This window comes from Lathyrus oleraceus, chromosome 4, assembly GCF_024323335.1.
Source record: "Lathyrus oleraceus cultivar Zhongwan6 chromosome 4, CAAS_Psat_ZW6_1.0, whole genome shotgun sequence".
Classification (NCBI taxonomy): Eukaryota; Viridiplantae; Streptophyta; class Magnoliopsida; order Fabales; family Fabaceae; genus Lathyrus; species Lathyrus oleraceus.
Window position 1 is genome coordinate 182,368,497 of NC_066582.1, and position 72,089 is coordinate 182,440,585.

Below are 72,089 nucleotides of genomic sequence, written 5' to 3' on the forward strand. Positions count from 1 at the left end.
TACTAACGGAGAAATTGATCTACTGCTGACGTTCTTGCTGCTATCATACTGAATCACCAACCGCTCTGGTTGCTTGAAAACGGGCACTATGACATTAACATCGTCATCTACATGACGGGTTTGAACAATCTGGATCATGCCTTCATCCATCAGACGTTGGATGTCCCTTTTCACAATAGCACACCCTTTTGGGTTCACACTATAAATATCACAACCATTGTGATCATGTTCACAGTCACTCACCAAACAGACATCTTTATGCATTTGCACCAAAGATCTTCGGATAAATCGGACATCAAAACCCTTGAATTAACCTGGACAGCCGTCCACCATGTTCGCTGAGGTATTCCCATGAGCGGGCAAAGGATTAGCTTTCACATTAGGCGCGCGGTCTTCAAAAGACACCATTCCACTCTTCATAAGCTTTTGCACCTCATACTTCAGCGGATAACAATTCTCAATATCGTGCATGGGTGCACCCTGATGAAAAGCACAACGAAGCTCAGGTTTATACCACCAAGGAAGTGGTTCTATGATTTGTGGCGGGTTTCTGGGTTGAATCAAGTTTTTGAGGACGAGGGATGGATACAATTCTGCATATTACATAGGAATTGGGTCAAAAGAGACCTTCTTCCTCTCGAAGTTCTGTTGCTGGTGATGATTGTTGTTGGAATTGTTGTTGTAGGTGTTTGTTCTTTGTTGTAGTTGTTGTTATTGACGTTGATTCTGATACTGATGTTGTTGTTGTTGTTGACTTGGTATTGTTTGCTGGTTAGAGAATACTGGAATGACAGAAGATACTTGATGATGGTGATGTTGACGGGGTGGTGGATTTCTTCTTGCTTGAGACCTCCTCTGCCTCCCACTAGAAATTGTATTGGTCTCTGTCGCATTACGCGAAAAACCGGCGGGAAACAAGAACAACAGAGCCGCCACCGTGCGTTATTTATCCCAAAAGAGGGAAAGGAAACGCTCAGAGTAAACCTGGGAAAAGACATGGTCTCGCGACCAAAGAGAATGGGATCGGGAGTCGGTTATGCGAAGGGAAGGTATTAGCACCCCTACGCATCCGTCGTACTCGACGGGATCCACGCACAATAGGAAGGGAAAATGGTTTCTAAAACACTGCTCACACACACACACACACTGGCTGAAAGAGACACAAGAAAATAGACAAGACTGACTCGGCAGGATACCGCATCCTGGACCTACTTAGTCTATCAGGCATAGACATCAGAGTCGAAGTAGTTCGGACTGGGGAAACGACCCATGCTCGCTAGGATATCGCATCCTATGCATACGTATCTTCTCGGACGAAGAAGAATCAGAGCATTCGTAGCTCGGCTAACACGCACACAAACAAACACAGGCAAAGGCAAACGTGGAGCCCTAATGCCAATCACTGGGCTTACATCAGCATCCGAACCAAAACACACACAGGAAACCAACTGCCAATCGCTGGACTTACGTTGGACTCCAACCAGAAAAGGAGAAAAAACTCACACAAACAAAACAAAAGGGCGAACGTGGAGCCCGAATGCCAATCACTGGACTTACATCAGCATCCGAACCAAAACACACGCAAGGGGTGGTTAAGACACAAAGGGTTGAAAAAGAAAAAAGGGCGCCTGGAGAGATCAGCTCATCTACTGCCTACGTACCTCATCTGGTATGAGGATCAGGGCGACGTAGTTCCCCTACGGAGGGAAAAAGGACTAGCCTAACCAGATAACAGAGGGAGACACAACACTAGGGAGACTACGACTCGAGCCTAGATGTTGTCATGCAAAATCATCCCTAAGTTAAGGTTTCTAGCTAACTTGCACAGGAAGCAAGCCTATCCTAATCATGACTTGCACAGGAAGCAAGCCACACCTGACTTGCACAGGAAGCAAGTCTAACTAAACCTAACTTGCACAGGAAGCAAGTCAAACAAACACACAAGCACAAGTAACACACACTATATGCAAGCAATGGGCTCAAACAAGGTTAGGTTTTAGTCGAGGGGTCATATCAACCTCAACAAACAAACCACTGGAACTGGGTAGTGTTAGCTCTTAACCTTGCCATTGAGGGGCTAAGGTGAAGCAGATGAAGGGTGAGTGAAGATAAGACTTCACAGCTCTTATCCCTGGCCTGGGAGAGCTTAAGACAAGAATGTGTGGGTTCAGAAAGGGGAAACCCTTCTACACATTTGAAACTGACTCAACTGTACAATTGTACAAGATCTTGGGTTTGTATCTGCAATGCATCAACACAGTGGTGTGAGCAAAGCAGATGACACACAGAATAGCAGGGGATAGATTGCATATCCCTTGGGTTCTGCCAATTGCCTCTTCACTTAGGAGGTCTTTGACTCTATACAAGGACAAATGTAAACAGTCACAAACATTGCCTCTTAAGGAGGACTTCAGACAGGTGCCTGGCCAAGTAACAGGCCAGGTCTTCCAGACTACATGAAGATAAGAAATATACCTCAATGCAAATTGCTCTTAAGCAAAGCAAAGCAAAGTTCACAAGGAACTAAAAGCAACTAAAGGTACCTGAAACCAGTCAGACAACATCAGTATACAAGTCAAGGTTAAAACAGAAAGAGATAGAGAGCAACAGTCTACACAATCAATTTAACTGTGCAATGCACAAGGCTCAAGCATGTGAGCCAAGAAACCTACAAAACAAACAAGTTAGTCATGATAAACAAACAAGCATCAATCAATTTGTATTGATCTCCCTAAGGCAATTGCATCTTAACCTGAAAAAATGAACTCAAACGTGAGCAACAGGACCACTAGGACAAGCCTAGGGTCAAAAGGGGATGAGAAAGTCAAAACAGCAAGTGGCAAGTATCCAAAATCAATTTCAAACAATCAAGAAACAAACTCAATTGGTTCCACAATCATATCATTCATCATCATCATTTTATAAGCAAAAGAAGTCAAAACATGGCATATGGAAGCTCATAGAAGTCAACAGCAAGACTCAACTCAAAACCAATCATAAACAATTCCAAAAATCATCAAATAAATCATGATCAACCATAATCCATAACATGATATGCATATCAAATTTCAACTCAATTGGATCATGGGAAGTAGGGAAATGAAAATCAGAAAGGCAAGGCAAGTTTAAACATGCTCAAAGAAGTCAACCAAACATGTATCAACTTCAAAAAATCATAAACCAGTGATAACATATGAGAAATTAATGGGATTAACACCATGATAAACCTTAAGATGTCTACTAATCACATATCAAATTTCATGTCCATCCAATAAAGTATGAGAATTTCACAAATGATATGAGAACATGTGTCACAAAAAAGTCAACATATGACCAAACAGGGGAGAAAAATCTCAAACAATTAGGAAATGCCACAAACAATTCCCAAAAAAATCACATGTAAACTAGACATACATAAGTGCATTCATGCAAAAATTCAAAGCAATTTGAGGTCAAGAGGCATGGTATTGAAAATCATCAAGTTGCACATCAATGGTGTGACACAAATTGTCACACCCTACTTCAGAAAATCATAACTCACAAACCATACATGATAAATTCACAAACTCTAAACCAAAATCACCATGAATGTGTCTAGTTTAATCACAAAAAATTTCAAAGCCAATGGACAAAGCATCATCATTTCACAAATGTTTTGGCAAAGTGTACAAAATATGGTCACATGAACAAAACCCTAGCACCAATAAAAATCCACTCATCCGAAAATTCTGGAAAAATATGATAATTAACTAGAGATCATGATGAACAATTAGTAAAAAATCTCATTAAATTTGGATCAAAGATGAAGATGCTATGATTTTTGGAAGATGAGCATCAAAGTGAAATAATTATTGAAGAAAAAATGAAATAAATATGATTTAATTAAATAATTGGACACAGAGTGGCAGTTTAGTAAATATAGTGAAAACTTAATGAAACGGTGCGTGTTGAACATAAACGTGGCAAATGGCTATTGGCTTCATGGTGATGTAACAGTGGCAACATGCACACGCGGGTTAAAACAGAATTCTGGGCAAACATGAGGAACTAAGGTTTCTACAGTAAACCTTCATCATCTTCAACAATCGAAAAATAATTTTGTGCCCAGAAATTGGAATTGAGTATACCATTGTGACCAGCAAACAACACACATTCATAATCCAAACTCCATTTTCATTAACTCAACTTATCATGGAAGAAACAAGTGAAAACATAAATGAGCACCAAGTTTCAAATCAACATATCTTCCAAAATACACAACCATTTTCAAAACCATGACCACCATTGAACTCAGCATACAAAGACCTTTCTAAAACATGTCAAGATTTAGCAAATGGTGATACTCGAAAACTTACCAAATCTGCAAGGCAATGGTGATTCAGTGATGATTTGGCCGTGTAAGCTCAAAACAGCTGCTCCTAGTTGCTTGAAATGATGAATGGTTGAGGATTTTGAGCTCAGGAATGCTTGGTTTTGCTCAAATCAAGATCTGCCATTAATGTGTTCTTGGAGAAACAGTCGTGCAAATGGCATTACAGCTGAAGAATGTCACTGGCAATGATCTCAAGATGGTGATGAGTGATGAAGGCACTAAGCCCTAGCTCGAATCCTTGAAGATTTTTTACAGCAAGTTCAAAATGAAGAAAAATGAATTTTGAGAGAAAGAGGTTTTTCTGTTTGTTTAGAGTGGCTGCTAGGGCTTCTTTTAGAAAGAATATGCAAAATATATATGCTGTTTATGATTGGTAAGCAAGGTTAATGGAAAATGAAAACAGAATTTTGCTAATGACCTCTTTTTGCTAAATGACCAATTTCACTTAAGTGGTGAGGTGCATGAGTGGTAGCTGCGAATTTGGGCTTTGGACATGACCAAAATATCATTTCAGACCCTTTTTAATTGGTAGGATTGGTTGGAAGTGTTTAATTCAAAAGTTCATTTTTGTACCACACTTGAAATAATTCATGCCATTCCAAAAATGCCATTTTGATTGGTGATGTTTTGGTGAATGATGATGACATATTTGGAAAGAGGGGATCAAATGTGACTTGTTGCAAAAAACCCCACCCAATTTGGCCAAATGGTTTGAGAGATATGGCCTTTTGAAGTTCAAAAATTTTTGAGAATGATTTGATCATAATTTGCCAACCATACATGGGAATTGAGTGTTCTTGGACTTTTTGGAAATGGGAGAACAAGATCTTCAACTTTCATGTTGGGAAAAAATTCATTTGAAGCTTGTATCATGATGTAAGTTTAGGATCAAGAAGTTTCCATTTTTGGCAAATTCCAATTACAGGTCAAGTTTCTATTTTTGGAAATTTCTTGTCTGGCTTCAAATTCTTCCATGATGGTGTTTGACATGTTATATGAGGCCTATATGGACATGAATGAGCCCTCTCAAACCAAATCCCATCATCAAAACCATAAAATCAGGCACAGTTGACCATGGTTGACTTTTTAGGGTTTCTGGTGGACTGTGCATTGACTGATGACTTCTGAGCATCCAATCCTTGACCAAAACACTTCCAAGGGACCCCTAGGTCATGTGAACATGTTGGACCAACCCTAGGGCCTTGGCTCAATGAAAATTGTACTTGCTTGCTTGACTGACTGATCTCCTGACCAGTTTGACCTAATTCTTCTGAATGGCTTACACTTGAGGCAAAGGGACAATGCAATGCTATGCAGTGGACCATGTTGATGTTAATGACCTAATATGAGAATGTATGTACAATGATGGGTGCAAATTTGAGGTGCTACAGTCTCATTATCCTACCTCTTACTGAAACTACTCCCATACTTCTTGTTGGTTGACGCCTCCTCTTTCGACAATCGTCCTTCACGGACCCCTTCTTCAAGTCTCATCCCCATGTTTACCATTTCGGTAAAATCACTGGGGGGATTGGCAATCATGCGTTCATAATAAAATGAACTCCGCGTTTTCAGAAAGATTTTCGTCATCTCCTTCTCCTCCAAAGGAGGAGTGATTTGGGCAGCCAACTCCCTCCAACGCTGGGCATACTCCTTGAATGTCTCCTTATCTTTCTGAGACATGGACCTCAGTTGGTCCCTATCTGGTGCCATGTCCATGTTGTATTTATACTGTTTCACGAAAGCCTCTCCTAGATCATTGAAAGTGCGGATGCTTACACTATCTAGCCCCATATACCAACGGAGTGCAGCACCTGTCAGACTATCCTGGAAGTAGTGAGTCAGCAATTGGTCATTATCTGTTTGGGTTGACATCTTGCGGGCATACATCACAAGATGACTGAGTGGACACCAGTTTCCCTTATACTTCTCAAAGTCAGGCACTTTAAATTTCATTGGGATTGTCACATTGGGCACTAAGCACAGTTCAGCAGCACTCTTCCCAAACAGATCTTTGCCTCTCAGCGTTTTCAGTTCCTTGCGCAGCTCAAGGAATTGGTCTTTCATTTCATCCATCTTCTCATAGACGTTCGGGCCCTCAGATGGCTCGGAATGATAGATGGTGTCTTCTACACGCGGCAAAGTGTGCATAATGGGAGGTGGCACAGACATGACCGGGTTAGATGCTGGCATGGAAGCAAAAGTGGGAGCGAAACCCTCTGGCACAAAATTAGGTGGCATTTCCCAAGGGAATCCAACAGGAATATTGGCAGCGAAGTGGGCAGTGGCAACAGGCACAGTAGAGGTAACCACTTCAGAGATGACAGTCCTCGCGGGAGGAGTTGCAACTGTAACACCCCAAAATTTGCCCTCCTCATTCATACATTCATTTAGCATTTCATATTGCATTTCATCATGTCAATCAGAATTAGATCCAAGAAACTTTTTTTTTTTTAAAAACGAAGAAAAAAAAAACGAAAAAAATTTTTTTTTACAAAAATAAATAAATAAATAAAAATAATAATAAAAAAATAATAAATAAAATATAATAAAAAACTTGGACTTGGACCTCTCTCATTTGAGCCCACAAAGCCATGAAAATCAGGTTATAAAAGAGGGAGATCAAACAGAAAAAGGAAGAGAAGCAAAATACTATGAGATTTCCTTGAAACAAAACCCTTGACAAAACCTGGAGAGAAACCTGACAGAGAACTCAGAGCAACCCCCAGGCAGCTCTGAAAAATTCAATCTGACTCACACACTTTCATCTCACGCAAACCCTAACATTGCCTTGCAAACCCAGCCGTGCCATTTGATTTCAACCGGTCTCTCCCATCAGGTTTGCCTCATTCCCATGATTTTATGCTCTCAATTTGGATCATCTGAATGTATGAGGTATGATGGATGAATTTCATTATGTTTTTGCCCACGGGTTTAATTATGCATGAATGGGTGAAACCTATGCCTTGAATGTTTAATCACATGATTTCTGAAATGTATGCCACAGGGTTTGAGGTTTCTGAAACCATACTGTTATCCATGAAAAAAATGCTTATCGTGTTTCACTAACCCTTTTGTTGAGTTTTTGTGAGGGCTCACAGACTCTTGCAGAGATAGTTTGCGTGGTTTTCCCACTTTATTTATGGGATACCCCCTGGAGGTTCATTCCGATTACCTGTACTGACTCACCTTTCTTTGATGGCATCAGCTTGGGAGATCCCTGGGTTTCTTACTCCTTTAATTGTTGTTACTTCGGATCTTTATCCGTGTGGTACTTTTACCTCTTTTCCGCATTTTATCGTTTTCTTAGCTGGAAGACCTCGATAGGAGGCATTTGTTTTCTTTTGTTTATTTACTTCTGAGCCCCTTGTTGGCTCATTTACTTTATACATGTTTGTTTTGTATGTGTTCGTATCCCTGCAGGTAGCGTGGTTCCTTCGTCAAGGACTGCCCTTTTGCCCTTGAGCATCCCAAACCCTAAAACCCAAAGCAACACGTTAACTCCTTCTACTACAGGCGAGTAAGTCTCCAAAGGTCGAGCATCCGGTAGATTGCGTAGTGACGTCGTTCGTCCAAAACCCAATCCATAACCCCATAGTTAGCCGAACTACGGCTTGCTCTGATTCTCATTCCAGATGAGATACGTAGGCATAAGACGCGATGTCTTAGCGAGCACACATCACCCCAACCCATAGGTCAGCCGAGCTACGAAGACTCTGATTCTCATATTCATATGAGATACGTATGCAGTGGATGCGACATCCGCGTGAGTCATTTTCATTTAACCCTTTTTTTGGTAAACAGCACAAGATAAACTCACACCCTTTAGACAAGAACTACAAAAGTGGATCCCGTAGAGTACTACGGATGCGTAGGGGTGCTAATACCTTCCCTTCGCATAACGGACTCCCGAACCCAAGATTTGGTTGCAAGACCCCGTCTTGTCCTTTCCTTTTTCAGGTTTACTTTGAGCGTTTCCTTTCCCTCCTTTAGGATGAATAACGCACGGTGGCGACTCTTCTGTCATTTTCTTTCGCCGGTTGTTTTTTCGCGCACTGTATTTTTCAGGTTGCGACAGCTGGCGACTCTGCTGGGGACACTAAGAAGTTGACCTCTTGCTGGTCCATCTTCCCTAAGCGGGTCCCTCCTAGCTTGTGGGATTTCTTGTTTATTGGGTGTTCATGCTTTTGTACATTTTTTTGCTTACCTGTTTACATGCATTTGTTGTATCTGTTGGATCTGTTTGTTTGTTTGTTGGGATGGGGTGTTCTATGAGAGATAAGCCCATTACCCAGGCTTGAGTGTACACACAGGTTTTAGAGTGGATAATCATGAGGCTTGCGTGGCGTGTTGCTACGTTAAGTCGTTCGTGAAGAACCACACCCAGACGAGGTTTCTTCTGGATATATTATGTCTTACGGGTGTTCCGTAACGGCAGGATGTTCCTCTAGAAATCGTCGACTCTGGTGACCATTTCCCGAGAACTCAGTCGAGGCCTCTCCTCCGAGACGTGATTATGTTAGCTCTGGTGGGCGCATTCTCGCTGCTCAATCCGAGGATCCCGAGACTGGGAACTTGCTATTATGATGTCCTGTTGAGGGGAGTCAATGGAGGTCTTTTGTCCCGTAATAATACCAAACCTTCAGTGGTAAACGTATTATTCGCGACTGAAGGGCTGAAGCTGACGAACTTCTGTTCTTAGAACCTACCAGTGAGGGGCGGGCTAAATTCAGGAAACCTTAACCTCCAACCAACCCGGTTTTCTGGAGCAGAGTTTTGGCCTTGTATTATATTCCTCAGTGAATTTCTCTCCAGGCAGTGCAACCTGACAAATGTTCAAGCGGATCCATCAATTCTGATTGACATGCCTTTGCATTGCATAACATCATTTGCATATTTACATCCAACATCTCATGCTTATTCATTTGCAGGGTATTCCCTTTCAAAACGGGGGTGCCTTAAAACTGAACAAGCAGTGCATCGCATACCATGCATATTAACCCTTGTCTGTTTTGCAGGTGTCACCGCAGTGTCTAATGTTTGTTCCCTGTATCAGGCAGTTATTGGTCCCAAGCGAGTCCACAGGTACCCGACAAAGGAAAATCGTCCACAGCTAGCGATGGACCAAGTACAGAAAGAGCTGGCTGATATGCGTGAAAGGATGGATCAGTTCATGACATTGATGACTGGTATGGTAGAAGGCCAGGAAAAGCTGAGGGAATTGGTTGAGCAACCGAGACCCGATCCGGAGGTGGAGATACCAAATGCTGAGGGAAACCCTGGTAACCCTGGGAACGCTGATAACCCTGTGAACACTAGTAACGCGGGTAACGCAAATGCTGATGGAAACTCGGGTAATGTTGGCAACACAGGGAATGTTGGAAATGGTATTGGCGGAAGGTACAATGTGAATCAAGGAATTCGGATTAACGGGCGCCCCGTTACTGAAGATTATCAGTATGATCAATTTTCTTTGCACGACGGGGCCCTCGAGACCACTCGCCGTATGGATGAGCTTGCTGAGAAGCTCAAATCTTTGGAGTCTCAAAATTCCTTAGGCTTTGATGTCACAAATCTTGGTCTGGTTCAGGGAGTAAGGATTCCTCACAAGTTCAAACCCCCTACTTTTGAGAACTACAACGGGGCTTCTTGCCCACGCACTTATCTCCAATCTTATCTGGGAAGGTTGGGAGCTCACACGGAAGATGAAAAGCTGTGGATGTACTATTTTGAAGACAGTCTAACTGGAGCTTCTCGTGAATGGTATTCTCATTTGTCTCGTACTACCATCAAGAGCTGGAAAGACTTGGCAGAGGCTTTTGTCAAGCAATATCAATACAACTTGGACATGGCTCCAAATCGGACCTTGTTGCAAGGTATGTCTCAGACTGCCAAGGAAACCTTTAGAGAGTATGCTCAGCGTTGGAGACAGATCGTTGCGTCCGTCCAACCCCCTATGTCTGAAAGGGAGATAGCGGACATGTGTCGCATTACGCGAAAAACCGGCGGGAAAACAAGAACAACAGAGCCGCCACCGTGCGTTATTTATCCCAAAAGAGGGAAAGGAAACGCTCAGAGTAAACCTGGAAAAAGCATGGTCTCGCGACCAAAGATAATGGGATCGGGAGTCGGTTATGCGAAGGGAAGGTATTAGCACCCCTACGCATCCGTCGTACTCGACGGGATCCACGCACAAAAGGAAGGAAAATGGTTGCTAAAACACTGCTCATAAACAAACAAACACTGGCTGAAAGAGATACAAGAAAACAAACAAGACTGACTCGGCAGGATGTCGCATCCTGGTCCTACTTAGTCTATCAAGCATAGACATCAGAGTCTAAGTAGTTCGGACTGGGGAAACAACACATGCTCGCTAGGATATCGCATCCTATGCATACGTATCTTCTTGGACGAAGAAGAATCAGAGCATTCGTAGCTCGGCTCACGCACACAGACAAAGCAACACAGGAAATCGACTGCCAATCGCTGGGCTTACGTCAAACTCCACACAAAAAGGCAAACCTGGAACCCGAATGCCAATCGCTGGACTTATATCAGCTTCCGAACCAAACACACGCACACTGGAAACCAGATGCCACTTGATGGACTTATACCGGACTCCAAACACACAACAAGAGGATACGGAATGCCAATCGCTGGTCTTACATCCATCTCCTGACACACACAGAGACAAAACAAAAAGGGCGCCCGGAGAGATCAGCTCATCTCCTGCCTACGTACCTCATCTGGTATGAGGATCAGGGCGACGTAGTTCCCCTACGAAGGGACACAGGACTAGCCTAACCAGATAACAGAGGGAGACACAACTAGGGAGACTACGACTCGAGCCTAGATGTTATCATGCAAAATCATCCCTAAGTTAAGGTTTCTAGCTAACTTGCACAGGAAGCAAGTTATCCTAAACATGACTTGCACAGGAAGCAAGCCAAACTAAACCTATCTTGCACAGGAAGCAAGCTAAAACAAACACACAAGCACAAATAGCACACACTATATGCAATCAGTTGGCTCAATCAAGGTTAGGTTTTAGTCGAGGGGTCATGTCAACCTCGACAAACAAACCACTGTATCAGGGTGAGGTTAGCTCTTAACCTTGACATTGAGAGTCAAGGTGAAGCAGATGAAAGGTGAGTGAAGATGAGACTTCACAGCTCTTATCCCTAGCCTGGGAGAGCTTAAGACATGAATGTGTGGGTTCAGAAGGTGGGAACCCTTCTACACATATGACTGACACAATGTACAATGATCTTGGGCTAGTATCTGCAATGCATCAACACAGTAGTGTGAGCAAAATAGATGACACACAGAATAGCAGGGGATGGATTGCACATCCCTGGTATCTGCCAATGCCTCTTCACTTAGGAGGTCTTTGGATATGTACAAGGACAAATGTAAACAAACACAAACATTGCCTCTTAAGGAGGACTTCAGACAGGTGCCTGGCCAAGTAACAGGCCAGGTCTTCCAGACTACATGGAGTTAGGATATTATACCTCAATGCAAATGCTCTTAAGCAAAGCAAAGCAAGTTCTCAATGGAACTAAAGCAACTAATGTACCTGAAATCAATCAAATACAATCAGTACTCAGACAAACCAAAACCAAACAGCAAAGATCAACAGTTAATTTGTACAGGCAAACAATAATCACAATGCATAAAGGGTGCAAGCCATATGGCACAAACTCAAGTTTTAAAACCTATAAAAAAAGTCAGAGTTAGTCATGAACAAGCAACAAGTCAACTCCAATTGAGTAAGCATCATCAAGCATAGGCCATTGTGCTATTAACCTGAAACACAACTCAAATGTCAGAGCACAAACCACTAGTACAAGACTAGGGTCAAAGTGATATCAAAAGGTCAAAACAGAACATGAAACTTATCCAAAATCAAGATCAAACAATTAGGAAACAAATCCAAGTGGTTTTACATTCATATCATTCATCATTATCATTTCATGAAGGAAAAGGCACAACACATGCAATTTGCAACCTCAAAGGACCAAACAGAATGATCACAATCAAATCAATACCAAAGCAATTCAATAAATCTTCAAACAATTCATGATCAAACAGCATCCATAACATGTCAATCATACCAAATTTCAGCGCATTTGGGTTAAGGGAAGCAAGTCAATGAAATTCATAAAGTCAACACAAGTTCAAGCAAGCTCATTCATGGCATCAAAACAAGCATCAACTTCAATTAATCACAAAACAGAAACAATACATGATAAATGAATGGGACTAAAACCATGATGCACTTCAAGATGTCTACAACACTCATGCCAAATTTCACATCCATCCAATTAATAACCAGAATGTCACAAATCAAATGGAAACATGTCTCACAAGAAGTCAACCAATGACCAAACAGGGGAGAAATTATCAAACAAATAGGAAATGCACTCAAAAATTCCAGAAAAATTCACAAGCATTCTCAACATTCATAAGTATCAACATGCAAAAATTCAAGTCATTTGGAGTTCAATAGGCATGGAAACAAAAATCATTAAATTGGACAAGAATGGTGTGACACAAATTGTCACACCTCTATTCAAAAAATCATATCTCATCAACCAGCAATTATAAAATCACAATCTCTATACCAAAATGACCATGAACATGTCTAGTTTAAGCATAAAAAATTTCATGAATTTCTAATGAAGCATCATCATTTTATGAGTAAAAGAGTGAGCATGGTGCACAAGATGACATGTCAAAGCAAACCCTAGGCATTTATTTTTTCCAGCCGCGCACAATATTATTAAAAATCACCAAAAAATCAAGGACATCACAAGGATCATGGTGGAAAAAACCTCATATTATTTGGACTATTTTTGAGTGAGTTATGAATTTTCTAAATCAGCATGGCAAAGTGAAATAAAAATTGAAAAACCAAATGAAATAAATGATTTAATATGTGACGCAGTGGCAGTTTTGTAATTATGAGGCTCACTAAGTGAAACGCCGCGTTTCACTTAGTGAGGTGGCGCGCTGTAATTCGCTTCATGAAGCAAAAACGCGAAACGCATGCAAGGCCACGAGATTGCAGATCAAACATGGTTCTGGGTTGAAAATATTAGGGTTTATGCAACATTCAAAGTGTTCTTCGTCCAGATTTCCAGCAAGAACAAAGTTTCACAAAAATGGACAAATGATATATCATTGTGTTCGTCTCCTCAAGCACATCAACAATCCAACAATGATTTTCCCTAATTCGAGCTATCATGAAAGAAACGAACAGAATAACATCCAACCATCAAACTTCATTTCAACAAATCTCTCTTAATACTCAACGATATTTCACGATTTAAAGTTCATTGCAACCAGCATGGCAAGATCTATCCAAAGCATATCATGATTTCAACATTATCAAGGTTCAAAAATTTACCTCCAAGTGATGACAATGTTGATTTCGTGGTTATTTGGCCTTGGAAGGTAGAAACAACAGCTCAATGATGTTCCAGATGATGAATGGAGGAGTGTTGAAGATTCAATTGCTTCGATTCCAGCTCAAAAGTTCAACTGCCATGCGAGGAGCTTGATGTAGCAGTGCTGGTTTTTGCTCGAAAGTTGTGAAATTATGCTTGCAGAGGTCTCAACAATGATGGTAGATGGTGAACCAATGAACAATGGCACGAGCTCTTTGGAAATTTTTCAGAAAAAATCAAGATGAAGAATTGAGAGAGTTTTTTTTCTTTTCTAGATCTAGATCTGAGTAAGAGTGAATGTTAATGCCTTTTTCTGTTAGCATTAGCCATATATACCAATTGTTAATCAATTTCACTAATCAAACTTAAGCCAAACCACAAGGATTAATCAAAATGAGTGTTATGTGCAAAATGCTAAATCACCCCCATGCATGGAGTGCATGCTACAGTGCACAAAAATGGGCCTAAGCAAACTCCAAATATGGTTTTCAGTCAAATGCAATTGGTAGAATGTGTAGAAAATGCTTAAAATGAAAAGTCACTTTTTTACCCCTCCCTTTTTTAATTCAAGTCACTTAAAAAATGCCATTTTGATTGGATGATTTTTGATGGAATGTGATGAAGGATTTGGATAGAGCATGTCAAATGTGACTTGTAGCAAGAAACCTCACTCAATTTGGCCAAATGGTTTGAAAGTTATGCCACTTTGAAGTTCAAAAATTCTTGACAATGATTTGATCATAACTTGCCAACCACAAATGAGAAATGAGTGTTCTTGGACTTTTTAGAAATGGGAGAACAAGATCTTCAACTTTCATGTTAGACAAAATTTCATTTGAAGCTTGTATGATGATGTAAATTTGAGGAGAAGAACTTTCCATTTTTTGTAGTTTCCAATTACAGGTCACCTGCTATTTTTGGAAACTTTTGATCTGACTTTATTTTCTCCAATATTGATCTTTGAAATGTCAAATGAGACTTGTATGGACATGAATGAAGCCTTTCAAACCATCTCCCACCTTCAAATCCTTGATTTCAGGCACAGTTGACCACAGTTGAATTTCTAGGGTTTTTGGTGGATTGAACAATGACTGATGACTTCTGAGCACCCAATCTTTGACCAAACCACTTCAAAAGGACTCCTAGGTCATGTGAACATGTTGGACCGCCTTGCTTCCTTGAGAAATGCACCTGTTTGCTTTGCTTGACTGATCCTCCACACCAGTTGACCTAATTTGTCTGATGGCTTGCACTTGGGCAAAGGACAAGGTAATGCTATGCAGTGGACTATATTATGTTAATGACCTAATATGAAAATGTATGTACAAAATGGGAGGTGCAAATTTGAGGTGCTACAGCTGCCCCTATTCAATCAACTGGGAACCCGAATGGATGGGAGCAACGGCTGTCAGACTTTCAGGGTAAACAGGGATTGAATATCGAAGAACCGTAGAAATTTGCACTCTGCGAAATCTGATATAAGAAAAACCAAGCCATTTACCGATGACGGCTGCACAACAACTTCAGGAAAGCGAAACCATTTACCGATGGCTAAATACTGGAAACTTGATATTTACTGATATCAACTTCAGCGAAACCATTTACCGATGGCTGCTGGGAAACAACTTGATATTAAAAGGAAGCAAGACCATTTACCGATGGTGGCTTCAAAGCAACTTGATATTTACCGATATCAATCTTGAGAATTCGATATTTACCGATATCGAAGAAAACAAGGCCACTTACCGATGGCGTCTAAACTGGGCATTCGATATTTACCGATATCGAAGCAAACAGGGCCATTTACCGATGGCGTCTCCACCCGGGGAGGAAAAAGATATTTGCAAATGGAATTAGACAAGACGTTTACCGACGACTCCTGGGGATTTGATTTTATCAACAGGGAAATACACACGATCAGACATTACCGATGACTGGGATGAGACTCGATGTTTACCGACATCGAACGATGATGTTTACCGACATCCAAAAACGACCAGACATTTACTGATGACTGGGGGGAACACTCGACCAGACGTCAACGGACGACAGGGAGAGGCTTGACGTTTATCAACACCAACGGAGAGGTGAACACTTCACTGGGGAAGGAAAAACAAATACTTGCAACTTGAAACCAGACAGGACGTTTACTGACGACTCTACTGGGGATCTCTAGCTGGGGAACTGTCAGACATTTACCGATGACTGGAAAAAACTCGACGTTTAACGACATCGAAAGATGATGTTTACTGACATCAAACAAAGGCGACCAGACATTTATCGATGACTGGGATGAGACCTGATGTTTACCGACACCGACAGGATGGTATTTACCGACACCAAAGAAAGAACACACGTGGGTGCCGACATGACACTTACCGATATCACAAGAATGACATCTTAAATACGTCAAGGCAAGGCTGACCACTTGCTGGGGATCTCACTGGGGAGAAACAAGCTTTCCGCTCTCGGACGGGTGAGGAAATAAACCTCTCTGGGGAATATCAATCCTGAATGCTGTCAGGAACAACCATAGCAGACGTGCTGTACAGATGTTGAACAATGATCCGCCTCTGCCGGGGATACGGTCTGGTTGGGTTAACACATGGATGCATATGTTTGAATTTTTCTATGGCGTAATGCTCCATATGGAATGGGAATGCTACGCAGTTTGAGGATACAATGTTCACTACATGCAAAATGCAAAGGATGAACAGCTCCGACTTGGGAGCCAAAACTGATCAGATACTCCAACTCTGCGGGGAGACTCTGCTGAGGAGTACTCTGCGGGGAGAGCACCGACTTCTCACTCATGCTGGAGAAAGATACTGTTGCTGGGGAAAGGATAGGCTCCACTAGGGACATCCTTCAAAGGACCTAATCCACTCGGGGACTCAACTTGGGGGAACAACCAAAACAACTCGCTGGGGACGGACCAAGGCGACTGCGCTGAGGAGTAAACAAAGCAACTCGCTGGGGAGTAATAAGGCGACTTACTAGGGACAACCTGGTGACTTCACTGGGGAGAGCCAACCAATCCACAAGTAGGAAAAACTCTGCTTTGAGAAATAAATGCTACTCCGCTGGGGATGACCCATCAAATCCACAGATAGGATAACTGCTGGGAATAAATTTCATTGAACCCGCTCCACTCGGGGACTCGCTGAGGAAAATCATCAATACCAATCTCTGCTCAAGTGCTAGGGAAAGCAACCCTGTTGGGGATAACACACCACTTTGCTGAGGAAGAGCACAACTCTGATGGGGAATAAACTACCGACACCTCCGCTGGGTATAGGCAATCCTTAGACCTGCTGGGGAATAGAATAGCCTATCCACAGACATCTCTGTAGGGGAACATAGCTCTGATAGCTTCCATACTTGCTTAGGAAAATATCTGCTGGGGAACCGTCCTCACAGATGCCAATCTGCAAAACAGCACAACAAAATGCCCCCAGGGGATACATGGACAAGATACGCTCAAGTGTCCTCAACATTCAAAATGATTTTCAAATGTTTCATCTTTTTGCACGTTATTGTTTAGCCTTCATGTTCTTATATGCAATGCTTATCAAATATTCGGACGTTTTTGCAAACAAAACAGTAAAAATAAAAACAAGAGAGCTATTTATCTGAATAACGACTTTTATTGATTGAAAATGTGCCTGAAAAGGCAAATACATTGGGAAGCAATTCCTAGAAAGAGGCAATTGCGCACAAAAGGAGAATAAACTATCCTAATGGCAATGTGAACACGGCATCCACTATTTTCCAACTCTGTTATAACTCACAGATCATCAGTTTTTTCTCCCCACTCCTTGCTTTCTGAGAAGAATGACTGGACCGATCACATCTTTCGAGATGGCAGACGACGAAGCACGATGAAGTACAGATAACCCAGACTGTAGTCTTCGCTCCAATCCCTCTTTTGCCTGGATCGCCCTTTCGGGTTTTCAATCCACCGGGATACCCATTTTTGCTTAAGCCGCCCTTGCGGGTTTTCGACTTACCGGGTGTACAAGTTCTTTTCATTTTTATCCCTAATTTTTGCCCGAACCTTTTCTTTCTATTTTTTGGTTCGCCGGGATGCCCTTTTTTGCCTGGACTCTTTTGTTCTTTTTGTCCAGCGGGTCAATTTATGCGAAGTATTTTTTGACTACATCTGAGTTAACAGGGGATGGAAAATCTTCACCATCCATAGTTGTAAGCATCAAGGCTCCACCGGAGAAGACCTTCTTCACAACATATGGACCTTCGTAATTAGGAGTCCACTTTCCCCTGTTATCTATACCGGGAGGAAGGATCCTCTTCAAAACTAGATCACCAGTTTGATAGCTCTGAGGACGCACTTTCTGATCAAAGGCTCTCTTCATCCTTCTCTGATACAACTGCCCATGGCACACAGCTGCTAACCGTCTCTCTTCGATAAGGCTCAACTCATTAAACCTTGTTCAAATCCACTCGGCTTCGTCCAGCTTGACATCCAACAAAACTCTCAGAGAAGGGATCTCCACTTCAACAGGTAGGACTGCCTCCATACCATACACAAGGGAGTACGGGGTTGCCCCGATCGACGTACGTACTGAGGTACGGTACCCATGCAAAGCGAAAGGCAGCATTTCATGCCAATCCTTGTACGTAACGACCATCTTCTGCACAATCTTCTTGATATTCTTGTTTGCCGCCTCTACAGCACCATTCATCTTCGGTCTGTAAGGAGAAGAATTGTGATGTTCAATCTTGAAATCTTTACAAAGCTCTTTCATCATCTTGTTATTGAGATTCGAACCATTGTCAGTGATGATTCTCTCAGGAACTCCATAACGACAGATGATTTCTTTCTTGATGAACCGGGCAACCACTTGTTTGGTAACATTAGCATAGGAAGCTGCTTCCACCCATTTGGTGAAGTAATCAATCGCAACCAAGATGAAGCGATGTCCATTCGAAGCAGTAGGCTCAATCTTCCCAATCATATCAATGCCCCACATGGCAAACGGCCAAGGCGAGTTCATGACATTCAACGGGCTTGGTGGTACATGCACCTTGTTAGCATAAATTTGACACTTATGGCACTTCCGAGCGTATTTGAAACAATCGGATTCCATAGTCATCCAGTAATAACCGGCTCTCAACAATTTCTTGGACATTGCATGACCACCAGCATGGGTACCAAACGAACCTTCATGCACTTCTTGCATTAACATGTCTGCTTCGTGTCTATCCACGCATCTGAGCAAGACCATGTCAAAGTTCCTCTTGTACAACACATCATCCTGATTCAAATAAAAGCTTCCAGCTAGCCTTCTCATGGTTTTCTTATCATTCTTTGACGCACCTTCAGGATACTCCTGAGTCTTGAGGAAGTTCTTGATGTCATAATACCACGGCTTCTCATCAATCACAACAGACTCGGCTGCAAACACATACGCAGGCCTCTCGAGTCGATTCACCGCAACATGTGGCACATGATTCCACCAATGAACTTTGATCATAGAGGACAACGTAGCCAAGGCATCAGCCATTTGATTCTCATCCCGGGGGACATGGTACAACTTCACCTTCTTGAAGAACGTCAGTATTCTTCTGGTGTAATCTCTATACGGAATCAAATGCGGCTGGTTCGTATTCCAATCTCCATTGACCTGATTGATCACTAGAGCGGAATCTCCAAATATGTCAAGAGTTTTGATCCTCAGATCAATGGCTTCTTCTATCCCCATGATACAAGCCTCGTACTCAGCTTCATTGTTGGTGACGTCAAAAGTCAATCTGGCAGAGAAAGGTATATGTGCACCTTTGGGATTAATCAATACTGCCCCAACACCGTTGCCGTTCATATTCACAGCCCCATCAAACATCAGTGTCCACTTGTCATCAGGATCCGGTCCTTCCTCGACAAGAGGCTCTTCGCAATCTTTCATCTTCAAATACATGATGTCTTCATCAGGGAATTCAAACATCATCGGCTGATAATCGTCGATCGGTTGCTCGGCGAGATAGTCTGACAAAACACTGCCTTTGATAGCCTTCTGAGATGTGTACTGGATATCATATTCTGTTAAGATCATCTGCCAACAGGCCACGCGCCCGGTGAGAGTCGGCTTCTCAAAGATGTACTTTACTGGATCCATCTTAGAAATCAATAAGGTAGTATGGTTCAACATATACTGCCTCAGTCGGCGAGCAGCCCAGGCCAAAGCACAGCAAGTTTTCTCGAGCAGTGAATATCTTGTTTCACAGTCGGTAAACTTTTTGCTAAGGTAGTATATGGCATGCTCTTTTCGACCAGACTCGTCATGCTGTCCCAATACACACCCCATCGAATTCTCAGTTACTGAAAGGTACATTATCAGCGGTCTCCCTGGAACTGGAGGAATCAGGATTGGAGGTTTCTGTAAATACTCTTTTATCTTGTCAAAAGCTTTCTGACAGTCATCATTCCACCTGATTGCTTGATTCTTTCTGAGCAATTTGAAAATTGGTTCACACGTGGCAGTTAGGTGAGATATGAACCTTGCAATGTAGTTCAACCTCCCTAAAAACCCGCGGACTTGCTTTTCCGTTTTCAGTTCAGGCATCTCTTGAATAGCTTTGACTTTCGCTGGATCAACCTCAATCCCTTTCTCACTGACAATAAAGCCTAATAGCTTACCGGATCTCACCCCAAACGTACACTTGTTCGGATTCAGCCTCAGTTTGAACTTTACCAGTCTGTCAAACAACTTCTGCAAATTAACCAGGTGCTCCTCTTCTGTCTGCGACTTCGCAATCATATCATCCACGTACACTTCAATTTCTTTGTGCATCATGTCATGAAAGAGAGTCGTCATTGCCCTCTGTTAGGTAGCACCGGCATTCTTCAGCCCAAATGGCATCACCTTATAGCAGAAAGTGCCCCAAGGTGTAATGAACGTCGTCTTTTCCATGTCCTCTGGCGCCATCTTTATCTGATTATAGCCTGAGAAACCGTCCATGAAAGAGAATACCGAGGATTGAGCCGTATTATCAATCAATACATCGATGTGAGGTAATGGGAAATCATCTTTCGGACTCGCCCTGTTCAAATCCCGGTAATCGACACACATTCTGACTTTGCCATCCTTCTTCGGCACAGGAACAATGTTGGCCATCCACGGGGGATAACTGGTAACAGCCAGAAAACCCGCATCCCACTGCTTCTGAACCTCTTCTTTGATCTTGACAGCCATATCAGGACTCGTTCTACGAAGCTTCTGCTTGACTGACGGACACTCTTCTCTGAGGGGTAGTCGATGCACCACAATGTCTGTATCCAACCCAGGCATATCTTGATATGACCAAGCGAATATCTCCACATATTCTCTCAGCATCTCAATCAGCCTCCTCTTGACAGAGTCCTCTAAAGCAGCCCCAATCTTGATCTCTCTTCTGGCGTCCTCAGTACCCAGATTAACAATCTCCAACTCCTCCTGATGAGGTTGGATGACCCTTTCCTCCTGCTTCAGCAGTCTGACCAATTCTGCAGGGAGTTCACAGTCTTCCTCACTCTCCTCTTCAGCTTGGTAGATGGGAATATCAAAATCATACTGAGCCATACCAGAATTGTTCGTAGTGGATTCCGTGATATCATTTCTGCATGTTTAATGCTTTATTTTAGAAAAAGAGTTCAAGAAAGCCACAAAAAACAAAAAACATTGCCATTTTATTGTTTTGAAAAAACGAAAATAAAAATAGAAAGACAGGGATCACAAAATTTGATTGCAAAACGTCCGTTATTAATGATAATCATTAAAACATGATGAGGCCCTACAATGAACCACTACGCCTTGGGCATGACGTAGGGTTTTCATGCAAAATGAAAAAACAAAAGAAAATTACTCTGTCTGAAGAGTAACTTGGACCACTTCTTCAGCCGTCCAGTTGTTGATAGACTCCCCTGGTGCACACGGGCGAACCCAGTTGTCTAAATCACAGTCGCTGTCACAGTCTTCACTACCAGTTGCAAAGACGTCGCCATGATTCATTAGCCCAGCGTTGGTAAAGGTACTTGGACCCGCTTGACCAATCTGCTCTGCTTGGAGAGGCTCATAACCAATGCCGAATTTGTCTTCTTTGATAGGCAAGTCCACCATCTTGCCCCAACCATCAGCTTTTCCGGAATCAACCACCTCCTTGGCTTGCTTGTACGAAGCAATCGAAGCACCCGGCTTCCTCTGATCAGCATACGCCACCTTTTCAAGAGCCACAGTCTCAAATGCCTGGCACAAGGTTTCGTGGATCTCGCCATCCACCTCGACATACTTGAACGAGGATAGGTGACTCACCAGAATCTCTTCTTCGCCACACACGGTCACAATCTGACCGTTCCAGACATACTTGAGCTTTTGGTGGAGAGTCGACGAGACTGCCCCTGCTGCGTGAATCCACGGACGCCCCAACAAACAACTATAGGCGGGCTGAATGTCCATAACATAGAAGATTATATCAAAAACCTCCGGACCTATCTTCACTGGCAAGGTAACTTCACCAAACACAGAACGTTTGGATCCGTCAAATGCGCGCACAATAAGGTCACTAGGAGTGAGCACAACCCCTTCAACATCAATCTTCTTCAGAATCTGCTTAGGCAGCACATTCAGCGACGACCCGATGTCTACCAATACGTGAGACAAAATTGCCCCCTTGCACTCCATGGTGATGTGCAAGGCCTTGTTATGATTACGTCCTTCAGGCGTTAAGTCTAGGTCAGTGAATCCTACACCGTGCCTGGTGCTCACATTGGCCATTACACCTTCCAGTTGATTGACAGAAATCTCTTGAGGTACATACGCCATGTTCACCATCTTCAACAAGGCGTTGTGATGTGCCTTAGAGCACAACAACAAAGAGAGAAAAGAGATTTTGGATGGAGTCTGGTTGAGCTGATCTACGATCTTGTAGTCACTCTTCTTTATGATCTTCATAAACTCCTCTACGTCCTTTTCAAATGAACCCTCAACCTCCTTCTGAGCCGGTTCCTCTTCAACCACGGCCTATTTTCCCTTTGATCTAGCAGATGCCTCAGCATTGGCATCCCTCAACGATTGAGGCGCAAACAGCCGGCCACTACGGGTAAAACCTCCTGGTCCACCAACGTTGTCCACAACGGGACTCACAACCACAGGAGTTTTAACCGGTACACTGATCGTCACAGGCGCTTGATTTGCTGGCCTTGTCTGATTATCAGCCCTTTTGTTGCTGCGGTAGGCATTATTATAACTCCAAGGAACAGCCCGACTATCAACCCTTCTGACTGGGGCAACGATTGTAGTAGGAGAACTGGCGGAAACGGGTGCAGAGATGGTAACCGGAGTACCACTCGTTGCAGGTGCACTAACAACTCTCTGGCCTCGTCCTTCAGACGGTTTAAAGTAGATGGTGACAGTTGACACTGTCCCACGATCTTTTACAACCCTGGTGAATTGCAGACAACCCTCATCCATCATACCCTGGATACTGGCCCTTAACTGGTCACAACCATTATCAGCTTCAGCACAACCAATACAGCCCTCGTCACAGCCCGGGTCTACACCCCCTTTCAGCAAACGTCCCTTCACAACCAACAGAGAAGTCTGAACATCGTCAACACTAGCAACCAGATCTTCAGCTTCTTCCCCTTCAATATTGTTCACCCTATGCCCACCATGCTGAGGCATAGGATTATTCATGACGTTAGGTACCGGAGAGAAGTTGATCGCCTTGGCATCGATCAAATCTTGGACTTTGTGCTGGAAAGCCCGACATTTCTCAGTATGGTGCCCTGGTGCCCCGGAGTGAAAGTCACAACGGACGTTGGCGTCGTACCCCAGAGGCAATACTATAGGAGGAACCATTGTACGCAACTCAACAAACCCCAACCTGAGTAGTTCGGGCAGCAGTTCGGCGTATGACATGGGAAGCGGATCAAAACGTCGATCAGGCATCCTTTGTCTGGGCTGATACTGACGTTGCTGTTGTTGTTGTTGTTGCGGTTGTTGAACTCTTTGTTGTTGTTGCGGAGCTTGACGTTGTTGAGGTGCAGGAATGGTCACTGCAGCAACCTGACGGTATTGATTTCTGTTCTGATTTCATCTATACACATTCCCTCGGTGTTGTACAGCACTAGCCTCACCTTCTCTACGGCGAGGTGCCCCAGAGAAAGGTTTCTTGGAAGACGAGGAAGAACCCACATCTTGAATTTTGCTGGCCTTGATCAAACTTTCGGTTCTCTCACCACAGATGACCACGTCTGAGAAACTACCGAATGGGCAACTCCCCATCCGGTCCATAAATACACCTTGAAGAGTACCAATGAACATGTCGGTTAACTCCCTCTCCAGCATAGGGGGTTGTACTCTTGCAGCCAGTTCACGCCACCTCTGGGCGTACTCCTTGAAGCTTTCGTTGGATTTCTGGCATAGACTCTGCAGCTGAGTCCGGCTCGGTGCCATATCCATGTTATGCTTGTATTGCCTCAAGAAGGCCTCACCCAGATCCCTCCAACAGCGGATAAAATCTCTCTTCAACTCCATGTACCAGTCCAAGGAAGCCCCAGATAGACTGTCCTGGAAAAAGTACATCCACATCTTCTCATCATCCGTGTAAGCAGAGATCTTCCTGTAGTACGCCTGCACGTGGGTGCGAGGGCAAGAATTACTGTTGTATTTATCAAAAGATGGTGCCTTGAATTTATACGGGATTCTCAAGCCTTCCACTAATCCCATATTAGTAACATCAAAACCGAGAGAGTTCTGACATTCCATAGCCCGGATCTTCTCAGCGAGGGCATCCACTTTACGATCCCTCTCATCAACCCTTCCCAGGACGTCTTCGTCTTCACTGAGCATAGTGAAGATATCCTCTTGTCTGTCCACCATCGGAGCCTGATTACGGGCCGGAGCACGGACTACTCTGGCATTGGCGGTCTCTGGAGCAATCGGTTGACCGTTGACTCTAATACCTCTCAATTCGTCCCCTACAACATAGTTGTTGATGGGCACAGCCGCAGTAGGGTTGTCATTGATCGGGCCTCCCTCTGGCAAAGCTTGGTTAGTCGGTGGAATTACAGCTTCTTGCCTCTGAACTAGAGCTCGGAGTTCTTCTTGACCTTGTGCGACCCCTTGCATCATGTGCATGAACTGGGCCATGTTAGCCCTCATCTCTGCTAACTCAGCTTGCACTTGATCCATGTTCCTTTGATGATTCAGTCTCGTTGAGTAGCGATGCGGTCTTTGATCAGCTATCCTGCCTGAACACAGGAATCAAAGTGAGAAGTCACGAACAAGAACACCTGCTATGCAAAATGATATGAGTATGATGTTAATGATGCGTATGATGCACATGATATGTTCATCTCTCAGGCATTCAAAGAGCCTGACTCATCCTCAAAATATGGCAACCTGCAGCAACAAGAGAACAACATACAAGATAACTGAGAACAAAATGAAACACCAACAACCTTATCTATAGATAAGAGTAACAGACTCATACAACAGAGTCAACAAAGATCCATACAATTGGAATACAATAATGAATCCCATCCAACAAGCCTGGAGGTGATTCTCAACATACACATCAAAGATATAATCTAAGACAAACGGTCTTCCGGAATGAGAGTCTTTAGGTACTGGCACTGGTCTATCAACAGGGTGCATTCTGAACATTCTGGTAGAGGGGTGATCTTCTCCTTCAGTTGTCGTCTAAGCTCTACAACTTCTCCTCCAAGATGGGTCTCTAATGCCTGCCTCGAGTCAACCTCCTCCTTCAACTGGATTTCTTTGTCTCTGAGTTGCTTCTCCAGGTCTCTGATCTTCTTTTGGTAACTGGCTTCAGCTCTCTGCAGCTTCAAACACTCCCGGTGTTCTGCATCTAACATAGATTCCATCTCCTCGTAGGATCTCTTCTTGCTTCTCAGTCTATTAGCATCTTCTCCCTGCACTCCTCTAAGTTGATGAGCCAAGTTCAACCTATCAGCTTTGGCTTTGTACAGCTCCATCTGAGTATCTTGCTCCTTCTCTCTCAACCGGCGATTCTCCATCAGGGCTTGCTTGTAGTGCTCAACAGGCACACTCTCAGCAAGGATCAAAGGTGGTTGCTCCTGCAACGGTTCCATCCTATCATAGGGTAGCGACAAAGTTTCCACTCTCTTCTTGACCCAATCAATGTAATCAGGCATAGCAATGGCAAACTTCTTCCCTAAGACGGATCCATCTTTAACACCAATAGTCTTCCAAGCTCTTCCTATCTGCTCCAATCTAGCCGGGTCACTCTGCTTCTCAAAATACACACTTTCAGCTACCTCAGCCTCAAGTGGTTCTCCCTTCAACACGAACCCCAACTGGCGAAGAGAAAGAACCGGATTGTAATTGATGCAACCCTTAGTCCCTATCAGTGGCACGTTCTGGAACTCTCCACAGCTCATAATAACATTCCGCACATCCATCCGGTATGACTGCCATCTGATATCATAGGAGGTAAGAGACATAACCCTCTGAGTCTACTTGTGAGTGCTCAGAGCATCCACAAAAGGTCCACTGACTGGCAGGAGAGACATGAACCATCTGAGCAAAAGTGGGAGACAGCATCTGATAGCTCCACCCTTACCATGCCTACTGTGAATAGCATAGTAAGTGTCATCTAACAGAGTAGGAACAGGGTTTCCTCCAATGAAGATGATGACTGCAGCATAGTCAACGAAGTTGGGCATACTCGAGAACAAGACGATCCCATAGATCATAACAGCTAACTGAGCATGAAAAGCTTCCCAATTCCCCTTCTCTGCTTCTTCTCTAGCAACCCTCAACAGAAACTTCAAAGGCAAACCCTTAACACCACCACTGGTCTTCCAACTACCACTGATCTCCTTGACATTCAAATGAAGAGCTCTTGCAATAACCCTGAAATCGACCTCCTTGGGCACGTCCAAGAAAGGAACCTGATGCTGAATCGGGACACTCAGCAGAATAGAATACTCCTCGAGAGTAGGCGCCAACTGATAATCTTGAAAGGTGAAACAATGAAGCTCTGGGTCGTAGAACTGAAGAAGAGTCTGCAACGGCACTGGGTCGACCACCATCTTCAACAGCGTCAGAATATCTCCATACTGGTCACCAAACCCCTTCTGGTTACCGCTGGTCATAAGGCTACTCAACTCAATCAGAGGCGTCAAAGGCTCACGGTGAAAGCTGTAGGAACAAGTCTTTCGCTTCAACTCTGGGACTGTTGCCATCTCTATCAGTGAACAGACTCTGGAATGTACCTGAGAAATGATATGCATGCAGAGATTAGTTTTTTTTTTCTTTTTTCCTTTTTTTTCCAATTTTTTTTTCAATTCTTTTTTTTTATTGCGTATTTTTTTTGAAAATAAACATGCTATGATGCAAATGATGCAGACACGACTGGCTGGCGGTGCATCTCAGAACGCAGGATCGAAGCTTCGATTTAAACTCAGAACCCCAAATCCATCTGAAACCCAAAGTCAACTAAGAAACTGTCATCTGAACTCAAAGTCACCAACAGGACCACAAGTCACCAACGGTGCCTGTAATAATGATCAATCCCTCCCCACTCACGGGTGTCGTCTAGGCCAGGGTGAGGTCGAGAGAAACGCAGCATAAATAACCTTTCGCAGAATATCATCATATACGCACCCGAAGTATGCAACGATAATATCCCACCAGGGTCTGAACTGCTCGTGATATCAATGTTCCGCTAAGTGGCGCAATACCACCCGCTTCCCATGAATCAATCTATTCCTACGTATCCTAAATTTCACTCATGGCCTGGGTATTAGGCCTTTTACCTCAAGTAACTCCCACCCCAACAGAGAGAAACAGACAACCAGCCAGCCAGATGAACAATGAATATGAATGAATGCAAACATAAATGCAACCATAAATGCCAACAATAAATGCAAGCAATAAATAATGAATGCAATAAATAACAACAAACAGCAACCAAACCCTAACCTAGAGAGCGCTAGGAGAGACTCGCTTAGGGAAGATGGACCAGCAGAAGGTCAACTTCTCTATTGTCCCCAGCAGAGTCGCCAGCTGTCGCATTACGCGAAAAACCGGCGGGAAAACAAGAACAACAGAGCCGCCACCGTGCGTTATTTATCCCCAAAGAGGGAAAGGAAACGCTCAGAGTAAACCTGGAAAAAGCATGGTCTCGTGACCAAAGAGAATGGGATCGGGAGTCGGTTATGCGAAGGGAAGGTATTAGCACCCCTACGTATCCGTCGTACTCGACGGGATCCACGCACAAAAGGAAGGAAAATGGTTGCTAAAACACTGCTCATAAACAAACAAACACTGGCTGAAAGAGATACAAGAAAACAAACAAGACTGACTCGGCAGGATGTCGCATCCTGGTCCTACTTAGTCTATCAAGCATAGACATCAGAGTCTAAGTAGTTCGGACTGGGGAAACAACACATGCTCGCTAGGATATCGCATCCTATGCATACGTATCTTCTTGGACGAAGAAGAATCAGAGCATTCGTAGCTCGGCTCACGCACACAGACAAAGCAACACAGGAAATCGACTGCCAATCGCTGGGCTTACGTCAAACTCCACACAAAAAGGCAAACCTGGAACCCGAATGCCAATCGCTGGACTTATATCAGCTTCTGAACCAAACACACGCACACTGGAAACCAGATGTCACTTGATGGACTTATACCGGACTCCAAACACACAACAAGAGGATACGAAATGCCAATCGTTGGTCTTACATCCATCTCCTGACACACACAGAGACAAAACAAAAAGGGCGCCCGGAGAGATCAGCTCATCTCCTGCCTACGTACCTCATCTGGTATGAGGATCAGGGCGACGTAGTTCCCCTACGAAGGGACACAGGACTAGCCTAACCAGATAACAGAGGGAGACACAACTAGGGAGACTACGACTCGAGCCTAGATGTTATCATGCAAAATCATCCCTAAGTTAAGGTTTCTAGCTAACTTGCACAGGAAGCAAGCTATCCTAAACATGACTTGCACAGGAAGCAAGCCAAACTAAACCTATCTTGCACAGGAAGCAAGCTAAAACAAACACACAAGCACAAATAGCACACACTATATGCAATCAGTTGGCTCAATCAAGGTTAGGTTTTAGTCGAGGGGTCATGTCAACCTCGACAAACAAACCACTGTATCAGGGTGAGGTTAGCTCTTAACCTTGACATTGAGAGTCAAGGTGAAGCAGATGAAAGGTGAGTGAAGATGAGACTTCACAGCTCTTATCCCTGGCCTGGGAGAGCTTAAGACATGAATGTGTGGGTTCAGAAGGTGGGAACCCTTCTACACATATGACTGACACAATGTACAATGATCTTGGGCTAGTATCTGCAATGCATCAACACAGTAGTGTGAGCAAAATAGATGACACACAGAATAGCAGGGGATGGATTGCACATCCCTGGTATCTGCCAATGCCTCTTCACTTAGGAGGTCTTTGGATATGTACAAGGACAAATGTAAACAAACACAAACATTGCCTCTTAAGGAGGACTTCAGACAGGTGCCTGGCCAAGTAACAGGCCAGGTCTTCCAGACTACATGGAGTTAGGATATTATACCTCAATGCAAATGCTCTTAAGCAAAGCAAAGCAAGTTCTCAATGGAACTAAAGCAACTAATGTACCTGAAATCAATCAAATACAATCAGTACTCAGACAAACCAAAACCAAACAGCAAAGATCAACAGTTAATCTGTACAGGCAAACAATAATCACAATGCACAAAGGGTGCAAGCCATATGGCACAAACTCAAGTTTTAAAACCTACAAAACAAAGTCAAAGTTAGTCATGAACAAGCAACAAGTCAACTCCAATTGAGTAAGCATCATCAAGCATAGGCCATTGTGCTATTAACCTGAAACACAACTCAAATGTCAGAGCACAAACCACTAGTACAAGACTAGGGTCAAAATGATATCAAAAGGTCAAAACAGAACATGAAACTTATCCAAAATCAAGATCAAACAATTAGGAAACAAATCCAAGTGGTTTTACATTCATATCATTCATCATTATCATTTCATGAAGGAAAAGGCACAACACATGCAATTTGCAACCTCAAAGGACCAAACAGAATGATCACAATCAAATTAATACCAAAGCATTTCAATAAATCTTCAAACAATTCATGATCAAACAGCATCCATAACATGTCAATCATACCAAATTTCAGCACATTTGGGTTAAGGGAAGCAAGTCAATGAAATTCATAAAGTCAACACAAGTTCAAGCAAGCTCATTCATGGCATCAAAACAAGCATCAACTTCAATTAATCACAAAACAGAAACAATACATGATAAATGAATGGGACTAAAACCATGATGCACTTCAAGATGTCTACAACACTCATGCCAAATTTCACATCCATCCAATTAATAACCAGAATGTCACAAATCAAATGGAAACATGTCTCACAAGAAGTCAACCAATGACCAAACAGGGGAGAAATTATCAAACAAATAGGAAATGCACTCAAAAATTCCAGAAAAATTCACAAGCATTCTCAACATCCATAAGTATCAACATGCAAAAATTCAAGTCATTTGGAGTTCAATAGGCATGGCAAAAAAAATCATTAAATTGGACAAGAATGGTGTGACACAAATTGTCACACCTCTATTCAAAAAATCATATCTCATCAACCAGAAATTATAAAATCACAATCTCTATACCAAAATGACCATGAACATGTCTAGTTTAGGCATAAAAAATTTCATGAATTTCTAATGAAGCATCATCATTTTATGAGCAAAAGAGTGAGCATGGTGCACAAGATGACATGTCAAAGCAAACCCTAGGCATTTATTTTTTCCAGCCGTGCACAATATTATTAAAAATCACCAAAAAATCAAGGACATCACAAGGATCATGGTGGAAAAAACCTCATATTATTTGGACTATTTTTGAGTGAGTTATGAATTTTCTAAATCAGCATGGCAAAGTGAAATAAAAATTGAAAAACCAAATGAAATAAATGATTTAATATGTGACGCAGTGGCAGTTTTGTAATTATGAGGCTCACTAAGTGAAACGCCGCGTTTCACTTAGTGAGGTGGCGCGCTGTAATTCGCTTCATGAAGCAAAAACGCGAAACGCATGCAAGGCCACGAGATTGCAGATCAAACACGGTTCTGGGTTGAAAATATTAGGGTTTATGCAACATTCAAAGTGTTCTTCGTCCAGATTTCCAGCAAGAACAAAGTTTCACAAAAATGGACAAATGATATATCATTGTGTTCGTCTCCTCAAGCACATCAACAATCCAACAATGATTTTCCCTAATTCGAGCTATCATGAAAGAAACGAACAGAATAACATCCAACCATCAAACTTCATTTCAACATATCTCTCTTAATACTCAACGATATTTCACGATTTAAAGTTCATTGCAACCAGCATGGCAAGATCTATCCAAAGCATATCATGATTTCAACATTAGCAAGGTTCGAAAATTTACCTCCAAGTGATGACAGTGTTGATTTCGTGGTTATTTGGCCTTGGAAGGTAGAAACAGCAGCTCAATGATGTTCCAGATGATGAATGGAGGAGTGTTGAAGATTCAATTGCTTCGATTCCAGCTCAAAAGTTCAACTGCCATGCGAGGAGCTTGATGTAGCAGTGCTGGTTTTTGCTCGAAAGTTGTGAAATTATGCTTGCAGAGGTCTCAACAATGATGGTAGATGGTGAACCAATGAACAATGGCACGAGCTCTTTGGAAATTTTTCAGAAAAAATCAAGATGAAGAATTGAGAGAATTTTTTTTCTTTTCTAGATCTAGATCTGAGTAAGAGTGAATGTTAATGCCTTTTTCTGTTAGGATTAGCCATATATACCAATTGTTAATCAATTTCACTAATCAAACTTAAGCCAAACCACAAGGATTAATCAAAATGAGTGTTATGTGCAAAATGCTAAATCACCCCCATGCATGGAGTGCATGCTACAGTGCACGAAAATGGGCCTAGGCAAACTCCAAATATGGTTTTCAGTCAAATGCAATTGGTAGAATGTATAGAAAATGCTTAAAATGAAAAGTCACTTTTTTACCCCTCCCTTTTTTAATTCAAGTCACTTAAAAAATGCCATTTTGATTGGATGATTTTTGATGGAATGTGATGAAGGATTTGGATAGAGCATGTCAAATGTGACTTGTAGCAAGAAACCTCACTCAATTTGGCCAAATGGTTTGAAAGTTATGCCACTTTGAAGTTCAAAAATTCTTGACAATGATTTGATCATAACTTGCCAACCACAAATGAGAAATGAGTGTTCTTGGACTTTTTGGAAATGGGAAAACAAGATCTTCAACTTTCATGTTGGACAAAATTTCATTTGAAGCTTGTATGATGATGTAAATTTGAGGAGAAGAACTTTCCATTTTTGGCAATTTCCAATTACAGGTCACCTGCTATTTTTGGAAACTTTTGATCTGACTTTATTTTCTCCAATCTTGATCTTTGAAATGTCAAATGAGACTTGTATGGACATGAATGAAGCCTTTCAAACCATCTCCCACCTTCAAATCCTTGATTTCAGGCACAGTTGACCACAGTTGAATTTCTAGGGTTTTTGGTGGATTGAACAATGACTGATGACTTCTGAGCACCCAATCTTTGACCAAACCACTTCAAAAGGACTCCTAGGTCATGTGAACATGTTGGACCAACCCTAGGGACTTTCTTCCTTGAGAAATGCACCTGCTTGCTTTGCTTGACTGATCCTCCTAACTAGTTGACCTAATTTGTCTGATGGCTTGCACTTGGGCAAAGGACAAGGTAATGCTATGCAGTGGACTATATTATGTTAATGAACTAATATGAAAATGTATGTACAAAATGGGAGGTGCAAATTTGAGGTGCTACAACATGTTCATGAACACTCTTCAAGGCAGTTATATTGAGAGATTGGCTGCTTGCCCGTCAATCAGCTTTGCAGAGATAGTAATTGCTGGAGAAAGAATCGAGAGTCTGTTGAAGATGGGCCGAATTCAAGACAATAGTGCTTCCAACTCATCAGGTCCCAAGAGAGCGTTTGCTGGTAACGGTCAGTGAAGAAAAGAAGGCGAGGCAAGTGTTGTGTATGCCGGCAGAGGCAGGGGTAGAGGACGCCCTAATTATTATCAAGATCAAGTGGCCGCAGTCACTATTCCAACACCTGTTCCTCAACCGCAATATCATCCGCAACAACAACCCAGGTACAACAATCAACAACAAGGAGGTAATCCGGGTCAGCAGAGACACTATCAACAACGTCCAAAGCAGACGGACCGGGTCATCGAGCCAATCCCAATGCCTTATTCAGTATTACTTCCCAACTTGATTGACATGAATCTGGTTACGTTGAGAACTCTGGCCCCACCAATCGATCCCAATAATTTGCCTAGAGGTTATGATGTCAACGCCAGATGTGCTTTTCATTCCAACGCACCTGGCCATACTACAGATAATTGCAAGGCTCTCCAGTTAAAGGTACAAGATTTGAGAGATGCCCAGGCTATCAATTTTGCTCTGGTGCCTAATGGTATTCAGAACCCGATGCCGGCTCACGGCGGGCAGAGGATTAATGTTGTTGATAGTGGGGAAACTTTGAATTTGGTTTCTGATGTGACTAAAGTGAAGACTTTGCTATCGGTAGTTAAAGACCGACTTCTGAAAGGACAGATTTTCCCGGGCTGTGGGGAAGAGTGCAGAAATTGTCAAGCTGCCGAGAACGGATGTGACAGTTTGAGAAGGGGTATTCAGCAACTGATAGATGAAGGTTGTCTTCAGTTCGATCAGGCCCGTCCAGTGAAGAATGATGTATCGACGGTGACATTTTATTTCACTCCTGAAGAAATATATGTTCCCGAGAGACTCGCTCCGACAACAATATATTTCCCAGAAAGTACAGAACCAGCAGCGGTGAACATCGAAAGTTCAGCACCAGTTGCAATTTACTCTAACAGCCCTCAACCGACTTTGGTTGGTCCGATCACCATCACAATACCAGGACCCGTTCCATATGAGAAAGACAGTGCTATCCCGTGGCACTATGGGGCTGATATCTACTGCCAGGGGCAGAAAGTTAACGAAGAAGACATTGACATTGGTAGCTCCGCTGTAGACAATGTTGGAGGGGTTGGTGGCTTCACTCGCAGTGGACACCTATTTGCACCATCAACATTACGCGCGAATACTGAAGCCGAGGCAGCTGTCAAGGCTAAAGGGTAACAGATGGCCGTCGAAGAGGTTACTACTGAGGAAGATCCTCCTAAGACCGCATTCGAGAAGGAACTGGATGAGTTTATGAGGATTATCAAGAAAAGTGAGTACAAGGTAGTCGACCAGCTAAATCAGACACCCTCAAAGATCTCCATTCTCTCACTATTGATGTGCTCTGAGGTGCACAGAGCATCCTTGTTGAAAGTACTGAATATGGCCTATGTTCCACCGGAGATAACTGTTAACCAGCTGGAGTCGGTAGTTTCCAATGTAAACGCTAGTCAGGGGCTAGGTTTCACCGATAATGACCTGAAATCTGAGGGCAAGAATCACAACAAAGCCTTGCATATCACAATGGAGTGCAAAGGGGTGATGCTTTCTCATGTTTTGGTTGATACAGGCTCTTCTCTGAATGTTCTTCCAAAGAAAGCCTTAACGAAGTTGGATTGCGATGACACCATCCTGAGGCCAAGTAACTTAGTTGTGAGGGCTTTTGATGGCTCTAAGAGAGCTGTCTTTGGCGAAGTTGAGTTGCCAATTAAGATTGGACCGCAGGTGTTCAAGAGCACCTTTATGTGATGGATATCCAGCCTGCCTACAGCTGTCTGCTAGGTCGGCCTTGGATTCATGTTGCCGGTGTTGTTACTTCTACCCTCCACCAGAAGCTCAAATATGAACTAGAAGGTCAGGTCGTCACTGTCTGTGGTGAAGAGGATATTTTTGTTAGCCACCTGTCTACATTTAAGTATGTAGAGATGGACGGCGAGATGCACGAGATGCTGTGTCAGGGCTTCGAAGCCATAAACATCAATGAGGTTGCGCCCGAAGCTGTCTTTTCACCTGAGTTTGAGAAGGTCGGGACTTCTATCTCTTCATACAAGCAAGTTGTCGAAGTGGTTAAAGCTGGTAATGCCCAAGGCTGGGGCAAATTTGTGGAGCCAGTCATCAAAGAAGACAAGTTTGGATTGGGGTATGCTCTGGGATCTCAGAAGAATGAAACCGGTACTCTCTCCAGCGGGGGTTTGGTTTCTCCCCACATCGTCAATGCTGCAGATGAAGACAAGGCTGACAGCGACTGTGACTTAGATAGCTGGATTCTCCCGTGTGTCCCGGGAGAAAAGCTCGACAATTGGTCGTCTGAAAAAACCGTCCGGGTTACTCTACTGAAAGAGTGATTTTTATTGTTTTCCTTTATTACATGCATAATAAAGTCTTACACTTTGCCCAAGGTGTAACGACTCATTTGTAGGGCCATCCATTTAGTTACATTTCGCAATTATTTTTATCATCAATAAAGGACGGCTTTTGCAAACAATTTTGTGTTCTCTTTCTTTCAGTTTTTTCTACTTTTACAAAAAAAATGGCAATGTTTCTTTTTTCGTTTTTTCTTTCTTTCCAAAAAAAAAATCTCTCATTCTAAGGTAAAGCATGATCCTCCATCATGCAGAGCGGACCACCCGGATCTCACTACTAACGACACTGCTATGGCCAAGTATGACTTCGACAATCCTATCTATTAAGCCAAAGAATGGGTTGAGGAAGATTGTAAATTGCCTGAAGGGTTAGCCAGATTGTTGAAACAGGAGGACCGAGCTATTACACCTTATCAGGAGGTGATTGAGACCGTCAACATCGGTACCGCAGACGACAAGAAAGAGATCAAGATCGGGGCAAGTCTACAGACCGAGAGGAAAAACCGTTGATCATGTACTTGACTGTGTTAGAAAGGTCAATGGGTTGTGTGTTCGGTCAGCATGACGAGTCAGGTCGAAAAGAGCACGCAATATACTACCTTAGCAAAAGTTTACCGACTGTGAACAAAGATACTCATTGCTCGAGAAAACTTGCCGCGCTTTGGCATGGGCTGCTCGCCGACTAAGACAGTATATGTTGACTCACACGACTCTATTGATATCAAAAATGGATCCAGTCAAGTATATTTTTGAAAAGCCAGCACTTACCGGAAAGGTTACTAGGTGACAAATGATACTGACAGAGTATGACATCCAATACACTTCACAAAAAGCCATCAAGAGTGTCTTGTCAGACTATCTTGCAGAGCAACCGATTGATGATTACCAACCTATGAGGTTTGACTTTCCTGATGAGGACATCATGTTTCTCAAATCGAAAGATTGAGAGGAACCACTCCCGGAGGAGGGGCCTGACCCTGAATCCAAATGGGTTATGATGTTTGATGGGGCGGTCCACGTCAATGGTCGCGGAGTTGGTGTAGTGTTGATCACACCGGAAGGGGGTTCATATGCTATTTGGTGCCAGAATAACTTTTCCCTGCACCAACAATGAAGCCGAATACGAAGCTTGTATCCTAAGACTTGAGGAAGCCGTCAATATACAGATTAAAACCCTGGATGTATACGGGGATTCAGCTTTGGTCATCAATCAAACCAACGGGAAATGGCATACACCTCAGCCTCATCTGGCTCCGTACAGAAACTACACGAGAAGATTGTTGACTTTCTTTTGAAGAAAACCAATTTGCTGATGCTTTGTTTACCTTCTCTTCGATGATTAAGGTGCTATGCTGGAACTACGTATCTCGGTCAGAGACGAATGAAGAAAGCATTTGGTCAGAAAGTGCGCCCTCGGGGGTATCAAGTCGGTGAATTGGTACTCAAAAGATTTCTTCCTCCCAACACAGATCACAGGGGCAAATGGACACCGAACTATGAGGGTCCGTACGTGGTTAAAAGGATTTTCTATGGAGGAGCTTTGATGCTAACAACCATGGATGGCGAAGGATTCCCGTCCCCTATTAACTCAGACGCAGTTAAAAAAAATACTTCGCATAAAATAGACCCGCTGGACGATAAAAAGAATAGTCCAGGCAAAAAAAAGGGCATCCCGACGAACAAAAAAAAAGAATAAAGAGGTTCGGGCAAAAATTAGGGATATAAAAAAAGAGTACACCCGGTGAGTCGAAAACCCAAAAGGGCGGCTCAGGCAAAAATGGGTATCCCGGTGGATTGAAAACCCGAAAAGGGGGCGATCCAGGCAAAATTTAGGGAATAAGCGAATGACTGTGATCTGAATTCATCAGTGTTATACCACCGTTTCATTCAATCCGGCAATCTTCGAAGGTTAAAGATCGACTAATCATCCACTTCAGAAAGCAAGATGAGCAGAGCGTCTTGAGGACATACGAGCCATAGCAGAGTCGAAACTCGGTGGGACCCCGTATCCCCATTGCCATTAGGATAGTTCTCTTTTTATAGCGATCACCTCTTTTCAGGGATCAGCTTCCTAATACCCTCGCCTATTCCTGGCACAAATTTTCTCCCCAGTAAGAGTCGAATAATTCAGTTAAAGAGCCTCTTTATTTTTCATTTATCAGTTTGTTTGCAAAAATGTCCGAATTTTTGATAAAACATATTGCATATGAACATAATGGTGGCTTTTGTAGATGATTTGCACAGGAAAACATTTAAAATTGCTTTGAATGTGCTTAATCCCGGACGGTGAATTCAAACCGAGTAATTCCCCCGAGGCATACGTGTATTTTTGGTTGCAGGTCACAGGAACCGGATGCCAAGTCATGAACCCTCATCCCCAAGCGGTTGACAAAGTCTCTCCTTATGAGAGCATGTTCCCCAACAGAGTTGACAGTATCCAGACTATATATCCCCAGCGGAGTTGACAGTGTCAGACTGTATCTTCCTAGCAACAGCGGAGTGGTTGCATAACCAACAGATGAGAGGGTGGTGTTCCCAGTGTTCATCTCATTCCCCAGCAGATTATTTTTAACAGATTTGTTAATCCCCAGCTTGAGGGCGATTAGCAAGTTCATATCCCCAGCAAAGGTTGTTTCCTACGACATTTCCCCAGGAAGTGTTTTCCCCACAGACTCTCCTCACAGAGCCTCGCCGAACAAAGTTTCCATAGTTGATACTCCCCCCGCAAGGTCAACTTTTCAAGCAGCCAATTTATTTTTGGTGGCTCATTGGTCCCGGCAGACGGATCATTCCCCACAGAGCATTCAAGGATTGATACAGCGATCTGTTCCCTACCGGAGTTTGCTTCCCCAAGCAGATTTCTTTTTACACCATGCATAACATGTGCTTTTGCATGCATATCATATCAAGCATACACATAAGCTGATAAACAGGTTCTTCCAAGCAGACTGAAGAATTACTTTACAACAGAGGTCATGAGATCCAGCCAGAGGATCAAGCGTGAGTGATCCAGCCTGAGGGTCGTTTTGAAGATTCAGCCTGAGAATCGTTTTCCAGTGATCCAGCCTGAGGGTCATTTCGAAGATTCAGCCTGAGAATCGTTTTCCAGTGATCCGGCCTGAGGTTCATTTTGAAGATTCAGCCTGAGAATCGTGTTCCAATGATCCAGCCTGAGGGTCATTTCGAAGATTCAGCCTGAGAATCGTGTTCTAGTGATCCAGCCTGAGGGTCATTTCGAAGATTCAGCCTGAGAATCGTGTTCCAGTAAGCCAGCCTAAGGCTCAATTTGAAGATTCCCCAGTGAAGTCGCCTACAAGCTTTATTTCCCCAGCAAGCCCAAGTCTAATTGAGGAGTCGTTACAACATGTTCTAGCCCGAAGAATATGTACGAAGCCCAAAAGTGGAATATTCTCGAAGCTGCATATCTAATATGAAGGTTGGGTGTAGATTTCAAAAGAGGGTCAACCAGCGCATGCCTCAGATGCGGGATCCTAATGATGGGAATTTATCATCAAAACAATCCAGATCTAGCCAGAAGATCGAAGTAGATTCAGCCAGAGAATCGAAACAAAGAAGATCTAGCCAGAAGATCGAAAATCGCAACAATTCAGATCTAGCCAGAAGATCGAAGTAGATTCAGCCAGAGAATCAAAGGAAATAGATTCAGCCAGAGAATCGAAACGAAAGAGATCTAGCCAGAAGATCGAAGAAGATCTAGCCAGAAGATCAAAATCGTATCGAGGATCAAAATTAATATCCAACAAGAGGACTAAATTGAGTATAGGTTCAGCCAGAGGATCGAAACTCCAGATTAAGCCAGAAGACTGATTCAGATCCAGCCAGAGGATCGGAAGAAAAATAAACAGCGCGGTGTATTTCCGCGTTTTTGTGGTGTTCTCGGAGCGCAAATTTTCGGTCAGTCTTTGGTATTCAATCACAGCTCACCCCGTTTGTCTGATAAGTTGTTCGCTTTCATCCTACTCGGGTTAGTTGATGATTGAATAAGGGCAGTTGTAACACCCCAAAATTTGCCCTCCTCATTCATGCATTCATTTAGTATTTCATATTGCATTTCATCATGTCAATCAGAATTAGATCCAAGAAACTTTTTAAAAAAAAAAAACGAAAAAAAAAAACGAAAAAAAAATTACAAAAATAAATAAATAAATAAAAATAATAATAAAAAAATAATAAATAAAATATAATAAAAAACTTGGACTTGGACCTCTCTCATTTGAACCCACAAAGCCATGAAAATCAGGTTATAAAAGAGGGAGATCAGACAGAAAAAGGAAGAGAAGCAAAATACTCTGAGATTTCCTTGAAACAAAACCCTTGACAAAACCTGGAGAGAAACCTGACAGAGAACTCAGAGCAACCCCCAGGCAGCTCTGAAAAATTCAATCTGACTCACACACTTTCATCTCACGTAAACCCTAACATTGCCTTGCAAACCCAGCCGTGCCATTTGATTTCAACCGGTCTCTCCCATCAGGTTTGCCTCATTCCCATGATTTTATGCTCTTAATTTGGATCATCTGAATGTATGAGGTATGATGGATGAATTTCATTATGTTTTTGCCCACGGGTTTAATTATGCATGAATGGGTGAAACCTATGCCTTGAATGTTTAATCACATGATTTCTAAAATGTATGCCACAGGGTTTGAGGTTTCTGAAACCATACTGTTATCCATGAAAAAAATGCTTATCGTGTTTCACTAACCCTTTTGTTGAGTTTTTGTGAGGGCTCACAGACTCTTGCAGAGATGGTTTGCGTGGTTTTCCCACTTTATTTGTGGGATACCCCCTGGAGGTTCATTCCGATTACCTGTACTGACTCACCTTTCTTTGATGGCATCAGCTTGGGAGATCCCTGGGTTTCTTACTCCTTTAATTGTTGTTACTTCGGATCTTTATCCGTGTGGTACTTTTACCTCTTTTCCGCATTTTATCGTTTTCTTAGCTGGAAGACCTCGATAGGAGGCATTTGTTTTCTTTTGTTTATTTACTTCTGAGCCCCTTGTTGGCTCATTTACTTTATACATGTTTGTTTTGTATGTGTTCGTATCCCTGCAGGTAGCGCGGTTCCTTCGTCAAGGACTGCCCTTTTGCCCTTGAGCATCCCAAACCCTAAAACCCAAAGCAACACGTTAACTCCTTCTACTACAGGCGAGTAAGTCTCCAAAGGTCGAGCATCCGGTAGATTGCGTAGTGACGTCGTTCGTCCAAAACCCAATCCATAACCCCATAGTTAGCCGAACTACGGCTTGCTCTGATTCTCATTCCAGATGAGATACGTAGGCATAAGACGCGATGTCTTAGCGAGCACACATCACCCCAACCCATAGGTCAGCCGAGCTACGAAGACTCTGATTCTCATATTCATATGAGATACGTATGCAGTGGATGCGACGGATGCGTAGGGGTGTTAATACCTTCCCTTCGCATAACCGACTCCCGAACCCAAGATTTGGTTGCAAGACCCCGTCTTGTCCTTTCCTTTTTCAGGTTTACTTCGAGCGTTTCCTTTCCCTCCTTTGGGATGAATAACGCACGGTGGCGACTCTTCTGTCATTTTCTTTCGCCGGTTGTTTTTTCGCGCATTGTATTTTTCAGGTTGCGACAGCAAGTATTGGAGAAGCTTGGCTCTGGGCAGCAAGAACTGACTCCATCATGGCAGTCAGTCGGCCAATCTCCTCTTTCAAGTCTCAGTTCTCTTGCTCAAGGTGTTCCATGATCTTGAATGATTAGCATTGGTGTTGTACCGGTGAGTCAGCTTGGCTAAAGCACAGAAGAACACCAATCAGACACCAGGCAAAAACCTGCTTATGCAAATGATGCATGAAATGCAATGCTTGATTATTTTTATTTCACAGGTGTCGCAACCTGAAAAATACAATGCGAAAAAAACAACCGGCGAAGAAAGATATGAGAGTCGCCATCGTGCGTTATTTATCCCAAAGGAGGGAAAGGAAACGCTCGAAGTAAACCTGAAAAGAGGAAAGGAAAAGACAAGGTCTCGCAACCAAATCTTGGGTTCGGGAGTCGGTTATGCGAAGGGAAGGTATTAGAACCCCTACGCATCTGTAGTACTCTACGGGATCCACTTTTGTAGTTCTTGTCTAAAGGGTGTGAGTTTATCTTGTGTTGTTTACTAAAAAAGGGGTTAAATGAAAATGACTCACGCGGATGTCGCATCCACTGCATACGTATCTCATCTGAATATGAGAATCAGAGTCTTCGTAGCTCGGCTGACCTATGGGTTTGGGGGATGTGTGCTCGCTAAGACATTGCGTCTTATGCCTACGTATCTCATCTGGAATGAGAATCAGAGCAAGCCGTAGTTCGGCTAACTACGGGGTTAAGGATTATGTTTTGGGGGCGGACAACGTTACTACGCAATCTACCGGATGCTCGACCTTTGGAGACTTACGCACCTGTAGTAGAAGGAGTAAACGTGTGTTTAGGAGAAGAAAAATCAATGAAGGGTTAGGGTTTGGGATGCTCATGCAACAAGGCAGTCCTTGACGAAGGAACCGCGCTACCTGCGGGGATACGAATACATACAAAACAAACATGTATAAAGTAAATGTGCCAACAAGGCAATCAGAATAAATCTCCCAAATGGTATTCCACAAGCAAAGTGGAATATCCAGCGAGTTATCCCTGCAAAAGTCATGTGAGCCTTCACAAAAACTCAACAAAAGGGTTAGTGAAATAAGATAAGGATTAGGAGAAAACATGCTATGACAAACGTAAGTCAGATTAGAGCAAAACAGTATGGGTTAAGAAACCTCAAACCCTGTGGCATACACTTCAGAAATTAAACGAGTAAGCATTCAAGGCATTATTTATACATGCATACATAATTATGAACCCGTGGGAAAAAACCTAATGAAATTCATTCATCATACCTCAAACATTCAGAGTATTCAACTTCAAAGCACAAAGGTAATGGGTATAAGGGCAAACCTGATTGGAGAGATCGGTTGAAGTCAAATGGCACGGCTGGATTTGCAAACCAATGTTAGGGTTTGCTTGAGCTGAAAGTGTGTGAGTCAGAATGAACCTTTTAGAGTTTCCTGGAGGTTGCTCTGAACTCTGTTAGCTCTTCTCTCACTATCTTTTTCCCCAGGGTTCTTCTCTCACTATCTTTTTCCCAGACAGGGTAATAGGAATAGAATTGCCTTTTGTTTCACTGAAACTCTGAATTTATAACCTGATTTTTGTGGACCTGTGGGCTCAAATGAGAGAGGTCTAAGTCCAAGATTTTTTCTTTTATTTATTTATTTATTTATTTTAGTTTTTCGTTTTTTTTTCAAAACACGTGGGCTTCGCCTAGCGAGCATGACAGCTCATGAACAAACCTTTGCTCCTTCAAGATTAACGTTTTGACTGACGAATAGACCCCTATTGGAAGTAACTCAAGTCTTTCCCTTGTGTTGACTGATCATCTAAATAGAGCCCACAAAGTGTCCTGGATGATGTTCAAGCTTCTTGGATCCGATTCCGATTGCCATGATGAAATGCAAATGCTAAATGACCTAAAAATGAATGCATGCATGAGGTGTAAAGTGTATGCTTCAAGGAAAAATGAAGGGTAAATTTTGGGGTATTACAGCTACCCCTATTCAATCAACTGGAGACCTGGAAAGAAGATAGCAGTGGCTTTCGTGCTTTCGAGGTATCAAGGGATTGAATACAATAAATGCCGAAAATTTGCACTGAAGTGAAGTGAAGTAACAATGCCCGTCAGAATCGGCAACGAGGTGGTCTTGGAAGAAGAATTCGTCTGGTACGGTGAGAGTCAGTCTGAATACCGAAAAAGAATGTTAACCTGGATACCAAAATAAATGGTAACACAGAAATAACCATGGCCTGAATGCCGCTCATCAGTCTGAATACCGAAAAAGAATGTTAACCTGGATACCAAAATAAATGGTAACACAGAAATAACCATGGCCTGAATGCCGCTCATCAGTCTGAATACTGGAAATGACTTCGATCTGAACATCGGAAAACTGGCCTGAGCGCCACAAGTTGCATCGACCTGAACGTCGGAAACTTCTTCGATCTGAACATCGGAAAACTGGCCTGAACGCCACAAGTTGCATCGACCTGAACGTCGGAAACTTCTTCGATCTGAACATCGGAAAACTGGGCTGAACGCCACAAGTTGCATCGACCTGAACGTCGGAAACTTCTTCGATCTGAACATTGGAAAACTGGCCTGAATGCCACAAGTTGCATCGACCTGACCGTCGGAAACTTCTTCGATCTGAACATCGGAAAATTGGCCTGAACGCCACTGAATACCGGAAATTTCATGCCTGCCAGCATCGGCAGAAATAGGGAACGATAATAGAGGCGGCGCATGGGCCAATGACACTTGCTGGGGATAACAAAGGCAAGTCATGAACAATCTTCAGTCTGAGTACTGGAAACAACTTCTGGCTTATCACTTGGGATACCCAGAATGTTTTATGCTTACATGCGTATGTTTGAATTTTTCAATGGCGTAATGCTCCATGAAAATGAAATGCTACGCGATTTGGGAGGATGCAATGCAATATGATTCTACATACAGGGACGCGAAATGCTGGGTAGAATGCCAAGCTGAGGCAAGGGGATCTGCTGGGGAAATGATCACCATCTTCTGGACCCTGGCAAGGCTGTTGGAGATGCACAGCACAAAGAATTCTGTGGGGAAATGACCCGCCACACGGTGTTCTAGCAATAACGAAATACCGAGATTCTGACTGGGGAGAGAACGACACTGAAAACCTGCTGTTGGGGAAAGCGATAGTGGTTCTGGCAACCATGATCTGCGAGAGATGACTCAGCAGGGGAAGCAAACACCGATACGGTACCGAGGTTCTGCTTCAAGGAAAGAAACCATGGATCTGGCATTGGGATTATCGATCTAGCCTCGAACTCTGAGGAGCAGCCGCTTCTGCTGGGAAGATACAGTCTGGCACTGTCAACTCCGTTGGGGGTATATAGTCTGACACTGTCAACTCTACTGGGGAGTGTATAATCTGAAACCACCGCTTGGAGGGAGGTACAGTGGTGAGAACCTGCTGGGGATTGAAGAATCCAACGCTCTGATCAGCTCTGCAGGGATAAGATACTGAATTCGTTTGTTGGCGGAAAACATTCACGATCATCTGTAGGGGATTTTAAGGAAATGCCCCGAGGGTACCTGTTCTGAATAGAAGATCCAAAGCACTTAAAATTTACAGCAATTTTAAATGTTTATTAAGCATGTACCTGTAAAGCTCTTATGTGTCATGATGCAATGTTTATCAAAAAATTCGGACGTCATTTTTGCAAACAAAACAGAAAAATGAAAATGAAAACAGAGATATACTGAATAACATGATTTTATTGATTGAACGGCCTCTGGATAGGCATTTACATCAGGAAGCAATCCCTGGAAAGAGGTAATCGCACAATAGATAAAAACAGACATTAATCTAATGGCAATGTGAAATGGATTTCTATTGGGTTCCAATTCTGCTATGACTTGCTGCTCGTCTTCAAGATCCTCCTGATGATCAGCTTTCTGAAAGAGTGATTGGACTGTTTCCTATCCTTCAAAAGTTTCCAGTCATTTACACGAGATGAGATTCAGAACACAGTCATTCGCTTAATCCCTAACTTTTGCCTGGATCGCCCTTTTCGGGTTTTCAATCCACCGGGATACCCATTTTTGCCTAAGTTGCCTTTTCAGGTTTTCACCTTACCGGGTGTACAATCTTTTCACTTTTAATCCCTAATTTTTGCCCGAACCTTTTTCATTTTCTTGGTTCGCCGGGATGCCCATTTTTGCCTGGACTACTCTTTTTATTGTCTAGCGGGTCTATTTCATGTGAAGTATTTTTTAACTGCGTCTGAGTTCATCGGGGAAGTGAAGTTTTCACCATCCATCGTTGCAAGCATTAAGGCCCCACCATCAAAAACCTTGGTGACAATATACGGTCCATCATAGTTAAGAGTCCACTTGCCCCTGTGATCTGTCTGAGGAGGAAGGATCTTTTTCAACACCAAATCTCCGACCTGGAAGCATCGAGGACGCACTTTCTGATCAAAGGCTCTCTTCATCCGACTTTGATACAACTGCCCATGACAAATGGCTGTCATTCGCTTCTCTTTGATAAGACTCAACTCATTGAACCTTGTCTAAATCCATTCAGCTTCGTCTAACTTGACATCCAACAGGACTCTTAGAGAAGGAATCTCCACTTCAATAGGTAGGACTGCTTCCATACCATACACAAGGGAGTAAGGGGTTGCCCCGGTCGATGTACGTACTGAAGTACGGTACCCATGCAAGGCGAAGGGTAGCATCTCATGCCAATCTCTGTACGTAACGAACATCTTCTGCACAATCTTCTTTATGTTCTTATTTGCCGCTTCAACAGCACCGTTCATCTTAGAGCGGTAAGGGGAAGAATTGTGATGCTGAATGTTGAAGTCCCGGCACAACTCCTTCATCATTTTGTTGTTGAGATTAGAACCATTATCAGTAATGATTCTTTCGGGAAGCCCATAGCGACAAATGATTTCTTTCTTGATGAAACGGGCAACCACGTGTCTGGTGACCTTCGCAAATGACGCTGCTTCGACCCACTTGGCGAAATAGTCGATGGCAACAAGGATGAAGCGATGCCCATTGGAAGCGGTCGGCTCAATCTTTCCAATCATATCGATGCCCCACATAGCGAAAGGCCACGGCGAAGACATCACATTCAAAGGATTCGGCGGCACATGCACCTTATCAGCATAAATCTGGCATTTATGGCACTTCCGAGCATATTTGAAACTATCAGATTCCATGGTCATCCAGTAATAACCTGCTCTCAACAATTTCTTAGCCATTGCATGTCAGCCGGCATGAGTACCGAAGGAGCCTTCATGAACTTCCTGCATTAACATGTCTGCTTCGTGTCTGTCCACGCATCTGAGCAAAACCATGTCGAAGTTCCTCTTATACAGAACATCGTCTTTGTTCAAGAAGAAACTGCCTGCCAATCTTCTCAAAGTCTTTCTATCATTGTTGGATGCCCCTGCAGGGTACTCTTGATTCTTCAGAAAGCACTTGATATCGTAATACCAGGGCTTGTCATCAACTACCAGTTCAGCAACAAACACATACGCGGCCCTATCAAGGCGCATCACGTCGATCTTGGGAGCATGGTTCCAACGGATCACCGTGATCATGGAGGATAGAGTAGCAAGAGCATCTGCCATCTAGTTCTCATCACGAGGTATATGGTACAGCTTTACTGTTGTGAAGAAAGTGAACAGTCTTCTCGTGTAATCTCTGTAAGGGACCAGAGTAGGCTGGAGAGTGTTCCAATCACCATTCACTTGATTGATTACCAGAGCTGAATCTCCGAAGATGTCCAAAGTCTTGATTCTCAAATCAATGGCTTGCTCAATACCCAAGATACAGGCTTCATACTCAGCTTCATTATTGGTGCACTCGAAAGTCAGACGAGCGGTGAAAGGCATGTGGGCACCTTTCGGAGTTGTAATGACAGCACCAATTCCACTTCCTCTGGCGTTGACGGCCCCATCAAACATTAAAGTCCACTTTTCGTCTGGATCAGGTCCCTCTTCAACAACTGGCTCTTCACAGTCTTTCATCTTGAGGAACATGATGTCTTCATCTGGAAAATCAAACTTCATCGGCTCATAATCTTCAACCGGCTGTTGAGCAAGATAGTCTGACAGAATACTCCCCTTGATGGATTTCTGGGAAGTATACTGGATGTCGTACTCTGTCAGTACCATTTGCCAACGAGCAACTCTTTCGGTGATAGTTGGCTTCTCAAATATATACTTGACTGGATCCATTTTGGAGATCAGTAAGGTTGTGTGAGACAGCATGTATTGTCTCAATCGCTTCGCAGCCCATGCAAGTGCATAACATGTTTTTTCAAGCATTGAGTATCTCGACTCGCAATCTGTGAATTTCTTACTCAGGTAGTAGATGGCATGCTCTTTCCTACCCGTCTCGTCGTGTTGACCGAGAACACAACCCATGGAATTGTCTAGTACTGTCAAATACATAATCAGCGGCCTCCCTGGGACCGGAGGCACAAGGATAGGAGGATTCTGCAAATACTCTTTTATCTTCTCGAACGCCCTTTGACAATCATCATTCCACCTGATAGCCTGATCTTTTCTCAACAATTTGAATATTGGCTCACACGTGGCTGTTAGGTGAGAGATGAACCTTGCAATGTAGTTCAACCTCCCTAAGAAACCACAGACTTGTTTCTCTGTTCTTGGCTCAGGCATTTCCTGTATCGCTTTCACTTTGGCCGGATCCACCTCAATCCCTTTTCCGCTAACAACAAAACCCAGTAGTTTTCCAGATCTCACCCCAAAAGTACACTTGTTCGGATTAAGCCTCAACTTGAATTTCCTCAAACGCTCAAACAGTTTCTGCAAATTCACCAAATGTTCTTCTTCTGTCTGAGATTTGGCAATCATATCATCAACATAAACCTCGACTTCATGATGAATCATATCATGGAACAGAGTCACCATCGCTCGCTGATATGTTGCTCCGGCATTTTTCAGACCAAACGGCATCACCTTGTAGCAGAAGGTGCCCCATGGGGTTATGAATGTTGTCTTCTCCATGTCTTCTGGTGCCATCTTAATTTGATAATAGCCAGAAAAGCCATCCATGAAGGAGAATACCGAGAACTGAGCCGTGTTATCCACCAAAATGTCAATGTGAGGTAAGGGGAAATCATCTTTAGGACTAGCTCTGTTCAGATCCCGGTAGTCAACACACATCCGTACCTTTCCATCCTTCTTAGGTAACGGAACAATATTTGCAACCCATGGCGGATAATTTGTGACTGCTAGAAACCCTGCATCCAACTGTTTTTGCACTTCTTCCTTTATCTTGACAGCCATCTCTGGTCTTGTTCTTCTGAGCTTCTGCTTGACCGGAGGACAACCTTCTTTGAGCGGCAAGCGATGTACCACGATGTCTGTGTCAAGCCCTGGCATGTCCTGATAAGACCAAGCGAAGATATCAACATACTCTTGCAGCAATTCAATCAACCCCTTCTTCAAATTGTCTTCCAAAGCAGCCCCTATCTTGATTTCTCTCTTGGAGTCCTCGGTGCCGAGATTAATCACTTCAATAGACTCTTGATGCGGTTGAATGACCCTTTCCTCTTGTTTTAATAACCTGGTAAGTTCTTCAGGGAGTTCACAGTCTTCATCACCCTCTTCTTCAGCTTGAAAGATTGGATTTTCAAAGTCGAAGCGAGCCATGGCAGAACCGTTATCAATAGGATCCGGTGATGTGCATCTGCATGAGTGATGGTATGTGCTTATGAGTGTGAAAAAAAAAAAGTGGAAACTAAAAAAAACATTGCCATTTTTTTTTGAAAAACTACAAAAATAGAAAGACAGGGAACGAAATATTTGAATGCAAAAAGACTTCCTTTATTTATGATAAAAAATGCAAGTGTCACATAGATGAGCCCTACAATGAATCATTACGCCCTGGCGGAACGTAAGACTTGGATATGCATGAATAAACAAAGAAAATTACTCCTCCAGACAAGTGGCTTGGACAATCTCCCCAGAAGACCAATTGTTGAGAACTTCACCCGGGATCCTCGGACGCACCCAGTTATCGATGTCGCAATCACTATCCCCATCTTCATTGTTGACCGCAGAGACTAATTTGACTTCTCTTTCAACCATGTTAACATTGGCTCCACCATGCTGGGGCATGGGATTGTTGACGACATTAGGAGCTGGTGCAAAGTTAACGGCCTTTGAATCAATGAGGTCCTGAACTACGTGCTTAAAAGCTTTGCAGTTCTCAATATTGTGGCCAGGTGCCCCAGAGTGGAAGCTACACCTAGGGTTGGCGTCATAACCCACCGAAAGCCTACCAACGGGAGGAGCCAGAGTGCGCAACTGCACAAGTTGTAGTTGTTGAAGACTAGAAAGCAACTGAGCGTACGACATTAGAAGAGTGTCGAAACGCCGGTCCATCGTCCTTGGCCTCGATTGATAGGCGGGTCTGTTACCCGGTTGTTGTGGTTGGTACTGAGCTGGTTGACGATGTGGTTGTTGTTGTAGTGGTGCTGCAGCTGGAATGGTCACAGCCGCAACATACGGTTGTTGATGATAGTTCTGAAAGTTATTCCTCCGGTTATCCCTGTTCTGACAAGAAGATATGGCACTTGCATCCCCTTCTCTCCTCTTCTGTCCCTGAATGAATGGCTTCTTCACCCCTGATGAAGATCCACCTCCACTCTGGGTCTTGTATGTCCCCAGGTAATTCTCCACCCTCTCTCCGGTAGAGACTACATCAGCAAAATTGGAGGCATTGCAACCCACCAGGCGCTCCAAATAAGGTCCTGGCAGAGTGTTCATGAACATGTTAGCCATTTCCTTCTCCAACATAGGAGGTTGAACACGGGAAGCTGTTTCTCTCCAGCGTTGAGCGTATTCTCTGAAGCACTCATTGCTTTTAAGAGACAGATTTTGAAGTTGAGTTCTGTCCGGAGCCATGTCTGCATTATACTGATACTGCTTCACGAAAGCCTCAGCCAAATCCCTCCAGCAACGGATGTGGGCTCTGTCCAGCCTCATATACCATTCCAGGGATGCCCCAGCTAGGCTGTCCTGGAAAAAGTACATAAGCAACTTTTCGTCATCGGAGTATGCAACCATTTTACGGAAATAGGCTTGCACATGGGTCTTCGGGCAAGAGTTGCCATTGTATTTGTCAAATATCGAGACCTTGAATTTTGGTGGCACTCTCACACCTGGGACCAGCCCCAAGTCAGCAACATCTACTCCCAGAGGATTTTATCCTTCCACTGCCTTCAACCTCTCTTCCAATCTTCTAAACATGGGGTCTACACCATGACCCATACCAAAGTCTTCCTGCAGTAGGGGGAACTGATCGTCCTGATCATCATGAACGGGCTGTTGACCGGAGGTGACATTTAGGATTGGGATAGGCCCCGGTCCATTGGGTCCATTAGCCTCTCCAGCTGGAGGATCAGTCACTGTCTCTGGTTGAGCAGGGGGATTCCTCTGTATCATCTGCCTGAGCTCTTGTTGTCCCTGAGCCACCCCTTGAACCACATCCATGAATTGATTCATGCGGATTTTCATCTCGGCGAACTCTGCCTGTAGGCTTTCCATTACTCTCTGTTGGTTTCTGCGGGTACCGTACCGGTGAATGCCTGGGTCAGCTATCCTGCTGATTGAACACCAAACAAACTGAGAACACTGTGGCGGTACCTGTTATGCAAGACATGCTAATGAATATGTAAATGCAATGACATGTTTATCAATTCCAAAGGTATTCTCCCCCCTTGATTCCAGTCTCTCAATAGATAAACGATGTAAAAAAAAAGACTAAGCCGTTGATGAGAACCAAGAAAATTCCGACTAGAATCAAGTAGAAGATATAAACCCCACAGAAATGGATAAACATGTGTGAATGATTATGAATGCAAAATGATGTGAATGCATTGCAGTGGCATGGGAATCAGGATCACTGTATCTGCTTGAACATCTGTCAGGTTGCACTGTCTGGAGAGAAATTAAGAGCACACCAAACAAAGGTCATGGGATGGATCATGTTATCCTTAATATCAACCACCCATTTTGGTGGATTATGGTTTACACCTTATCAACACCCAAGTTTCATTGATATTAAGGATACCTGATCGGATCAACCATGAATCAAGGGTTTGTTGCAAGTCACGAGCATGGAATTTAGGTTAAGAACCACCCAAAAGGAGTGTACTAAGGTTTAAACCTGCCAAACATGTTCTACAAAAGGTTCCCATAGTCATAATCCCATCTTTCGGATATTATCGGAGGAACGACTACTCGTATTCTAAAAATATTCTCAAGAGAGACTCTTATGAGTGTAGTATCGCGTAACAATCGTATCAAATCTTACACTTGAACGACTTTCGCACTACGTCCTACGAATAGGACAAGATGGGTTTTGTAAACTAAGGTCCTCGGCTTCTAAGGTCTATATTGGAAAAAGTAATGTCTAACCACAACTTACTTGTGTGACATTATTGATCTCAACATGACCTCCACCAAGTGAATGGGCTTGCAAGTCAACTTGCTAAGGAATAACTCCACACAAGTCGACAAGACTATGCCATTCTCCTATCTTAAGTGCACTCGAGTTCGGGTATAGAACTCATCTCACAAAGATCACCAAGCAGCCATAGCCAGCCAACAGATACATCAATGATATGTGCACAATGCAATAAGGTAAAGCAGGTAAATAAATAATTGTACAAAAGCATGAACACCCAATAAATAAACAAACTACAAAAGCTAGGAGGGACTCGCTTAGGGAAATCAGGTCCCCAGCAGAGTCGCCAGCTGTCGCAACCTGAAAAATACAGTGTGCGAAAAAACAACCGGCGAAAGAAAATGACAGGAGAGTCACCACCGTGCGTTATTTATCCCAAAGGAGGGAAAGGAAACGCTCGAAGTAAACCTGAAAAGAGGAAAGGAAAAGACAAGGTCTCATAACCAAATTTTCGGTTCGGGAGTCGGTTATGCGAAGGGAAGGTATTAGCACCCCTACGCATCTGTAGTACTCTACGGGATCCACTTTTGTAGTTCTTGTCTAAAGGGTATGAGTTTATCTTGTGTTGTTTACTAAAAAAGGGGTTAAATGAAAATGACTCGCGCGGATGTCGCATCCACTGCATACGTATCTCATCTGAATGTGAGAATCAGAGTCTTCGTAGCTCGGCTGACCTATGGGTTTGGGGGATGTGTGCTCGCTAAGACATCGCGTCTTATGCCTACGTATCTCATCTGGAATGAAAATCAGAGCAAGCCGTAGTTCGGCTAACTATGGGGTTAAGGATTATGTTTTGGGGGCGGACGACGTTAATACGCAATCTACCGGATGCTCGACCTTTGGAGACTTACTCACCTGTAGTAGAAGGAGTAAACGTGTGTTTAGGAGAAGAAAAATCAATGAAGGGTTAGGGTTTGGGATGCTCATGCAACAAGGCAGTCCTTGACGAAGGAACCGCGCTACCTGCGGGGATACGAACACATACAAAACAAACATGTATAAAGTAAATGTGCCAACAAGGCAATCAGAATAAATCTCCCAAATGGTATCCCACAAGCAAAGTGGAATATCCAGCGAGTTATCCCTGTAAAAGTCATGTGAGCCTTCACAAAAACTCAACAAAAGGGTTAGTGAAACAAGATAAGGATTAGGAGAAAACATGCTATGACAAACGTAAGTCAGATTAGAGCAAAACAGTATGGTTTCAGAAACCTCAAACCCTGTGGCATACACTTCCGAAATTAAACGATTAAGCATATTCAAGGCATTATTTATACATGCATACATAATTATGAACCCGTGGGCAAAAACCTAATGAAATTCATCCATCATACCTCAAACATTCAGAGTATTCAACTTCAAAGCACAAAGGTAATGGGAATAAGGGCAAACCTGATTGGAGAGATCGGTTGAAGTCAAATGACACGGCTGGATTTGCAACCCAATGTTAGGGTTTGCTTGAGCTGAAAGTGTGTGAGTCAGAATGAACCTTTCAGAGTTTCCTGGAGGTTGCTCTGAACTCTGTTAGCTCTTCTCTCACTATCTTTTTCCCCAGGGTTCTTCTCTCACTATCTTTTTCCCAGACAGGGTAATAGGAATAGAATTGCCTTTTGTTTCACTGAAACTCTGAATTTATAACCTGATTTTTGTGGACCTGTGGGCTCAAATGAGAGAGGTCCAAGTCCAAGATTTTTTCTTTTATTTATTTATTTATTTATTTATTTATTTATTCGTTTTTTTTTTCAAAACACGTGGGCTTCGCCTAGCGAGCATGACAGCTCATGAACAAACCTTTGCTCCTTCAAGATTAACGTTTTGACTGATGAATAGACCCATGTTGGAAGTAACTCAAGTCGTTCCCTTATGTTGACTGATAATCTAAATAGAGCCCACAAAGTGTCCTGGATGATGTTCAAGCTTCTTGGATCCGATTCCGATTGCCATGGTGAAATGCAAATGCTAAATGACCTAAAAATGAATGTATGCATGAGGTGTAAAGCGTATGCTTCCAGGAAAAATGAAGGGTAAATTTTGGGGTATTACAACAGGAACTTACTATATCATTTGCAAATATATAAAAATTGAAATGGCAATTGCAATAATTTAGATATGACCAAAATATCTCTTTTTATTTATATAAATTGGAATGATTACACTGAGTACAATTTCAGAAACCAAAATAAAAGATACAAGAGAAAAGGAGACTAGTCATCCTAAGGATCCCTAACAACAGTGTTAGAATATCTGGCTGAAGGTGCGTACTTCCTTCGAATGCGACGAATCTCGGTCTCAAAAGAAGCCTTCAGCTGGGTCTTCTCGAGGAGAAGTTGGTCAACAATCTTCTTCCAAGCAACGGAAGGCTGAGGCATGCTAGAAGATGAAACCTCTGGCTCTCTCTGTCTCTTCGTCACTCGGTCTCCAAGTATCTTAATCAGTGCATCTTTGTCCTTAGACTCCAATAGCAACTCTTCATGCTTCTTGCTTAAAGCACGGGAACGCTCTTCCCACATATCCTTCTCTTGCTTCATCTTGGAGAGCGCGTCTTCCAACTCCTCTACATCTTGGTTAGGGAGAGTTAATGGCTCAACCAAAACCATAGACATAGGTCTTTCACAAGGATAAGGCATCTTCAACTCCATAGCTCTCTTCTTCACCCAAAGAGTGTAAGCTTCCAAAGCTACACAAATGCGCGGACCAAGCTCGGATCTTCCTTTCCTATGCACATTATGCCAAGCATGCATAATCTTCTACTTCAAATGTTGGGGATCATTACCCTCTTGATAGAAAAAACCTTCTAACAACATGTTATTAGGTTTGTCTCTCAAGGGGAACCCAAGTAGACGACAAGCCAAAGCAGGGTTGTAGCTAATTCCTCCTTGTGTACCAATGAGGGGCACATTAGAGAATTCACCACAACTATCAATAATGTCCAAACTGCTTAAGGACGGATCATACCAAACTATATCATCATTAGTGAGAGACATAAGTCTCTGAGACCACCTTAGACATTGTTTGTTCTCCACAAAAGCAGACAATCGTTCCACCACCTTTAGAATTCCTTAGATGCAAAGAGAAATACATATCACCCAACAAAGTAAGCACAGGATTCCCAATCAAGAAAAGTCTAATGGCGTTAACATCAACGAAACCGTCAATGTTAGGGAACAAAGCTAATCCATAAATGAGCAACACAAAGATAGCTTCAAAAGCATCTACACTACCAGCTTGATCAAAAGTGGTAGCTTCCTTGATGAGGAAAACAGATGGCAACCTAAATAATCCTCCTTTCTTCACCCAATGAGCCTCTATCTCAGAATTCTTCAAGTGAAGAGCTTCAGCAATAATACTAGACCGAGGAATTTCCTCCAATCCACTAAAAGGTACTCTACTAGAAACAAGTATCCCCAAAAGATGAGAATACTCCTCCAAGGTAGGCACAAGCTGAAAATCTGCGGAAGTGAAACAACGGTAGATAGGATCATAGAACTGCACCATTACACTCAAAAATCCTTCAACTACATCTGCAGGCAAGATGGACAGAAGCTTCCCTTGACGTTGTTTGAAGTCCAAGGGATCTAATACAAAAGATGCTAGCTTCCTTAACTCTTTCAAATTTGGACATCTGAAATTGTACTTCTTAGTGTTCCTTCGTCCATAATCCATGGTCTGAAAATATTTGCAAATGATACCTTAGTTCCTAGAAATTTTGTATGATGAATGTTATGATGCGCATGAAATGCATGAATGCAACAATCACAAGAAAGGGATCACACACAAGGCAAACAAAGGTCAAGGGATGAATTAAATCATTGTCAAGATCAATCATCCATTTTGGTGGATTATGGTTTACACCTTATCAACACCCAAGTTCCATTGATATTGACAAGACTTGATTGGATCAACCAAGAATCAAGGGTTTGTTGCAAGTCACGAGCATGGTGTCTGGGTAAGAATCATCCCAAAGGAGTGAACTAAGGATAAAAACCTGTAGATCATGTTCTAAAAAGTTCCCAGAGTCTTAATTCCATCTATCGGATATTACAGGTTAAGATGACTGACTCATCGACCCATAATATTCTCAAGAGAAACTCGTCTGAGTGTAGTATCGCGTAACAACTATTATCAAGTCTACACCTGAACAGTTTCCGCACTATGTGCTAAATAGGCCAATATGGGTTAGGTGTTCTAAGGTCCTCAGCTTCTCAGACCCAATTAGAAATAGTCATGCCTAACCATAATTACTTGTGTGATATTTCCAAATCCAAAGAGTCTCCACTAAGCAGATGGATCTCAAGCAAACTTGTTAAGGACTACTCCACACAAGTCGAACATGACTATACCATCCTCCTATCTTAATTTCGCTCAAATTCGAGTTAGAACTTATCTCACCACTCAGAGATCACCAAGCACAACAAGCGGATTATATCACACATACATATATACAAACATCACATATATACAAATATATTCACACAAAAAGTAGGTTAAACCCACTGGAGACTACTCCCCAGTGAAGTCGCCACTTAATTTCTGTAGCGGGAAATTCATGATCATCAAGCTATTGACAAGCTAGAGATCAATTAACAAGAGTCGCCATCACGCTTTTATTGTTTCCAAGGGAAAAGGGAAAAAGTACGAACAAAACACAATTAGTAAGAAGTTTTCAAATAAAAACTAATAAAAGTCAGAGATCACAGGTAAGGGGGTTGGTTACACAGAGGGAAGGTGTTAGCACCCAAAGTGTCCTAGGTACTCCTAGGGAGCCATTTTTGTATGCATATGTATTTGGTATAAAGTGATGTTTACGAACAAATAGAGTGGGGGGATGAGAAAAGAATTCATTAATTACATTTTTGTGTTTGACAAGACCTTTGGTCTTGTGCCTACGTACCAACATATAAATGAGGGATCAAAACCTCGTAGTTCGTGCTAGAAATTTCAAAATGAGTGTGTTGGTTTTAACAAAATTTAAGTTTGAAAGGCACAAAGGCCTAAAATGGTTTGAATGAGTTAGTTCTTTTTGGTTTTTTTGAAAGTTTAAGTCAAGTATGGTTAAGTTTATTCACAAATTTGATTTAAGAAAATAAGTTTGAAAATGCAATGGCATAAGGCCAATGTTTCTATCTTTTTTGAAAAAAAAATGGTCAAAGTTTAGAACAAAAATGGTTCATACAAAGAAAGTTTTAAAAATGGAGGGAGAGATTTTGAAATTAAAGAAATGGGGAAAAGATGAAGAGACTATCCTATGCACAAAAATTAAAAGTTTAAAGTTGAAAACATCTGAGCAAATGGGAGCAGTCCTATAGACAAGTATGTCAACAGAAACACAGAATTCCCTTGGACTTTTAGAGTCAAGCATTACACGAATGCATAATTAAATCAATATTTAAGAGCAAAAGGCATCAAATAAAGATGTCCTCATCCAAGCTTATCCACTTCAATGATCTTCTTTCAAAATAGCCTATGTAGCAGATGAATTCCACAAGTCACATGTTCAACATAACAACTTAACAAATGATCAATGTTGCAGAAGAAACTGGAGAGATCTTGAATGATGTATCAGATGAATTCAAATTTCAAGTTCTTGGTTCTTCAACAAATTGGCATTGGCCAAGTCCATTAGCAAAGGGATGTTGCCTAGGTTCTAAGTCCAACTGGGCAAGATTAAACCAACAGTCCACTCAAAAGTCTTTTAGGGTTTTTGTTATTATTATGTGCAATAATGGTCAATATTAATTTTATTATGAATTATTGAAGAAAATGGAAATAAAAAGAAATTCAGAAAATCCAAAAATACGTGGACTATCAGATCTCCCTCATTAATTGAGGTGGCAGATCTGATGATCCATGACACGCATTCCACCAATGTCCTAGTCAAACACGCTGTAACATGAGTAATCATAAGGCACGGCTAAGATTAAAACGTGGAACATGGATTACACGGTTCAGATTCAAGATACATCATCACCAGAGTCAGTGCTCCGGATGTCTTCTCCGGTGAGCTTCACCGGACTGGTCAACATGAACCATCACCAAATTTCCAAACAGGGACATGATTTTAAAGAAAAAACATCATTGAGCACGAATATCACCTCCAATTCATCCAATTCCAACTATATTGAGAGATATGTGGAATTGAAAAATGAGGTTCATGATCTGAGTTGCTTCGATTTGGCCTCAAAGCAACTCAATCTTCTTGCCTACATTGGTAGGACTTCAGACAACTCAAGAATCAATGGAATTGAGCAAGAATCAAGGAGAATCGGAGAGTTTAAAATTTCTGCAAATTACCTTCAATGGAGGTCTGAGCTTGCTAGATCTTGATCTGAATCGTGCTTGGCTTTACTTCAATTGCTTCCAGAAGAGGAATGGAAAGGCTTAGAAGTAATGGATTCCTAGAGAATTGAATTCCAAAACAGTGGAGATTCAAGCTCAAATTCAAATGAATTTATTAGGGTTATCCTCTTAGTATGAAGGGTTTTCAATGGAGATTCAAAGTTGGCGCAATGTGTGTGTTAATTCTAAGCATAAGGGCCTCAATTTATAGGGAAATCAAATGATATTTGCACACTCTTTCCACTTTCCAAATTTGGTAAAATGATGATGCCATGCTGCATGGGCGTGCATAGGCCCATGGAATGATGGTTTGAAAGTCCAAATGAATGATCAGATGCTTTGGAGATGTATTGGATTGCAAGGTACATGTGCATTGTCACTTGAAGATTGATTCATGCGAAGGGATATCAGCCAGTTTAAGCCATGTGCAGCCTATGCATTTCTCATCCAAAATGCATGAATTTTAGCTCTTTGGAAAGGTAAGATCAAGAGGAACAAGTTTGATGTTGAACACTTTTTCATTTGAATCTTGGAACTTGGATATATTTGAGGTGGAAGTTTGGAAAAATTTGACATATCAAGAATTTTCTAAGTGTCAAGCCATATGTCTCAATATTCCACCTTGCTTAACTTTTTATGGGAGCTTCACATGAGAAACGTGTCTTCATAAAAGTTGTAGCTCTCTCAAACACCTTCAAAAGAGTCACCAATTTCATGTCATTTGGATTTTAAATGATAGAGTTATGCATTTTTGAAGTTTGGAAAAATCACTTGATCAATGGTATAGGTCAAAAGTGACCTATAATGCAGCCTCATATCACATGTTCAAAGAAGTTGAATTAGCTCCCACTACAAACATAAAAGTTGAAGTAGGGGAATTAGGTGAAGAGGGGAAAGGATGAATGAGATCACAAATTGGTCAAAGAAGGACTTTTACCAAATTAATATCATTCATTCATTTTGGGAGATGGAATGTACACTCCATCAATCCCCTAAATCCAATAATATTAACTTGACAAAGTCAAATCAACCTTGACCAAGGCCCAACAACAAATAAGAAACTCAATTAAGTCAATACAATTAAAATAACATTTATTCAATTAAAAATAGTAAAATAATGCATTAAATTTAAATATGTTTTATCCAAATCCTAAAATCTCATCAAAACACCAAAGAAATGGGAAGGAGATTTATCATAGGTCAAACAAGGTCAAAGGACCTTGGAGGAAAAATTTCATAATTTTTGGACATTTAAATATATTTTTAAGCAATTAAAAGCAAATGCAAAATCAATTAATTCATGAAAAATATTAATAATGATCCAAAAAATAATTTTAATTCAGAATATGAAAGAGAAAAATATTTGAAATTTTTTGGTGAAAGTCCCATATTTTTTGGATCAATATTGAATTTAATATGAATTATTGAAGAAAATGCAATTAAAACAAAATATCAAATATTCAAAACTACGTGGACCATTAGTTCTCCCTCAATAATTGAGGTGGCAGATCTGATGATCCAAAACGCGTGTTCTACATATGTCTTAGTCAACCGCGTGGCACAAATGGTAATCACAAGGGACGATCAAGATTAAAACATGGAGGATGGATCCTATGGTTTAGAGATTGTCCAGATCATCGCCAGAGCCAGAGCTCCGATCATCTTCTCCGGTGGCACTCACCGGACTGGTCAAGATGAACCATCACCAAAAAAAGAAACAAGGACATGATCTTAAAGAGAAAATGGCACTGAGCTCGAATCAAACCTCCAATTACTCCAATTCCAAATATATTAAGAGATATGTGGAATTGAAAAATGAGGTACATGAACTAAGTTGCTTCGATTTGGCCTCAATGCAACTCAATCTTCTTGCCTACATTGGTAAGACTTCAGACAACCAAAGAATCAATGGAATTGAGCAATAAATTCAGAGAATTGAAGAGTTTAAAATTTCTGCAAATTACCTTCAATGTAGGTCCGAACTTGATGGATCTTGAGCTTGCTTGCACTTGGACTCACTCTAATTGCTTGCAGGAGAGGAATGGAAAGGTTTAGAAGCAATGAATTCTTGGAGAATTTAATTCCAAAACAGTGGAGATTCAAGCTCAAATTCAAATGAATTTATCACGTTTATCCTTTGAGAGTGAAGGGTTTTCAATGGGAGATCAATGCTGGCGCAATGTTGTCGTTAATTCTAAGCAAATGGAGCTTTATTTATAGAGGAATCAAGTGATATTCGCACACTCACTTCCACTTTCCAAAATTGGCAAATGATGATGGAATGATGCATATGCGCGCATAGGCCCATGAAATGATAGTTGAAGGTCCAAATTTTAAGTTCAGATGCTTTGAAGCTAGCTTAGATTGCAAGGCACATGTGTATTGTTGCTTGAAGATTGATACATGCCAAATGATATCAGCCTGTTTAAGCCATGCGCAGCCTATGCATTTATCATCCAAAATGAATGAACTTGAGCTCTTTGGAAAGGTAAGATCAAGAGGAACAAGTTTGATGTTGAACACTTTTTCATTTGGAGCTTGTAACTTGGAGAAATTTGAGGTGGAAGTTTGGAAAAATTTGACATATCAAAAATTTTCTAAGTGTCAAGCCATATGTCTCAATATTCCACCTTGCTTAACTTTTTATGGGAGCTTCAAATGAGAAACGTGTCTTCACAAAAGTTGTATCTATCTCAAATACCTTAAAAATGGTCACCAATTTCATGTCATTTGGATTTGAAATGATAGAGTTATGCATTTTTGAAGTTTGGAAAAATCACTTGATCAATGGTATAGGTCAAAAGTGACCTATAATGTAGCCTCATATCACATGCTCAAAAAAGTTGAATTAGCTCCCACTCCAAACATAAAAGTTTAATTAGACACATTTAATTGGATTGTGCAACTTGGAAATCTTTCATCTCATAAAAATTGAGCAAGTTATGGCCTTGGGAAGTTGACTTTCAAATTAGGGTTTAGACAAAATGACCTATAATGTTTCAACATAGAAAATGATTTTCCAAGAAAAACTAGCTCTAGGTCTCAACATGAAAGTTATTTATAATGTCATTTAGAGTACGTTTTCTCTTGGAATAATTTTCATATGGTGAAAATTGTAGGAGATATGGTGTAGGGAGACCCAGTTTTGATCAGATGAATTCATCTAGCCAACCACCATCAACCAACTTGCTAATTTTCAATTCTCTTGACTTTCTTGGCTCATGGTAGATCATATATGCATAAGATGATTAATTTTGAAGTGTCCCTTGAGAAATTTGATCAATTGTTGAGATAGTTTGTTGGAGAAGTTACTCAAGATACCCAGTCAAACTAGGGTTTCCAAGGCAAATCACCCTCAAACTCTTGAAGAAAACTTGATCAAAATAACATGTAGAGATCAATGGGACTCATATATGATGTTCATAACCATTCTTGAATCAATCCTTGGTTGTGCTCTTTGTTCATGAGGGTCTCAAACCCTAGATGTGAACTTGGTGAATCAATGAGATCATACCCTTCCTACAAAAGAGTTAGGCAAATGCAAAGACATATTTTCTGGTATTTTAGTTAGTAAAATGATGATATAAAAGTATGATATAATCACAAAGTGTTTGGTGATCTCTCCAAAAACAAACCCAATGAAAAAGGGGCAAGGAGGATGCCAAGTCATGATCCCAATGCTAATGCTTATGATGAAATTGCATGAGGGATCTTAGGGTAAAAATTGGGGTCTTACCCTGCCCCTGTTTAAGGACATTCTAACTAAGGAGGTGAAGGTTAAAATCTTCGGCTCGACTCAGTAGAATGGGCTTAAATAACAACATCTAGAAACAAATTTTGGTCCCTAAGAGACCTCATGATGCATATGATATGGATGCAAAAGTTAATGCTCTGTGGGGAGATATTGCCACAAAGGAAAAAGAAATCAGAGAGACCGAAAGTCCACAGGAGTATAATGCATTCCATAAAGAAAACTCGCTGGGGAGACAAAGACTTTAGGGGGTAAAAAGGAGTTATGCGTAGGCCAGGCTACGACTTAAAATTGCTGGGGGACTAGAGGAATTCCACACAAACATGGAAAAACTCAGCCGGGGAAACGACACATCATCTGCAGGGGATACGAATAAGTCAGGATAAAACTGAAGTACTTGACTCGTGCACGGGAAAGCGATTTCACTAAGGAAATGTACACTCAATTCAACTGGGGAAGCAATAAACTTCAACACATGAGGAGCATAAATCTATTATCTACTACCTGTTACTAGGTGAGGAGATAATAAAGATATGACAGAGAGAACATCTGTCATCGGTTAGGATGAAAATATCAAGGACGACTCGCTGAGAACCCACATGAGGGAGTATTCAATACTGGTTACTGGGTAAGAATAGCCTTGTTGGGAAGAACTGCAAAAAATAGGATTTACAACTACCAGTTACTGGGTAGAAGACCAAGGGTGAGAATATTCGTCATCGGTTAGGATGAACATATCAAGGATAAACTCGACAGTGAAGAAAATCCGTCACGATTAAGATGAACATATCAAGGATTAACTCTCTGCTCAAGGGGAACAATAGGATTTACAACTACCGGTTACTGGGTAGAAGACCACAAGGATAAGAAAATCCGTTATCGGTTAAGATGAACATATCAAGGATTAACTCTCTAAGGAACAAAATAGGGATTACAACTACCTTTTTACTGGGTAGAATACCAAAGGAAGAGAATATTTGTCACTGGTTAAAGTGAGCATATCAAGGATAAACTCCTGCAGGGAAAGGAAAGATATCCATCACCAGTTAAGATGAACATATCAAGGATATACTTTCAGGGGACTCTACTGAGGAGACCAAAGGATACTTTTTCCGGGTATTCTGCAAGAAGTAATAAACAGCAAACTAAGAAGAATATTACCAGTTACTGGGTAATAGACTCTTAGGGGACCAAAACATCTATCTAGGTAAGAGCTAGAAAGAAAATAGTCAATCAAGACTCAACCCAATGAGGACATAACTCAAGGGGAGCAATTCCATCCAGAAAATCTACTGGAGAGGAAACTAAAATAACAACCATCCACGAGGAAACAAACTCGGTGGGGAAATAGAGAAAGGTTAAAGTCTTTCTGCTTAAGGGGCTGACACTCTACAATTTGAGGGAGGACAGACACCAGATTTGGTATGGGGATAAAGTACCGCCATAACAAAGAGTGAGAATCTCAAGCAAATCAAATATGAAGATGCAGGATATGCAAACCATGAAATCGTATGAATGTATATGTATATGTATATATGATGATTATGCTGACAAAACGATCACGAAAGATACAGAGGTGTCACAAAGAAATTGAACCACCGGTACAACCCTCGGTCAATCCACAAAATATGGAGACTGCTACCGGAGAACAGAGAGATCAAACATCCCAAAGGGCTCAACCCTAGCTGGGGAAATGGGAGATCTGGTGAGGATAGCACAACATCAATTATGTGGGGAATTTTAGGTCAACACCATAAAAATGGGAGACAACCCTACAGAGAAAACTAAAGTTGCTCAAAACCCAGGAGGAAACTCTGACTGGGAGCAAAGATACAGCGATTGGTGGGGACACCAAAGTGATATACTGGGGAATTACCAAATATCTCTAATGGAGATCCACCTGCTGAGGAGATACGAACTCCACTGGGGAAGGCCGAAACTCTATTGGGGACAAGGACGCGCCATAGGGTATCTGAATAAACAAACTCAGCTGGGGAACTGAATCCGTTAGCTGGGGGTAACAGCATTCCATGGAGGAAATAAATCAACGTTAAAGTCTAGGGATACCCGAAGATTTACTGCTTGGGGAACTGCAGATGCTTCGCACTTTAAGGACTTGATATCCATTGAAATGTTGTTGATATTACTGTTACTTGATTCGAAAAAGTTCTTGCTTTTAAATTTCAAAGAAAACATGATTTTGATTCAAATATTTAATTTCAAAATGATCATAATAAAATTTAAAACTATTGGCTGAAGTAAATAAGAGTAGAAACAATTGGATAAAAGCTCAACTTTATTTAATAGAATGATAGTCTGTAAATGACAAGACTTTATAGATTTTACAAAGTTGAAAATGGTAATTTACATGGAAAAAGGGTACATTGAATACAAATGATCCTTAATCCTTCTACCAACTCTTGATATCCACTGTACTCTTGACCGCTGCTGGGATGATGAACTGATGTCAACTCTTGTGTTCAAACAAGTCTTCAAAATTATTGAAGATCAGCAGAATGCAGTTACTTGTTGTAATCCCTATTTTTGCATAACTTATCGGGAAATTTTTTCTGTTTTTATGTCTCTAATTTTTGCCTGGATCGCCCTTTTGGGTTTTCAATCCACCGAGACACTCATTTTTGCCTAAGCCTCCCTTTCGGGTTTTCAACTTAGCGAGTTGTTCTTTTCTTTTTAGGCGAAGTATTTCTTGACTGCATCTGCGTTCACAAGACGAGTGAACTCTTCACCATCCATAGTTGTAAGAATCAAAGTATCGCCTGAGAAGGCTTTCTTAACAACATATGGGCCCTCATAATTAGGAGTTCATTTTCCCCTAGAATCTGGTTTAAACGATAAAATCTTCTTGAGAACAAGGTCACCTTCCCTAAATACACGAGGTCTGACCTTCTTATCAAAATCTTTTTTCATCCTTTGCTGATATAACTGACCATGACACATGGCAGTTAATCTCTTCTCTTCTATCAAATTCAGTTGGTCAAACCTGGTCTGACACCATTCAGCCTCAGTCAACTTGGCTTCCATGATCACAAACAATGAAGGAATCTCAACCTCTACGAGGAGCATTGCTTCCATACCATACACAAGGGAGAAAGGGGTTGCCCCTGTTGAAGTGCGGACGGATGTACGATACCCGTGTAAAGCAAATGGGAGAATCTCATGCTAATCCTTGTATGTGACAACCATCTTTTGGATAATCTTCTTGATGTTCTTATTCGCAGATTCAACAACCCTATTCATCTGGGGTCTATAGGGAGAAGAATTATGATGTGCAATCTTGAAGTCTTTGCAAAGAGCTTCCACCATATTGTTATTCAACTTCGATCCATTGTCAATAATGGTCTTACTTGGCACACCATAATGGCATATGATCTGATTCTTTATAAACCTTATAACAACTTACCTGGTTACATTTGCATAAGATGCCGCTTCAACCCACTTTGTGAAGTAATCAATTGCCACCAAAATGAAACGATGTCCATTCGAAGCTTTGGGCTCAATCATCCCAATCATATCAATTCCCCACATGGAGAAGGGCCATGGGGAAGAGATAACATTCAATAGTGTCAGAGGAACATGAATCTTATCAGCATAAGTTTGACACTTGTGGCATTTTTTCACAAATTTGCAACAGTCAGATTCCATTGTCAGCCAATAGTAACCTGCTCGCAACATCGTCCTTGCCATTGCATGTCCATTGGAATGAGTACCAAAGGAACCTTCATGCACTTCCGTCATCAATAAGTATGCTTCGTGTCTATCCATGCATTTGAGCAAAATCATGTCGAAGTTTCTCTTGTACAGTATATCACCATTCAGGTAGAAATTACCGGCTAATCTTCTCAAAGTCTTCTTATCTTTCAAAGATGCCCCAGGCGGGTAAATCTGACTTTGGAGGAAACATTTGATGTCGTAATACCACGGCCTATCCTCTTTGATCTCTTCAACAGCAAACACATGAGCTGGCCTATCAAGACGCATCACAGATAAATTAGGAACTTCATTCCAATACTTCACTATAATCATTGATGCCAACGTTGCAAGAGCATCTGCCATCCGGTTCTCATCTCGAGGGATATCATGAAATTCAACCTTTGTTAAGAAAGTTGAAATCCTCCTCGCATAATCTCTATACGGTATCAAATCGGGTTGATTTGTCTCCCATTCACCTTTGATTTTATTTACAGCCAAAGTTGAAACGCCGAAGACATCTAAATACTTGATTCTGATATTCATGGCCTCTTCAAGCCCCATAATGCAAGCTTCATATTCTGCCATGTTCTTTGTACACTTGAAAGTCAATCTAGCTGTAAATGGTAGATGCGTGCCTTGAGGAGTAATAATCACTACCCCAATGCCATTTCCATATTGATTAACAGCTCCATCGAATACCATGCCCCAACGAGAACCAGGTTATGGCCCTTCTTCAAGCAATGGTTCATCACAATCCTTCATTTTCAAGTACAAAATCTCTTCATCAGGAAAATCATATTGCACTGACTGATAATCTCCAATTGGTTGGTGAGCCAAGTGGTCAGCCAAGATACTACCTTTGATTGCTTTCTGAGATCGATATTCGATATCATACTCTGATAACAACATCTGCCAACGGGCAATTCTCCCAGTTAAAGCAGGCTTCTCAAATATATACTTGATTGGATCCATTTTTTATATCAACCAAGTGGTATGATTCAACATATACAGACGCAGACGCTTAGCAGCCCAAGCCAATGCACAACAAGTCTTCTCAAGCATAGAATACCGAGTCTCACAGTCGGTGAACTTCTTACTGAGGTAGTAAATTGCAAATTCTTTCTTTCCAATCTCATCTTGATGACCAAGAACACAACCCATACTATCTTCTAGCACAGTCAAATACATGATCCACGGTCTTCCTTTAACAGGTGGAGACAAAATAGGAGGTTCAAGCAAATACTCTTTGATACTATCAAATGCTTTCTGGCAGTCTTCGGTCCAATCACAAGACTGATCTTTCCGAAGAAGCTTGAATATAGGCACACATGTGGCAGTCATGTGTGAAATGAATCTAGAAATATAATTCAAGCGGCCAAGAAAACCTCTGACTTGTTTTTCAGTTTTGGATACAGGCATCTCTTGTATTGCTTTGACTTTGGCAGGATCAACTTCAATACCCTTATCACTGACAATAAATCCCAACAACTTACCAGAATGAACACCAAAAGTACACTTATTGGGATTCAAGCGGAGTTTATACTTCCTCAAATGCTGGAATAGCTTCAACAAATGCTTAACATGTTCCTCTTCATCAATTGATTTAGCAATCATGTCATCGACATAAACTTCAATCTCCTTATGCATCATATCATGAAAAAGAGTAGTCATTGCTCTCTGTAAGTTGCACCAACATTCTTTAGACCAAAAGGCATCACTCTATAACAGAATGTTCCCTAGGGTGTAATGAATGTGGTCTTCTCCATATCCTCGGGTTCCATTTTGATCTGATTATATCCGAAAAATCCATCCATAAACAAAAAGACTTTGAATTTAGCAGTATAGTCTACCAACATATCAATGTGTGGCAGACGGAAACCATATTTCGGACTAGCTTTATTCAAATCTCTATAGTCAACACACATGCGGACTTTTCCATCTTTCTTCGGCACAGGCACAATATTAGCCACCCATTACGGATACTCAACTGTCACAAGGAAACCGACATCAATCTACTTCTAAACTTCCTCTTTAATCTTCACAGTCATGTCAGGATGTGTTCTTCTCAACTTCTGCTTGACTGGAGGGCATTCTGGCTTCAACGGAAACCTATGCTCCACAATCTTAGAATCCAACCCAGGCATGTCTTGATAGGATCAAGCAAACACATCTGAATATTCTTGAAGAAGATCAATCAACCTCTTCTTAGCATCTCGACACAATCGAGACCCAATCTTGACTTCCTTCACATCATCTTTGGAACCCAAGTTTACTAACTCAATCTGCTCTTCAAACGGTTGAATAATCTTTTCATCTTGCTCAAGAAGACGAGACAATTCCTCACTCACTTCTACATCACTTTCCTCATCGGCTTCAAACACAGGGGATTCAAAATTTGGAGAAGGAGAAGGATCATTGTATTCAATGGGGTTAGGGACCAACCTGCATAATAATTTGATATTTTGATTTTAGAGAAGTGAATTTGTGACCAAATATTATGCAGATGGACAATTATATTGTTTATTTATGTTTTTTGTGATTTTGTTTCAGAATAAAGCAAAAAGTAAAAATAAACATCAAAGATGTGGATGAATAGAATTAATTTTATTGATGATCAATTTAAAATGCCCAACAATGTTCACTTCTCCCTTAGGCATAGGAGAAGGATTTTAAAATATAAAAGCAATTACTTAGATCGATGCAAAATAACAGGAATAATAACGGCAGTCCAATTGTTGCATGTCCCTCCATGCGTTACAAAGTTGGTGCAATCTTCCTCTTTGCTATCCTCTAGCACAGCAGCTGAGTGTTGTTCATTGCCATGAATGGATCCTCCGCTACAAAAGCTAAGTTGCATATCTTCAGATCTAACAACTGACGAGCCCTTTTGGAACCCCAAACCAGTTCTGCCATTGTTTTCGGAGACCTCTACCATGCGCCCCCACTGATCAACAGGACCTTCTTCAACAATCTTCTGAGCATCTTTCAGAGAGGACATATGTGCCCCAACTCCCTTCTCAGCAGAAATAGATAAGGCTTGGAGCGGAGTCCCCACCTCATCCTCAGCTTCCACATATGATAAAGATGACAGATGGCTAACCAACAGCGCCTTCTCTCCTCCCACAATCACTAGCTTGCCATTCTTGACAAATTTGAGCTTTTGGTGCAGAGTGGAGGTAACAACCCCTGCCTCGTGAATCCATGGCCTTCCCAATAAACAGTTGTAGGCCGGGTGGATATCCATTACTTGGAAAGTAATCTGAAAATCACTCAGACCTATCTTAACTGGAAGGTCCACTTCACCGATAACAGTTTTGCGCGAGCCATCAAAGGCTTTGACAATCACCCCACTATACCTCATGGGAGCTCCTTGGTAAGATAACTTTGACAATGTTGACTTTGGAAGCATATTGAGTGACGAACCAGTGTCAACTAGCACATTTGACAAAGCATCTTCCTTGCAGTTCATTGAAATATGCAAAGCCAGGTTATGGTTTCTTCCCTCTTCAGGGAGTTCTTCGTCGCAAAACCTCAAATTATTGCATGAAGTGATGTTAGCCACAATATGATCGAATTGATCCACAGTAACATCTTGCTCCACATATGCTTGTTCAAGAACTCTCTGCAGTGCTTCTTTGTGAGCTTCAGAATTCAAAAGCAGAGACAACACTGAAATCTTCGAGGCGGTCTGGAGCAGCTGCTCAACCACATTAAATTCACTCCTTTTGATCAGTCGGAGTACCTCATCATCTTCATTGACTTTCAAGTTGATGGATTCTCAGACTTATCTTTTGAACAGCCAACTGGATCTACATTAGGTATCTCCACCTTCTTACCAACAACTATTTCTTCTTTATTTTCTGGGAACACCGGTCCAAATACTCGACCACTGCGGGTCACCTTCGTAACGTCAGCAATGCTCACCACTAAACTAGTCGTAGGTAACGGAACCTCTTGACCATTCTTCAACATTGTAGCATTATACTGGTACGGTATAGCCTTATCATATGCATACGGGACTGGGTCCGCTAACCGTATTACCAACGGCGATACTGATCTTTGACTAACATTCTTATTATTGATGCTATCATACTGAATTATCAAACGCTCTTGTTGCTTGAAAACAGGCACTATGACATTGACATCGTCATCTATATGACGGGATTGAACAATCTGAATCATGCCTTCATCCATCAGATGTTGGATGTCCCTTTTCACAACTTCGCAACCTCTTGGGTTCACACTACAGACAACACAACCATCATGGTCATGTTCACAATCACTCACCAAACAGATATCTTTGTGCATCTACACCAAATATCTTCGGATAAACTGGACTTCAAAAACCTTTAATTCACTAGGGTAACCATCTACCATATTCACTGAAGAGTTCCCATGAGCGGGCAAAGGATTAGCTTGTACATTAGGCGTGCGGTCCCCAAAGGACACCATACCACTCTTCATTAGCTTTTGCACCTCATACGTCAATGGATAACAGTTTCAATTTCATGCCCAGGTGCACCCTGATGAAAAGCACAACGAAGCTCGGGTTTATACCACCAAGGAAGTGGTTCTGGGATCTGCGGTGGGTTCCTCGGTTGAATCAAATTCTTGAGAACTAACGAGGGATATAATTCGGCGTACAACATAGGAATCGGGTCAAAAGAGACCTTCTTCCTCTCGAAGTTCTGTTGCTGATGATGATTGTTGTTAGAATTGTTGTTGTTGTAGGTGTTCGTTCTTTGTTGCGGTTGTTGTTGTTGACGTTGATGTTGATGTTGAATTGGAGTTGTTTGCTGATTAGAAAATACTGGAATAACGGAAGACACTTGATGATGATGATGTTAACGGGGTGGTGGACTTCTTCTGGCTTGAGGCCTCCTCTGCCTCCCACTGGAAATTGCGTTGGTTTCATTATCCTTCCTCTTGCTGAAACCACTGCCATATTTCTTACTTGTTGACGCCTCATCTTTTGACAAACGTCCTTCACGGATCCCCTCTTCAAGTCTCATCCCCATATTTACCATCTCGGTAAAATCATTGGGGGGCACAGGCGATCATGCATTCATAATAAAATGAACTCAGGGTTTTTAGAAAGATATATGTCATCTCTTTCTCCTCCAAAGGAGGAGTGATCTGGGCAGCCAACTCTCTCCATCTCTGCGCATACTCCTTGAATGTCTCCTTATCTTTCTGAGACATGGACCTCAGTTGGTCCCTATCCGGCGCCGTATCCATATTGTACTTATATTGCTTCACAAAATCCTCACCTAGGTCATTGAAAGTGCGGATTCTTGCACTATCCAACCCCATGTACCAACGGAGCGCATCACTTGTCAAGCTATCTTGGAAGTAGTGAATCAGCAATTGGTCATTATCTGTCTGAGTTGACATCTTGCGGGCATACATCACAAGATGACTGAGCGGACAAGAGTTCCCCTTGTATTTCTCAAAGTCAGGCACTTTGAATTTCACTGGGATTTTCACATTGGGTACCAAGCACAATTCAACAGCACTCTTCCCAAACAGATCTTTACCTCTCAGCGTTTTCAATTCCTTGCGCAGCTCAAGAAATTGGTCTTTCATTTCATCCATCTTCTCATAGACGTTTGGGCCCTCAGACGGCTCGGAATTATAGATGGTGTCTTCTACACATGGCAAAGTGTGCACAACGGGAGGTGGCACAGACATGACCGGGCTAGATGCCGGCATGGAAGCAAAGGTGGGTGCAAAGCCTTTTGGCACAAAGTTTGGCGGCATTGCCCACGGGAATCCGGCAGGCACGTTTTGCGCGAATTGGGCGGTGGCAGCAGGCACAGTAGAGGTGACTACTTCTGAGATAACTGTCCTCGCGGGAGGAGTTGCAGGCGTTGGAGAAGCTTGGCTTTGAGCAGCAAGGACTGACTCCATCATGGCAGTCAATCGGGCAATCTCGTCCTTCAACTCTTTGTTCTCTTGCTCAAGGTGTTCCATGATTCTTGGATGATTAGCTTTGGTGTTGTACCGGTGAGTCAGTTTGGCTAAAGCACAAAAGAACACCAATCAGACACCTGACAAAAACCTGCTTATGCAAATGATGCATGAAATGTAATGCTTGATTATTTTTATTTTCAAGGAACTTACTATCATTTGCAAATATATATATTGCAATAATTTTATATGACCAAAAACCTCTTTTTATTCATATAAATTGGAAGGATTACACTGAGTACAATTTCAGAAACCAAAATAAAAAGATACAAGAGAAAAGGAGACTAGTCATCCTAAGGATCCCTAACAACAGTGTCAGAAGATCTGGCTGAAGGTGCGTACTTCCTTCGAATGCGACGGATCTCGGTCTCAAAAGAAGCCTTCATCTGAGTCTTCTCGAGGACAAACTGGTCGACAATCTTCTTCCAAGCAACGGAAGGCTGAGGCATGCTAGAAGATGAAACCTCTGGCACTCTCTGTCTCGTCGTCACTCGGTCTTTAAGTAGCTCAATCAGTGCATCCTTGTCCTTAGAATCCAACTGCAACTCTTCATGCTTCTTGCTCAAAGCACGGAAACATTCTTCCCACATATCCTTCTCTTGCTTCATCTTGACGAGCGCGTCTTCTCACTCCTCTACATCTTGGTTAGGGAGAGTTAATGGCTCAACCACAACCATAGACATATGTCTTTCACAAGGATAAGGCATCTTCAACTCCATAGCTCTCTTCTTCACCCAAAGAGTGTAAGCTTCCAAAGCTACACAATTGCACGAACCAAGCTTGGAGCTTCCTTTCCTATACACATTATGCCAAGCGTGCACAATCCTCTGCTTCAAATGTTGGGGATCTTTACCCTCTTGATAGAAAAGACATTCTAACAACATGTTATTAGGCTTGTCTCTCAAGGGGAACCCAAGTTGACAACGAGCCAAAGCAGGGTTGTAGCTAAT